Source organism: Coturnix japonica, chromosome 4 (assembly GCF_001577835.2).
Source record: "Coturnix japonica isolate 7356 chromosome 4, Coturnix japonica 2.1, whole genome shotgun sequence".
NCBI lineage: Eukaryota > Metazoa > Chordata > Aves > Galliformes > Phasianidae > Coturnix > Coturnix japonica.
In genome coordinates, this window is record NC_029519.1 from 17,240,548 (window position 1) to 17,312,636 (window position 72,089).

The 72,089-nt window shown below is 38.0% G+C and overlaps 2 protein-coding genes across 7 annotated transcripts; both read right to left on the minus strand.

Moving 5' to 3' along the window:
- Positions 1-6,697: 6,697 nt before the first annotated feature.
- On the minus strand, positions 6,698-29,036 carry FMR1NB (FMR1 neighbor). Of its 6 annotated transcripts, none has more exons than XR_004306934.1 (8): positions 28,903-29,036; positions 27,902-27,979; positions 24,499-24,609; positions 23,886-24,023; positions 21,950-22,046; positions 19,688-19,826; positions 12,567-12,690; positions 6,698-7,869 (listed from the first exon to the last, which is right to left on the minus strand). XR_004306934.1 is itself a non-coding variant. In XM_032444169.1 (7 exons), the coding sequence occupies exons 1-6, from the start codon at positions 28,919-28,921 to the stop codon at positions 19,724-19,726; spliced, it is 546 nt and encodes a 181-aa protein (XP_032300060.1). In that variant the 5' UTR covers positions 28,922-29,036; the 3' UTR covers positions 12,795-12,879; positions 19,688-19,723. The 6 variants fall into 6 exon arrangements, 4 of the variants coding, with proteins under 4 accessions (XP_032300060.1, XP_015716397.1, XP_015716399.1 ...); XR_004306933.1 differs by lacking the exon at positions 6,698-7,869 and adding an exon at positions 10,965-11,351; XM_032444169.1 differs by lacking the exons at positions 6,698-7,869; positions 12,567-12,690 and adding an exon at positions 12,795-12,879.
- A 1,880-nt stretch (positions 29,037-30,916) lies between these two features.
- On the minus strand, positions 30,917-58,649 carry FMR1 (FMRP translational regulator 1). The gene is made up of 15 exons (XM_015860909.2): positions 58,382-58,649; positions 50,864-50,916; positions 49,795-49,888; positions 47,887-47,958; positions 47,478-47,626; positions 46,372-46,465; positions 46,167-46,283; positions 43,570-43,740; positions 43,381-43,459; positions 41,397-41,506; positions 39,186-39,272; positions 37,892-38,087; positions 36,561-36,740; positions 35,153-35,235; positions 30,917-33,486 (listed from the first exon to the last, which is right to left on the minus strand). Exons 1-15 carry the CDS (start codon positions 58,430-58,432, stop codon positions 33,376-33,378), a joined length of 1,647 nt encoding a protein of 548 aa, XP_015716395.1. The 5' UTR covers positions 58,433-58,649; the 3' UTR covers positions 30,917-33,375.
- Positions 58,650-72,089: the final 13,440 nt, after the last annotated feature.

Here is a 72,089-nt window from a genome sequence, read left to right on the forward strand (position 1 = left end):
TAAAAATGAAAAAAAAAACAAAAACATTTAAAATGGCTCTTGTCTATGTTTTTTTCTTTTTAACTGGTGCATTGGTGCTCTACACACAACCACAGCAAAAATCGATTTCTCATTTTGACAGAATTACATTTAGCATTTCAAAAAGTATGCAAATTAAACACCTAGATCTCCCTTTACCCCACCGGAGTGCTGCAAAGGCATCCATGCTTTAGTGTTTGGCACACCAGGCACACATTCCACAACTACATGATTCTATTTTAATGATGTTGCTGTTATCAGAAAGAAAGATTCCTGTAGACCTGCATCAGTGTGTTGATGACTAGTGAAGCTGAAATAAAGTTGGTCTATGTTGGATAGGTCTTAAAAGACTCTTCAGTGATGAAAGGAGTTAATTTGGATTAGACATTCAGAGGTATGGGTCACGCACTTATTTGTTCATACACTAATGAATATGTACAGTACACACCTACAGTCTTTCATCTTTCCCTTGAGATGCCTACACTGTTGATTCAGCTCTGTTCCTACATGTTTTCTTTTGCCTAAACTGCCTGATCATCTATATATAAAACTTTCAGCTACTCACATACTGATGTTTCAAACCTGCATTAGGTATATGAAAGTTAATCTTGACTATGCTTTAGCTTCATTTAATCTTTCTTCTCCATACAGTGAAGAGGCAGTTTTCCTGTGGATCTTTATCTACAGCTTCATCTCAGAGTGAAATAGTGTTCTTACCTAAGTGGATGACAGAGTGCCCTGGCACAGGGAACTCTATTGATGTCCAACCATGCAACTATTAAGAGAGATGCCCAGAAAGTGAGGTTCAGCCAGAAGAGCCTAAGAAAAGTAAGATTGGTCTAGGTGGAGCACCACACACTGAGGCTTACTGCACTGCATAAAATTCTATGTTCTTTTATATGGATAGGTAATCCGCTCTTACCTTCAGAAGAACTAAAGTCTGAAGTTAAAGGTGTTGGAGATTTATCCTTAACTGTCTCATCCATTTGCTGGGTCATGTCGTAAAATTAGAGCCCTCCAGCACAAGAAGGATTGGGTAGAATTTAAAAACCACCATTACATTATAGGGTAAAGTAAAATACCAAAACAGCTTTTGAAAAGCAAGCCCTGTCAAGTACAAAAAGATTAGTGTAATTAGAACACATGGTAAGGAAAATTTAAAAACTGCAAGATGGACAGAATTGCGATGTTGTTGTGATTTAGTACATAGATAAATGCATTCTAAACAGAGCAGGATTGAAAGTCAGTACTTAAGTTTATTGATTATGGCAATGCTTTATATTTCTTATGTCTTTCAATAGTATGAATGAAACGCTATGTGAAGTTACTGATGAAAAACAAGCTTTAGGCTGTTATCTGAAAATTAATAAAAATAATGCCAGTAAACTGAAATGAAAACAACAATGTAGTACTGCTCATCACTATTCACTGTTCATCAACAATTTTTCAAGTTTAGAAACAAAGCAAAAGCCACACACTGTAAATACTATTTTCAGTACATCCATTAATAAACAAAACAAGGGAAAGATGGTAATGTAATGTCAGGTAGTCATACTTCTAAATGTTAAACTAGCGAACACTACCATGCTTTTTTTTATGCTGTACTCAGAAAATTCAAATCTTTGGTATTTAGAGAATCAAATGGCAAAAAATAATCTACATTTTCAAGTACATACATTGTCTGCTTAAAAATTAATCTGTTTAATTCTGCACTGTGCATTGCATTTATGGCTAAACCATAATTTCTTCATGGAATGCCCAACATTAATTCTAATTTCAGAGTGCTCTCTGCTGGTAATAAATTATGCTCAAACTCATTAAATATAAGCAAAACCAGAGACATGTGAAGAACACTGTTTGGCACGTATCCTTTCTTGGAATCTGCACAGGAAAGAATGCCATAAGAAGACAACACAAATTTGAAGAGAACAGTAAATGAAAATGCCTATGTTAAAAGAGTATTCCCTTGATATTAATTCATCATGGCCCTATCCCTGCTCCCATTGAATTTAATACCAAAACATGCAGGTATCCCAGATTATCTGGAAGAGGCCTGGTCTTTTGAACAAAAAATTCCTACATGCAAGAGCTGAATGTGTTGTCTGCAAGTGGACAACCAGGACAGTTGGGTTCTGGTGCTACTTCCCTTTTTCTTGATGACCTGAGATACCTTTGTGAATTACCTCAAGCTTGTTATTCTTAAACTTGATTATGTATTTATTTATTTATTTTAAACTACAGATTCTGTGTGCAAAATAAGTCTCAGCCTGTAATGTTCCACATATTGGAGCACTAGGATTATTCTTATTCATGTAGCATATATGCACAGTCCACTTGTAAAACCCACTGTTCACAGTCTACTTCTGCCGCCATTAAAAGCAATAGTGAAACTGCTCTTAAGGCCACTGGGAAGCATGTATGCTCTGAACCTCTGGGAAAAATGATTTTATTTTCCTCCCATGATAGAGCAGTCAGACAGGGCCTTGCTAAGGTCCTAGCTTTGAACCTCCTTAGTATCTGAGACAGGAGCTCTTGACATAGAACAGGTACTAATGCCAGCCATTCTGGTTTCCATTTATCTGAGAGCAGCCTCCAAGAAAAAATAAACTACTACTTTTCTGAGCCAAATGCTTTGGCCTCCCCTTACTTCTTACTTCAGTACTTGACCATATTTTCCCATTGCTCCTTGAAACATCTCTTTCAACCCTGAAACATATTTGCAAGAGGGGGCAAAGAAGTAAATGGTAGAGATTATTCACTCCGTCCAATATCGTATGGGATAATGCTGGCCTGCATACCTCTGTTGGTCTATTTAATATCTTATGCCATCTGTGGCTCATTTTGTTTTCCACATGTTCTTCAATAACTGCCCAGATACAGAAATTATGTTCTGTTTTGTTCCCAATTTCCACTCAGCCTTTGCTGAATTGTTCAATTAACCATTTCTAAAGACTGGTCAATATACTGTATACTGTTTCATTCATCCTTAAGCCTGTATTTCTGTCATCAAAACAAACAAAAATCTAGGACTTAAAAGAAAAAGCAAAGAAAGCAGGTTGGAATAAAATCACACAAAATTAGGATTATGAAATACTGACAGATTTGTTGCCCTCCTCTGTGTCAAATTAGTCCACAGTGACGATTGTTTACAAACACATGTTTCAAATGAAAACAACAGAAAACTTTTGTAGGTCTGGAGAGTTCAAAAGCATCTCTCATCATGAGATCTTTCTTCCATTGAAGTGAACTGGATTCAATTCATTTCACAGCCTAGTACAAATTTTAATGAACTAAATCTGAGTTTTTCCATGACTCCAGAATAATTTAAACACCATTTGGGACATCCTTAACTTATGAGAACTTATCCGCAAATACCACAGTATTGCACAACACAACCTCTCCAAGTGCTGTCATTAGAAGGATGATCCCAAAGCTGGCCCTAATGCTGACACACTCAAAGTCTGTGCCTCGTTGGGTGGACACTTTCACTGTACTGGTACTTTTAGTGACATTTAGAGAACCAAAATCCAGGCAAGATCTTAAAGCAGTTGAATTGCACTTCTTAAAAGAGAAATGGCCTTCATTTTTTTTCTAGCCATTACATACTCAGCTCTTCAGGAAACATGACAATGTAGGCATTAAGTAACACAGCAAACCATCACAATACCAACAAAAAGGATAAACTGATGGAAAAATTAAAAATTAAAAATAAACACACACACACACACAAAAAAAAAAATCCCAAACAACAAAACCAGGCATTATTCCAACCATCAGAGTAACATCTGAAGTCGGAGAATTTACCTCTCAATTACTATGTGACCAGCTATTGGATAGAGCTGACAAATATTTCCTCTTCTTTCTTCTGCCTTGGAGTTGGCACTGTTCCGCTTTTGGAAGAACAGGAGCTTTTTCCAGACTGCTTGGCACTGCTGTAATTGACAATTTTAGGGCAGTAAATTAGCAGGGCTTTTCATGTTTTTTACTTCTAATTTTAATCAGACACTTGGCAAACCAAAGCATACAGTCTCCCGTGCAAGTTCACAGTGCCTCCATAAAAATGCCCTCATTGAAATGTAACTTAACTTTAAAAGAGTCACACAAAAGCAATGCGCTGACTAAATGTGCTAGTATGGTGCATTGAGAGACTGTGAATTCCAATTTCAGCCATGCCAGTCATTTGGCATTAAAATATGCACCAGCTGTGAGTGTTTGGATCTCGATAAGTCAGAGTATGCTGGAAAGCTGACAAGATACTGCTGTGAAAATGTTTCCAGCCCCTAATCTCTTCTCTGTCTCCTCTTTTCCATATTTTGCTACCCATGTTGGTGTATAATGCAGGGAGAAATAAATGCAAAATCCAAGGAAGATGTGCATGGGATGACACTGATATTTATAGAACTCATAAGACAGTGCTGTCACTCTCAGAGGTCTGGACTCTGCTTTGGTGGATTGTTTCTGGTCATCCTTTCTAAATTGCTAATTACCTCACAACAGGAAGAACTCCTTATTGGAAAAACTGGGAGATGTAACATTGCTAGGAAATGGAGGGATAATGGGAATGAAATCCACAGACTGCCCTTCAAACTGGGACACCAGTTACTGTCAAAGGAGTTGAAAAATGAGTGTCAAAGTATTTTTGGACTAATTTGTCAGTAGGGCACATTGTTCTGTAAGCCCTAATTTAGAGCAAATATGTCTTCCCCTTCTCTCTATTATTTATTCATATCCATATTAAATCTCCTATACAAACCGCCAGATTATAACCTGCTGAGGAGGGCAGAATGGTATGCTTCCCATCTGTTCTGCTTAGCCAACGAGATGCTCTGGATCTTATCCTGTATTTTCAGAAGGAAAACCTTCCTCCTCGATAGCAACAATACTAGTTCCACAACATGGGTAAAGCATCAGTGGAGAAGGCTGCACCTTCACAGCTTAAACAAAGCAAAAAGGACTGCTTATAAGTAACAAGCCATTGTCAGGTTTGTGGCAATTTCAGCTGCTTAGAGGTTGATCCCGGTGTTCTATGAAGGGTAACTATACTGTTCAATTATCCTCCTTTTTTTTTTTTTTTTTTTTTTTTTTTCCAATTTCAAGGGATATAAGAAAGGACAATATGCAGAATGATGGGAAACCACGACCAGAGGACAGCACTGGCTGGGAGATAACAATGTGCAGAAGGGCAGGGGGACCCATGGGATGGCTCCATGCCAATGCAAGACATCAGAATTCTTTGCTATCTAGATGAAATTCTTGAAAGATGGCAGGATTTTTGACTTAGCTGTATTAATGAAAAAAATACCAAAAACTCATAAACCCTCTGGCATAAAGAGAATTTCATACATCAAGGCAAGGCAGACAATTATCAGAATCATGCATTTATACAAAGGTGAAACTACATTTCCCATCTGGAGCAGTGTTATTCCACTAATGCAGCTTCAGGTACGGAAAAAGCTCCCCCCTCGCACTCCACCCAATCCTATGCACACATTCACACTATTTACTCACAGTTTTAATGAGATACTAAGTAGGAGGTAGATACTAAATTACAGAACCTGACTATAAAAAAGGGGGAAAAAAAGAAAAAAAAAAAATTAAGAAAAAAAATCCTGCTATAGTAGATCCCCTTTTTTTTCCCAACGAGATCTGCAAGATAAAAATGCAATTTAAGGTATATGCATAAAATTCAGAGCTGGCCAATGCAACGTTTTATAATGAAAATACTGTTCAACAAATTCAAAGGTCACCTTATATAAAATAGAAAAAAAAAACGAGGTCATTTGATAAATCAGATGCAAGAGCAACATTCTTCTTTTTGCTTTCTCATAGAAACAGACACACACAGATGCCTTAGAGCAAGTGTCTGGAAGTTTAAAAAAACAAAGGCAATCAGGTACAGCAGTTGAATCCAGGAGAGTTTCCCATTTTGAGTCAATCTCACTGTAGGGAAAACACAACAAATTAATCATGATATAAATCCACAATGAATGCTGCTGAAATAGCACACAATGTAAGCAATCATTTTGAATTTCCCAGTTTGAATCAGCACTGATCTATTTTATACACTCCAGAAGTATAACTTAGAGACTGTATTTTGTACTAACAACTTCTACTTTTTATTCAAAGAATAAATTCAAGCATTTTCAAAAGCAAGCCAGACTCATTAATTACTTCCATTAAAGTGTAAAAGACGACTACATACATTTGCCTCAGTTTGGATTTACAGCTCTCTACCTTAAAAATGTTATTATGTATTATCACAAACACGGCTGACAATAACATCTATTATTAAAATTCCTTGATGTTTCTCATTAGAAAATCCCGCTTTCAATTGTTCAGAATTTATCTGAATTATAACTTTCAAAGTGGGCATTTTAGAGATTTTCTGTCAAAATATTTCTGCCATTTCTAAGAATGTGATATGTGAATGTAGGTATATTATCTGCGTCAATAACTTCTAGCAATTGTTTCTTGAACATAGAAAACTAAATTCATCTAATAAAAAAACAAACAAAAAAAAAAAAAAACAAAAAACAACACATCTTGGAAAAAAAAGCTTGAAATCTATGAGAAGCCTAATTCATACTGACCCTATGGAAATCTATCAGTATTTAGTAATTTATTATCCATCCCATTCTTCACAGACCAATTTCTTCATCAAAGCTGGGCTATGTCCTTATGCTTTATTCCACAATAGGGATACCACCAACTACCCACCTGGCTACAGTGACTTCCACATCATAGGCTCCCTCTTCTACCAGGTTAGGAGCTCCCATTCCTCATGAGAATGCTCACATTCCCCCACACAGAAGATGAAAGCAAGCTGCCTGGTTTGCTTCTATAAGTTGAAGAGACTTCAGGCAGTTCTCTCTACTGACACCTCCAGTAGGTATTAGGTCAGTGTTCCAAAACAGAATGGTAACATATTCCACTCGCTATTCAAAAGATGTACCATCACCTTAATAAAATATCCTTACACAATTTTTCTGAAATATCTTTCAGTGGTCACACATCACTCAAAAGTGAGAAAATGCTAAATTTCAGCTTGCTTCTGTGACCATAACTCATTCCTCCTTTTGTAAGAATTATTGTAGTCTTTCTATTTTCCCCACGGGACCAATTTCATCCAGTGCACAGCAGGAATCACGTTCACTAAATGAGCAACGATTCAATAATTTTTCCTTCTGTCACTGTTCATTACCAGTGTAGAGCCTTATTTTTTTGCATATTATTTAGACCAACTTCTAAAACTGCATTATTTCTTTGTGTTTGTCAGAGCAGTATCAGACCATTTGCAATACATTATTTGACTTATTTTCACAGTTTCCCTGCAAGATAAAGGAGCTCATTATTCTCACTTAGAAATTGCAGACTAAGGCATAGTGTCCTATTGTGTGTGTTGTGGCATAAGCTAAAGGAGTTCTATAATATGAGCTGAGTAGTGGAAGGGGGGAAAAAAAAGGAAGAGTAGCCCTGTATGCATAACTGCTGATCTCACTCACAAATCAGAATTGAATCTGTGTCCAATTATGCATTCCTATATAGAATTAATCAAACCTACAAAGTTCAGCCTGGAGAAGGGAAGACTGACGGGACCATATAATGCATGTAGATATTGAGTGAGTGAAGTGGATGAGACCAGGCTCTTTTCAGTGGTGACAGAACAAAGAGCAGTGGGCACAACGTGAAACACTGGAAGTTCCACATGAACATGAGGAAAAACATCTTTATTTTGAGGGTAACAGATGTGGACACCATGATCTGCAAAGGCAAGGCACCAGTGACACTTGTGCAGCCAGGCCAGAAGTCTGGTTTGAAAAGATCTCCCAGCTTGTGAGGACGTATGCTCATCTGTAACAAGGAAATGCACTGATATTACTAGGGGTAGAAAACAAAAGTTGCACAACACCCACTACCACCTGAAAGATTGTGGTCCATCAGCAAATACATGCTGAACAATTTGCCAAATGAGTTCTCAGCTAAGTTCACCACCAAACAGGAGCCACGCATGGTTTGGTCAAAATGCTTTTCTTTTATACCCATATTTTAATGAAGGTCTATTCTGGCAGCCACCTTGGCTGCTCAGGATGAACCTTGCTGCAGCTCCACAATCCCTTCCAGCCCAGGCACACATGTATGCTGCAGGCAGGGCTGGAGCAGCTGTGCTTTCCGTGAGAAAGGCAATTCCATTAAACTAGCAGCTGTGAGTGGAGTGAGAATTTACTCTGACTTTATTTTCTGTGATTTTATCTACTTATCTTTACTGAATAAAGCAATTTGAGTCTGATTTTATTGTGGCATTGGTCAGACTAACAGGTGTCCAAATTGTAGGAGTCTCCTCTGAAACTGAAAGAATTCAGATTTTTTTTTGCTTCAGGTTGTGTTTTTTTCTTTCTTATTGTTCTGTATCAAAGAGATTCTTCAGAGAATTAATCAGCAAAGCAGTGTTTGTTTCTTGTGGTACTTGCATTAGACATTAATTGGTAAGTGTAGAAAACCCATCCCATTATTATTATAAATGCAGAAAGAATCTATAAAGGGGATTTCTTGGAGCAAGCGTATCTCCTTGTGATACTAAGCCCTAATCTGTGTGGGCTGACAGTTCCACCACATTTACTGCCTGCTGACAGCTGAGTTAAGAAGTGTAACACTATGATCCAGAGGTGTCAATATTGCTGAAATTTATACTGGGATGTGTGGTGTTTAGCTCGTTGACTCAGCTGACATAGGTGTGTTAGAGGAGCAGCAGAGGCACTGTAATTTAGCATTAAGCTATTTCTTTTGGGAAACACTTTTGGTGCTTTCTTAGAAAATATATATTTTATACTAAGTGCAGGAAAGTGATATCTTCAACTAAAAGAAAAGCACACGTCTGTTATCACAGATAGAGAAAACATAGTAGAGAGAATGGGCAAGAGAATGATTTAAGATTCTAAATTATGATGCTGTCTTTCCATTCCTTCATTCTAACTAAGCCCAGGAACACAAAGGGTTTCAACTCTTGCAGTGAACAGCATGCTTTCAGAGCTCAGTTGTTACTGAACTGAGCAACAAGATGACCAGGCATCAGAACAGGAAGACAGGGAAAGATCTAAGAACATGCCTTATCAAAAGTATAGTTTACTATCCAATCAGAGGAGAGTCTGCTCAGCACAAACAGTCGAGGATATAGTTTCAAACTGAGCTGTTCTGACACTCTCCAGTAGATATAACAGTAGCTCTCTACCATCCTTTTTATCAAATCCCTTGCAATGACCGTAAGGTTCTCTGTTAAGATTAATGATTAAAAGGACCTTGGTACCTGAAGAACTATTAGCAGAATGTTTCATTTTTTCCCCTTTGAGGAATTAACTTAGTCCAAGGTGGGAGATTACTAACGGTACCTTGACATCTGCTGCTTTGAATCACTCCAGAAACACAAATTTGTCTTCCATTGAAATATTTTCCAGTATAGATGACTCAAAATTTGGAGAGGAGATGAGGAAACTCTGTCTTACCCAAAGAACTATGAAACATTTTGCATTTGCTTTGCCTTGGGGGCCTCTTGATATCAGACTTAAACTCAGAAAAACTACAGACAACCTTGGAAATTCATGACAATGAGCTTACTGAGCTACTGATGCACATACCCAGGCTTCCTAGTGCTGTTTTCTTTGTTTCCACGAACACTAAATTCTCAGCGACTAAACTTTGGAGTAGGCTACATTTTAACAATATTTGCATGAATGCTGACCCCACTGCAATGAACTCCTGTGTTTCCTCGTCAAACTGAGAACTGATCTGTGCAGATGCTGGATTTCCTCAGAACACCCATGGTTCAGAATATCCTACAGGGAACTGAATCACCTCAGACTGAGCAAGAAGCTAAATGTAGTAATGTAGGTATGTACTTGGACCACTGACTTCTGTAAACCCCACTGTCCCAATGCTATTCTTCAAAGAGGAAAAAAGGAGAAAAGCTGTTATCAGGCTTCTTCACTACCTTATGGTTTTCAGACAACTCACCCTAAAATATACCTAGAGTCAATGGTAGTCTCCCTTAGTCCCAGCAGCATCTGTGTAACCATGTTAAGACTGTTGTTACTGAACGAATAGATGTTGTAAGCAACATCTGCAAGTCATAACCGCTTTAAGTGTGAACCTTGCAACTTGATCTTGTATGTGCTGGAGCAATTGAGATTACTCACATTAGCCACTTAAGAACAAACTAATCTGTTGTGGAGGTTCTGTCTTCTGGGTCTTCATGGAAGAGAATCATAGAATCACTCAGGTTGGAAAAAACCTTAAAAATCATCGAGTCCAACTATGAGCCAACTATACTACCCTAACAAACAACCCTCCACTAAATCATGCCCCTGAGCACATCCACACAGTTTTTAAACACATCCAGGGATGGTGACTCAACCACCTCTATGAGGAGCCTATTCCAGTGCTTAACAACCCTTTAGGTAAATAAGTTTTTCCTGATACCCAACCTAAACTTACCCTGGCACAACCTGAGACCATTTCCCCTTGTCCTGTTGCCTGTCACCAGTGAGAAGAGGCCAGCCCCACTCCTTCTGTAAGCACCTTTCAGATATTGGAAGAGAGCAATAAGGTCTCCCCTCAGCCTCCTTTTCCCCAGACTAAACAGCTCCAGATCCCTCAGCCTCAGTCAAGAATGTAACAATTTACAAGCCTGATTAGACATATAAGAAATGATAACATAAACATGTTAGAGAAAAAACACATTAGTACAGGACAATTTTTTTTAAAGTTAACATGACATGAAGAACTCAAGCAATTAATTTCTTCTTTCTCCTCTATACAGGGAAAAACATTATAAATTTTTAGCAATGTATACCTGTATCTACATATTCCTAACTATATTTAGATTCAACTTACATCACTAAACTATCAGTTTCAGACAAAAGGAAATTACTGAAAATTCTCAAGTATCCTATCCAGCCACATGTGTTAGCTCATCATAGCATATGTACAGAGAATCACTTATTTTCAAGGCTCTTTAATGATCACATTCTTGTTTTAAGAGCATGTTGCCTACAGACAAAGAAATCTGAGGTTGTCAGTCATTACATTCATGTTACCTGAACATCTTGTTTTTTACTAGAGTTTCCATGCACAAGCAATATCAACATCTGTTTCAAGGATCTCTGCTGGAATTGGAGCTTCACACAGCCAAATTGCCTATGTTTCCACTGAGGAAACAGCTATTTACTTTATGCAGCCATCTGGGCTCTAAACAGTATGTTTTATTATTCGTGATCTTGTTTTCCAAGGTTTCTTGTACAAAATTTAATTCCTTCATAACTTATTTCTTCTATAAATGACATCTAAAAAAAAAAAATAAAAAAATTGAACTTGTGAATGAGTACTTTGCAAGAGGCTTATGCCATCAGTGTAAATTCTTACATATTTTGGATATAGAGCCAAACCTCAATTGAAACAGCTCTGACGATCTATATATTCCCCACCTCCCTCATGGAATTATACATGAAAACAGCATTTACAAAGCTCTCTCCCAGCTAGATGAATTGCACATATTGTTGTAGTTTAATAATTCAGGATGACACTGGTGAAGTCATTCACATGGTTTAAATATGTACCCTTGGAGACACAGAGCTCTCACTCCTTCTATTTAAACAAAGGGACAAATTGCAAAGGCTAACAGCACAAACATATATGCAAACCTTTACATATAGGTCACAAGAGAATGGACATGACTATACTACTTTTGCTCAGATAATGATAGAAATGCAAAAGCCTTTTTTTTCCCCCTCTTTTCCCAAAAAATCTCAGATTTTCTCTCAGCCATTTTTAGGCTCCAAGCTACACACCACAGTTCAGAAAGAATCAGGTACCTTGGAAGATCATTTGTAGAGATGGTAAGAAATCCTAAGTCACAGACAACAACAAATGATTTTCCTAATCCCTTATTATCACTCTCACAAACCAGTTTGTTATGCTATGGAGCTCACAACCTCATACAAGGAAACCAAGGCCCAAGCATCATCAGATTTGCTTAGTTCTCCAGATATTAAATCAACGTGTCCTTTTTATCATAGATACAATACTCCACCTTTACACACAGGTGAACCGAGAAATTTTTTTCTTAGGAAACTATTCTACACAAGAGTCAGCGCACTAATCCATCCTGGCTATTTCCTGGTACAGCTCTGTTCAGGTCACAGGTTGTGCCAAGAGAGGCTGCCTACCACTTCCCATCAAGGGTTAGTTTTTTCCTATTACTTGTTCAGTCAAGGAGGCCAACCACACAAACTAAGTAACACTAACCAAGCTGCTCTTCCCTTTATGCAAAGCCATGAAGGGATAAAGCAAGTAATAAACTGCACAACAAACCACACAATGCTAGAGAAACTGGGAAGTGTTTGGCTAAACCAGTCAACATAGGCTTACTCAGTTTACTCTCCTGTATCACTCAGTCTAATAAAAGGAGATACCAAATTTTAGGAGATACAGAAGAAGATACTGGTGCGAACTCCCTAGATCAATTTATTTTGTTAAACTTACCCTGACCATCATCTTACCTTATTTGCTGTCCTCGTTAACTCTGAATATCCCAGGCTGCTTCTGCTCTCATCTCTTGTTCTCTAACTTCCTTTCACTCAGGGTCAGTGGCCTAATAATCAGGTTCATCTGCTTCACCTGGATCTGCCACATTTTTACATTCCAAAGAATGTAAGATATATGTATCAAAAGAATGTAAGAAGTATGCAATGAGCATTTTAGAAATTAAAATATATCCAGAACTTCCATAATGTTTCATAAAGCTTTAATTCAATTCTGGTGTTTTAATGGAGCTGGCATGTAGTGTCCTGTCCTCCAAAGAACCACTGTACCCTTAAAGAAAAAAAAGTGCGGTGAAGTAAAAGAGAAATAAAGTTGTTGCTGTAGATCACAACAATTCCTTTGGACATATCTCTGCATACTTAATAGTACATATTATTTGATAGATAATAACAGCTCATTTTAAACTACTAAGTCTAATGCATGAATGTGTGGTCTTGAGCCTGTTAATGTGCACTACTTGCTACTACAGACCATGATGGTTGCTTTGGAGGAGTCAGCCTAGTTTGTCCAAATCCATCTCAATCTGATCAAATCTTGATTAGTTCTTAGCTGTCAGTGGACAATGTAAGCTGATTGCATGGTGTCATAGCTAAGCATTGTCTGAGCAAAAAAGAGTACTATTAAAGCAACAATGAATAGGCATTGCTGATGGATTGTAGGGGAATCAAATTCAAAATTAACAATGGAGACACCATGTGTTTACAGAGGACAAACAATGAGAAAACAAAGGGATGGGGAACAAATTATTATTCTGTTTAACTCTGTACTTTTAAAAACTATAAGGAGCCACTAAGGCTATGTTTATAGTTAAAAGGCTGCAGTAGCTGCTTGCTACTCCCTCTTCTTTGCTCAACTGACTGCTGGTAATAAAATCATAAAATCATAAAATGGTTTGGGTTGGAAAAGATCTTTAAGATCACCTTACTCCAACCCCCCTGCTATAGGCAGGGACGCTTCTGTCTAGACCAGGCTGCTCAAAGCCCCATCCAGCCTGGCCTTGAACGCCTCTGAGAAAGCTCTCCTCCATTGTGGCAACATGTTTGGATGCAACAAACACACAGTTTACTTCTTAGTAACTCAATGGGAAGAACACAGACACCATTTCCTTTTCCTGTGTTGTGGCCCTTTGGCACTTTTTTTTCAGCTGTGCTATATGTACAGACAAGTGATTTTACCAAGTCACTTACAGGGGTATATCTCGTATATAAGAAATGCATGGGGTTCAGAAAGTAAATTTCAGCTATTCTTAAGTGCAGGTAAAAGCTAGTATAAATGCCCAGAAAATGCAGCTCTGTGTCTCTACCACTTTTTCCTCAAAACATGATTCTCTGTAATCATGTCATTCAAAGAGACTTTTGCTAAGTACTGAGGGAAAAGTGGCTTCCTCTGGTGAAGGGAGGAAAATGCCTGTTGCTGCAAGCTAGCCACCATCTTCAAGTCTAAGATGTATTAAAGCCCCTAAAATTTTTATTCCCAGCAGAGCCAGATAGGAGCAGTGTTTTCCTGACAGGTACTTCTATGTAAAAACCTACTTCCCAGCACAGTTTTGCAGTTGTACCTTCCTGCCAGAGCAGACAAAGAATAAATGTCCATTAAGGTTTTAGTTGAGAAAGATATTCTTATTGTCTCTCCAGTTCCTCCCACCCACTCCCATCTTTTTTTGAGGGGGTCGGAAGGCACAGCCTGGGGAAGACAACCTTTCCCCCAGCCAGAAAATAGCCATTTTGAGGCAAGACCTTAAAACTGATGATTTTGAAACTTTTTTCAACTGCCATGCTGTTCTGCTCCTGCATTCCTGTGGTGCCAACAGATGAAGCTGTAAGCCAGCTCGCCTCCCTGCATCTAATCCTGATACTACTCAGCAGCAGGGAAGGTGGGCAAATGTTCACTAGCAGTTGTTGGCAAAGAAACGCAGCAGGAATTAAACTGGATGTTGCCACCGCATGTGTAAAACAACCATTTGAGCAAATGCCGCTGTTGCAGCATCTTTAACCAGTAAAACAGAATGTGCTGTTAACCTTTTTTTTTCCTAGCTAGTAGCGTTGAAGAGTTATGATTAATTGCAGCTACGCTGTTTTTGCTTTTAGTGAAACTATTGATGAAAAAAGATGATTGATGTTTGCAGCACTTGAAATGATGGACTTTTATATATGACCACAGTAACAAAAATAAGATTTTAAAAGGAAAACAGGAATGTGATCCTGGTACACTACAATAGAATGTTCTGTATCATTCTTAACAGTTATTTCCCTATGATCTTTCTTCTCTTCCTTTATAGAGGCACTGCAGATCTTTAGTTGACATGTCCCCAGCTCAGATGTTTCACAGTCCAGCCACAGTGATTTTATAGCATTCGAGGACAGTTGTGAATGAGGGAGCCAAAACAGTCATTTTCCATGCTTATCCACTGTTTATGAGCTAAATCTGTCACCAACTGTGTCATCAAGATAACTGGTCAGCACCAGCCCAATAACAGCATCTCCCCAGGCTCCCAGGTTTCCTTGCTTTTGACAGTTGTTCATACAGACCAGGTTTGATAAGAGATCCCTCTCTTGAAGTTGAGCTCATGTCATTCTCTAAAGCTATCAGTTTGGCATCTGTGAAATACAACTTGAAAATCCAAAATATCAGCTGGCAATGCATGGAGCACTCAATCTTAGGAACGGGAATTAAATTTTTCCTGTCACTGCTTGCACCACATAATTGCAATTCCTTAGTATGCTTAATATGCTTCAGCAAGAGGGCAGTGCTAAATGAGAGACCAGAAAATTTGTCTAAAGGAGAATCATTTTAACAGTTTCACTTCAGCCCAACTATTAATGTGCATACTAGGGATGAGGGCTGCTCCAAAAGTAATGCCTCTACTTTATTATGTTGGCCCACAACATCAAAGGCAGATGTTTGTGGAATGGCAGTAGAAGCTGAGCCTTCCTGCCAATATTCTGTTACATTTTGTTGCTGTGTGACAGATAGCAGCAGAGGGGCAGTCTGACAGAAAGGTGTCTGCTGTGGAAGTGCATATGAAGCAAAAGAGTGGAACTGAATTCCTCCATGAGGAAGAAATGGCACCCATTGACACTCGTTTCTTGCTGAATGTGGAGAGCAAACAGTGAACGTGAACACAGTGAGGGGTGAGTGGTGCATTTCAGCAATGGTGACAAAAGCAGGGCACTTACCCGGTGAAGATTTTAATAAGCAAAGCATGCAGTTCATTGCTGGTGAAATACGTTGTTTTGCAGCTGAGAATTTTCTCTATGAAACAGCGTTTTGCATGCTGTATCTGTTGTAGTTCTTATGGAAGTAAACAGAAGACACTACTTTTGGAGCAACCCACTGATCTGTTCTATCTTTATAGAGCCAAGTATCAGATATTCGAAAAATCAATGAGAGAGGATACAGTAGGACTACTATATAATACATTTATAGCCATGTTCTCTTTTGGAAGACAGCTCTCTGTAGAATTGCCATCACCTTCCCCACGTTGTTTATATTGCAGCTGACATTGTCATGCTTGCAAAGCTGCCAGAATAGTGATGGTGGTTGATGCAGCAGAGAAACGGCTTTTGCAGAGCGAAGCTCTATTACATTAACCTGTTACACAGAATAGAACACATGGGCTCAAAAATTTAATGGCTTGGGTGGAAGATACATGTAGGATAGCAGCTTCTGCAAGGAAACACTGCAGTAGAAACCATGCCTTTTAAGAAAGGACTTGAAAGAACATGAAGCAATTTGCCCAACCACAAAGATTTTGCTTAAATACAGTACTGTATTTGGCTTTCGATTCTTGAGCTTTGCAGTTCAAATCTGTTCTTTCACAACAACTTTCACTCCATAGTATTTAAAGTTCAATTCTCATGACTTTGAAACATTTTTGAAGATTAGATGGTGAGAAGTACCAGAATCATGCCACAGTTTAGTCAATAGACCTGGTGCGGGCTCTGGGTGGTGCACTAAAAGAGCTGAGGACTTCTCATAGCTCCTATCCCTATGATGTCAGTATCCACTCTTGGACACAGCTACTGTGCACTGAGTCAGATTGTTAAGCTTTGTATTTATTTAATCTTTGGGAAGATAAGGATGGATGTTCCACTGAGAAGTCTTTTGTTTCATTCTGTACCAGTTCAATAGGAGTGAGAGCAGATCTAAAGCCGCAGGCAATTGTTTATATATCTTGTAAGTCTTCTAAAGCCTTGTCATCATATGCCGTATTATGTTGTCTTTTTTACAGAATGACCATTGCTCTATTGCATGTTACCTGCCTTCTTGTGACTTGATGAACCACACCGTAAAAAAGCAGAAATCTAATAAAGTTCTGCAGAAACCAAAACCACTGAGGGAAAAATGTTTTCCTGCAGCACCATCTAGTGGTCCTGGATTTTAGTACAGAAGGTGCCTCCCTGGGCTAGAGGGCAGCACTCCGGCAGATTTGGAAACAGCACCTAGCACCGAGTTGCTTCCTTCAGCAACTACAGAGGCAATGGGAGCCTTTTAAGAGCACTTGTGCCGCCTTCTTGCTGACATGGGCCCTAATCCAGTTATTTGGAGAAACAGAAAGCAAAGCCAAGCTTGGCTTAGCAATGTGCAGCTTGATGATCTGTAAGATCTTCTCCAACCTCAGCAATTCTAAAATTCTACAATTCTATATTGTTATTCTATATGATTCTATAGAATTGCATTCTGAGATTCTATAAGTCTACAACATGTTATATATAACATATATTACATACATACACATATATGTATTTCTATATAACATTGTAGGCAGAAATAGCAGTTAATTCTGCAATGCCCATGCTGAACAGCTGCCAATTCAATCAGTTCTCAGACTGGTACAGAAATTACAACTGATGTAGAAATTCCAATCTAAAAATCAAAGTTTTTGCCTTCTCCAACCAAAAGCCTTCTCAGCTTTTAAGAACATCCTTACAATGGAACTGCTACATACAAAAGGGACACAACTCAACTCTACAAGCAGTGCTCTTAAGTACCACTCTAACAGCGAATATAAGCATTGCTGGATCTTCTCCATCTCATATCCCTCTCTAATAGTGCACACATTTTGTTTATGTTCACCTTATTCTGCAGGCTACATTTACTGCAGATGCACTGAAAGCTTTCAGTTAAATACAGTTGTTTTATAAGTGTTTGTTCATTTGTCAGAATGTTCTGTGACATTGAAAGCGGTTGTGATCAAAATGTACCAACTCAAACTTACTCAGGAGAACAACCCTCTCTCATAATTACCTTCAGAAGAGATGTATGTGTTTGTTGCACGCACATTTCAGTTGTAAGAGTGCCCCTAAATTCAAGAAGCAGGAAATTATTTCTATCTTTGTCAAAATATTTGCAGACATATCTCAGGATTCATAAAAGTAACATCAAGAAGCAGCAAACAGATCAGATTTGGAAGGCAAACTGAACACGATTCAATCTCCATCATTCTGCTGCTCAACATCAAAAACATTGTAATTCTTGTCCTTAGAAAATTGTATCCCAACCATCTCTAATACAGTGTTCCTGACAAGGGTTGCCATATCAAGCTGTAAAACTTCTGCATATGCTAATGCTGTATTATAACTGCATGCTCTGTCAGTTTCATGAGACTGCCCATATGCGTACTTCAACTCTATTACACTTGGGCTTTAACTGATGTCTCTTTTAGAACTAGCAAAACTAAGAAAAATGTATGAACATTGTGAGTACAGTTTCAAAGTATCATTACTTTGCTATTCAAAACGATTACACATTCATTTCTTGTTTTGTGTTACACTTCAGGGAGACTGAAAGAAATTGCATTTTGGCATCACTTGCCTTGAGAGACGTATCCTAAAGATCTAAGGAAGTTCTGTGGTGCAGTGATATACCATGAACAGAAACAACGGCAGAGGAAATGCTACCAGTTTCCTGAAGTTCTTTGCCTAAGTATGTCTTTGAGAATGTCACTCTAAGGCTGACCTCCGAATTGTGAAGGTGCTTTACTAGCACATCAGGTGGCTTTAGCATCCAGGAGACAGAATGACCAGTTTTTCCCTTTCAGCATTACCATCTTTTTTTTCATAAAGGAGATATGGAGTGAGTACAAAGAAACAGAAATGAACAACTTCTAATGCAAAAATCAATAGCATCATCAAGGGTTGGCAACACTATATTACTGTGATGCTAAAAGAAATCATTTCCTAGAGCATACTCATAGTTAGTGCATAATCCTGGTGTCTTTCTCCTCCATCCTCATTAATATGACATGGATGGTCCTCTACACCAAAAGAGAGGAAAAATAAGGAAAAAAAAACCAAACCTTACACACCAGTATAGCTGGATTAAGGAACATCTTTGCAAATCTGGCAAATAATACTCCCACTGAAGTTCTTCCTTGTTGTCTAACAACCTCACTGACATATTATGCCATTGTCACCTTTAGCATGCTACAGAGTTTGGCACAGTAAATAGCATTTAATTCCCAGATTACATGCATTTCAGCATTTAGTAAGAATGGTAGGATTTGAAGCTGTGTGAAAATACCGGCATTAAACACCCCTTTCCATAGAAAAGATTTCTTAGTAACTAGAAATGGCTCCTTGTTTCCTACAAGCAGCAAAAACCTTACTTTTCTTCTCTGCTCCCCATTCACACATGGGATAAGGGACATATAACTGGCAGAGGATTTAAGCCTAGGGCTGTAATATCCAATGAATCACTGAATGATTTAGGTTGGAAAGGACCTCACAGCCCCGCCAGCCCCACCGTGTGCTGGCTGCCCAGGGCCCAACCAGCCTGGCCTTGGGCACCTGCAGAGATGGAGACCCACAGCTCTGGGCAGCTCTACCAGAGCCTCGCCAGAGCTTGCTCTGCTCTCATTTAGCATGAGAGAACAGGAATCAAATTCTGGCAGATTCATTATTTGTCCCACAGCAGAAACTTAGGGTGGCTTGTGATAAAAAGTGCTTTTGTGACAAAATCTACTGGACTGGGAAGCCAACAGGAATTTAGTATTGCATATGTCTAGTACACTATATAAAATCAAAGGTAAGACAATGCTAAACAGAAAGAACAAAAGAATGTTCTAAATTTAGTTTACCTTTCTTTTGTGTTTATGCTCCTCAAAGCCTTTAGGTCAATTTGATAACAAGCTACGCATTTCTTCACTATTTGCTCTCTTGTTCTTCACAATTTGTTCTATTGTTATGTTTGCACTTCGTAAAGGATTGATACATGGACTGCAACATATTAAAACGACAGAAGGAATTGAGACCAAATCACTTAGGTTTTAGCTGCAAAAGCCTAACTGCAGAGAAGAATAAGTGAAAGATACTGCTACTCATTACAGGGGCCATAAGATTTCATCAGTAGAACACAGAGAGCTACCCAAGTTTAAAGTCTCTCTTTCTCTCCCTCTCTCTCTCTCAAAAAAATAAATAAATGCAGGTTCCTATGGGAAACCTTAGAATTTGCTCGACAAGAACCATAATGGAATTAATCAATTATCCCAAATTTCATCAGAGCTCTCTTATTTTTTGGTCAATCTAGAGAACCATGTTTTACTTCTGTGCATGTCCTTCACAGCACAATTTTTGTACTGTCTGTGGGAGCCTCTCAACAGTGACTATACAGCATTGTTAATGAAAACAAGGATTTCCAACTAAATAGGTTTCAGGCTTTTTAAAGGAATATGTTTTGAAGCCATATCCACTAGCAACAGTTCCTAAAACTAGAAAAATCTGATCCAAGTTAATACGTTATAGGATTGTTTTTTTTCCTAGAACTGAAATATGTGGTGTTGGAAATTAAAGCCATTTAGCATCTGGTTAATCACTACATGAAAAAAAAGAAAACAACCAACAATAAATAAGTCACAGCAGAACAGCAGTTCTGGCTTAATTGGCTATGGAAAAAAAACACAACAACACAAAAATGATCATTTAAACATTAATGTGAATTATCTCAAAACGAATGCATATTAATTCATTTTCCAGAAAATATATGATAATTTCATGATAATTCTTTGCATCCTGTTTTCCAAGTCATTGATGACTCAGTGTAGTTATCTGTATGCTCAGCATCAGCTGTTGAGCATAGAAGATGTAATGTGGAGATTTTCACAGCAGGTTTTGTCTAAATGTGGCACGCCATAGCAAATAGCCATCTGTTAAACAGCCACATTTCTGAAGTCTACATGTGTGTGTACATACACGTATAGAATCTCACACAGTCTACTATTATCTTAGTAAAGGCAAAATTTAACACTTCAGAAAAAAATCTACACAGAGAAAGACAATTACGTTACATTAACTAAGCTGTAGTATTAACCATACTATATGAACCACCACCTTAAAAAAATAAAGCACAATTATGTTAATATGCCCCATTCTTGTTTAACCATTTAAATACTGTAGAGCTTACATTTTCCCCATTATCATAAGAATGCATACTCATGCCAAAACTCTTTGCAATATCAAGCACTAAATTGCTTGCAAAACATACACGGGCTGTAATGCACTCTAAAAATTAAATGGGAAAAACTCACTAAAAAGGAGCACCATTAAAAAAAAAAAAGCCCCAAAACAACAACAATAACAAAACTATTATAGATTAGCAGCATTCAAATAATTTACTTCCTTCTCTCTGAAGTCTACTCCTCCTCCTCTTATTTTGGATAGAACAGAATGGTCTGTATGTAGCATTATGCCCTAAAGATTTGTTTGCTCTCAAGAATCTCCTTCACTACCCTTTTTCCACTCCCAACTAACAGTTGCTGATTTTCCCTTCCCTTCCTGCTTAAGAGGAGATGAACCAAGTTGTTTTAACATATATGGATATCATACAAAGGCAGGTCTGGCCTCTGGTAGGAAGCAGGTGTGGAAAGGAGGTGGTGTTGGTAACAGGAAGAAAATGGAAGTATTGAGGGAACAAAAGTCTGGTCTTCCATATGCCAACAAACCTGCCCAGGACAGGATCTCACTTCCCACAGAGCTGAACTCAAATTCAGTCACTACTGCTCAAGTTCCATTCAGGTCTTTATGTGGAGACTTCTCTACTAATGTGCAGCCGGTCTGCCCATAAGTTCTACATGCAGTAGGACTAAGACCAGTTCTTTATAACTAAGTTTTTAGAATGGCTACTGGAGCATTAACAAGCTATTTTTTTTTTTTCCTCTGAACTCAAACTGATTATGTGGCTCCAAAATCCAAGGATTTATTTTCCATGGTGTCGTATGACTTCTTCAGCTTCTTTTCCCCCAGTCATTTCTCTGCTCACTGGCTCTAAATATGTCAGCTGTACATATCTTTGACATTTAGTAGCAGTATATTGTAAAACTAGTTGTTTTGGTACTAATGCTTACCTCTTCTGAAGCCAGGCACAGCAAAATAATGGTACACAACCCAAAATTATACATCCAAGTGCCCCAACCAGAAACAGTCGAAGTGCCAGCTGCAGATCTGTAGAACCAGTGGAAGTTTGTATTAGTTACAAACACATCCAAGATATATATTGAGGTGCAGAAGACGGAGATTAGCCTTGAAGACAGACATGCCTGTATTTCAGTCACACAATAGGGAAAAAAGCAAATGCTAAAAAAGCACCCAGATCAGAAAGATCAAGTCAAATTTGACCACTGGATTTCAAACACTTCCAAATGTTTAGTTTCAGAAATAAAACTTCAGTCCTTATCAAACTAGACTTACATAGATGTATATGCAGTCCTATAGAGCTTCCTAAACATGGAGACAAAATCATGAAAATTAATGCTATTTATATCTTTCAGTTCAAAACTTTTGCAGCATTTTCTATTAGCTTTATTTTATTTCTCCTAAAGTTAAAGACAAAACTCCCAGATAAGAACCATTCAAGTGTGCAGCCTATGACCATAAACCAGAAGTGCGAGTGCCATGAGTCTAATGTGCTTCTTCTGTCAACAATTGCTATAAGGCAAAAAGCATATGCTCCCAGGCAGTAAATGCTGATATTTCCTCTGGACATATGTTGTATATCCTGGAGCATTCAAGTATTTGCTACAAATGACTTGATAAAATAGCCCATCTTTAAAATTTACTTCTGTATCATAAAAGGAATCAAAGCAGTCACGGTTTAATAAGTATATCTAATTTTAATATGTTCTTAAGTATATGTCCTAAATATGAGCAAAATATCTACAGTTTTTACAGGGAAAATTATGATAAAAATTAAGATTTGTTTCAAACCTTTTAGAGAAGCTGAGTTTACCATACGGTTCTGTGCAATGATTTGATATAGAACAAGATCACTGAAATCTCTCATAAGAGGAAAAAAATATCATCCACTCCAAGTCTATGTTTAAAGAAAATAATAAAGGTAAAGCATTATGTTTGTTATGTTAAAGGTAGAATTTGAGAAGATGGTTGGAAAGGATTTCTGCATATCTCAAAGCCCACCAGTCCTGCATGAAGCAATATTACTATTGCCATTAGGTGAAGTAACCTGCATCTTTGTGTTTCATAAAACACTCAGTAAGGGTGATGCCATCTCTTTTCTCATGACTTGTTGTCACGGTTTTATGATTTTTGTTATCAGTATTCCACATCATAACATCATGTAAAGCATGATGATTAAAGAGTTAATTCTCCACTCCCGTGGACTGCTGGTTTTTGAATACCTGGCTCTTAAAATTGAAGAACTACATACCCCAGAGGACTTTGTGTTCAGAAAGAAGATCCTGGCAAGACACAAGACTCTTTCTCACTGCCTGGCAGTGTGTGGGTGTGCTCCCCAGCTGTTTTGCCTTCAGTTCAGAGTAAGGCCTTCGGTTTTGGATGCTCTCTCTCACTTTATTTCATTTATTAGCCTCAATTCCAATAATATATTATATTAGATTGTGCTATCTTGCATTCCTATATCATACATAGTAAATTAACTCTCCTCCTCAGATCATTGCTGTTCTGTTTTTAGTTTCAGCTCCTATCTCCCTACCCTTTTCCTTTTCCCGGGGCATGGGTTTGTGGGTCCCTTGCACCATTAGTCACAGAACTGGGCTGAACCAGCCTGTAAATTGTTGATACCCCCTCCCCCCCCTTTTCAGGCCAGTGAGTTTGCTGTTCCCCTGTCAGGAACACAGACAGATCTGGGGATAACTCCGTGATACTTGTTCAAGAGGTTCACCACTGTTCTAATGAAGTTTAGTTTCCTAATATGCAAGCTGAATTTCTCAAGCATCAATGAGCTGCAATTTCCTGTTGTCATATCATCGTCTTACTAGAAAGAGTATTCGGCTATAAAGCAAAAATTTACAGAAGAATACTTACTGTCTTTAAATGGGACATAACATTCCAGTTGATGCCTGCCTTTGGAAGGACAACATCTATTTTCCAAGCACTTTGTTGCATTAATGTTCCCTCCTGCACGACAAGGGACTAAGGTGTGCCTTTCTTTGTATCGGCAAGCTTAAAAAAATAAAATAGTAAAATATAAGAGTTCTGTTCTAGAAGGAATACCTAAAGAGAAGCTATTAGTTTCATGCTTCAAGAATGTTTTGAAGAAGCCTGTTTAAAAGCAGTGTCATTGACAACTACTGTTGAGCAAAATACACTTACACAAGCAGACTAGAAAACTAACTCAAAACAAATTCAAGAAAGTTGGGGAAGGTGAATTCTACATCAAATTGTCCAGCATTTCTAGGTCACTTCACTGATGATGAATAGTTTTATAAGACAGAAGTAACACAATTGAAGCAAATCCATGATGGCTCAAACAGCACATTTAACAGTACCTCTTGGATGAGGACTAGTGATTTTTACAGTATCAGACTGAGGGTTTCAAATGCACTGAGTGCCAACAGTTAAAGAGTAAAAAGCTGTTCTGGAAGTAAAATGGAAAAAGAGGAAAGAAACAGTGCTGCAGTGATGAAGTGGCACTTACTCACTGGCCTGAAGAGGTTTAAAAACGCGTTAGATGCACCTTTCACTTTCGTGACAAAGTTGCTGCCTGCCACTTCATTTTTTTCTGAAGCAGGAGTTGGTGATGTAAAACCTGAAAGCTCATAATGATTAGCTCATTACCATCAAAATATCCATAATTAATTAAATTGAATGACATTTGCATTCTGATTATCTTTCATTATGAAGGCATTTATAGTCATTATGAATTATGACGCTGATGGCTAGTAAGGTTAAGCACAGATGCCTTCCCATTGCATTCCATTATGTTACATCAAACTACTTCATGTACCACAATGAGCAAAGATGTGAAATTCAAATAAAGGAGTCAATTCACATGGGAATTGAAAAGAGAAAAAGCACTACCTTTCACATAAAATATGCAGGTTATATGGAAATTCTATATTACAGCTGTATTTGTCACGTATGCAAACAGAACTTCTGGTCTTTAGACCTAAATATGACCTCAAAAACAAACACATACACCCATAGAAAAGAAGTGTGTCATTGATGGTGGCTTCATTGGATACAACCAAACTAGCATCTCTTGTGGGTTCTTTTTTGTTGTTGTTGTTGTGGTTTTTTTTGTTTGTTTGTTTTTGGTTTTTTTTTGTTTGTTTGTTTCCAGACAGTGGCAGACATACCCAGGAAAGGAGCAAATAACTCATGAACACATATATTCGAGTACCTTCGAAAACTAGTAATTTGCTGGGACTTATCATAGAATTGTTTGAGTTGGAAGGGACATTTAAAGGCTCCCTGGCACAAACCCCTGCAACGAACAGGGACACCTACAGCACCCTTAGGTGCTCAGAACCCCATCCAGCCTGTGTTTCCAGGGGCAGGGCATCTACCATCTGTCTGGGCAACCTGTGCCAGTGCCTTGCCACCCTTACTATAACCTACTTCTTCCTTATATCCAATCTAAATTTCCTCTTTTAATTTAAATTTTTCCCCCTTGTCCTTTCATCACAGACCATGCTGAAGAGTCCATCCCCTTCTTTCATGTAGCTCCCTTCTAGATAATGAGAGGCCACTCTCAGCTCTCCCCACAGCCTTCCCTTCTCCATGCCGTACACCCCAGCTCTTAGACCATCCTCACAGGAAGGTGTTCCATCCCTCAAATCATTTTTGTGGCCCTCTTCAGGATACACTCCAACAGCTCCATGTCTCTCCTGTGCTGAGCACTCCCCATCTGGATGCAGCACTCCAGGTGAGGCCTTACAGAGCAGAGCTGAGGGGCAGATCCCTTCCCTCACCTTGCTGGCTGCACTTCTTTGGAATCATCCATATCCGGTTGGCTTTATGGGCTATCCTCTATCCTTACATCCCCCAGCTTGTACTGGTAATGGGTGTTGCCATAAGCCTGTTGCCAGACTTTGTACTTGGCTTCACTGGCCCTCATGAGGTTCTCCTGGTCACTGCTTAGCCTAAATCCCTCTGGATGGCAACCCATCACTCAAGCATGTTGACAGCCCCACACAGGTTGGTGACATTCACAAACTTGCTAAAGGGGCACTTGATCTCACCATCAGTGTCATTGACAAAGATATTAAAGAGCACTGGTCCCAGTACTGACTCCTGAGGGACACCACTTGTCACTGATCTTCATCTGGACACTAGGGACATCCCCATGTGCCTTAGCATAGCTTCCAGGAGGATCTGTTCCAAGACCTTCCCCAGCACTGAGATGATGCTGACAGGTTGGTAGTTCTCAGCTTATCCTTTCTACTTCTTAAAAATAGATGCGACATTGCCTTTTTTCCAGTAACCAAGGACTTCACATACTGTTATTACTTCTCAAATATCATTGTGAATGTCTTTGCAATTACATCAGCCAGTTCTCTCAGGACTGTGGGACGCATCTCACCAGGATCCATAGACCTCTATACTCTTTCCAGGGTATCTGCCCCTGTTTCCACTACCTGAGAAAAATTTATCACTCCAGTTTGATCAGCAGGTCCCAGTTTAGATGATTGAAGAAAGTATTATCATTAAGTCTTGTTGTCTCACTCTACCTCTTTTTCATCAAAGCAGAAATACCAATTACAGTGGGACTCTACTGGAAATCAGTGATTTCACAGTATGGAAGAACTCAGAATTCCTATTTGCTTGCATTCCCCCCCCACCCCCAGGGGAAACTTAAGTCATTGGAACTTTAAGAGCTTTCAGTGATAAGAGTTTATTGAAAGGCACTTCATGATTTTATAGTGTCTTATAATAAGGCCACAGCCTAACCAAAACCTAATGTATTCAAATAACTTCAGGTTTTTGTTTTGTTTTTTAGTCACTCCCAAGCAAGGAGCACCATTAGTTCCAAGTACATAAATGCACTATTTGTCTTGGTGCATGATTTACATTTCCAGACCATACGACATTCTTAGGAAAAGAAGCACTATAGGCATAATTGAATTCACATCAAAATAGGGACTGATATGAATGTGTAACAGAAAACTGACCAACAAAGTCACATTAGCAGATATATCACTGTTTCTCCATCTGCCTTGGTGATACAGATAGAAATTTTAAAGAACTCCTCAGGTTTCAAACAGAAAATTTGAAAGATTTTGTAATAATTTCTTAAGAATTTCATGCAATAAGGTATCTGGCAATCAGTTTGATAAGTAACACCTGAAAAGATGACCATGATTGTCTTTCTTACTACTCCCTCGTCTTATTAAATTATATCAAACTAGGTTTAAGAAGGCAAACCATATAATGGACACTGCCAATCACATCTGTATCTATATTAGAATTCATAAACGCACCTATTAAAAATGTATTTGCTTGTTTGTGAACAGAATGTTTTACTCACATAGGTATTACAAAAGCGTTTTACAATGAGTTCTGCAGCAAATCCAGAGCTTTTCAATGAGAAAAAGCTTCAGATGTGGATTCTCACAGCATGAAGGGTTAATAGCGAGCTTAATGTGTGGGCGGATACTTTAAGCACATTTGAGATGACATTTAACTTCATTTGAATGCAAATTAACAGCTTACCAAAAATCATCAACTATTTTGAGCCACCTGCTGCAATAAGCAAATAACAGATCTCAACAGGTTATAGGAACAACTGTATCTTGGAAAATGTAGTTTAAATGGGGGAAAAAAAAGATCAATAAACAAATTAAAGCAAGACAGGTGCATTACCAAGGATGAAACAAGCAGCACGTTTCTCACAGGTATAAAAAGAAATGGGAACTACAGTTGTTGAGAAAACATTTGCCTGTATTTAAGTGACCGGACTCTGACCAATCCCACCTACAGTAACTAACTTTCATCATGTTCTTCAGTAGTTTCCAATACTTGCCAAGACAACAAGATTATATAACCTTACAGGCAAATTATTTGCTTCTATGAAATCACTTTTCACCTTGAAAACTCACTTGAATTGACGCTATGAAGCAGTATCAATATGACATAGCTCCACAATAGATGAAAGCCAATTCCTTCTTGTAGCATTACTGTAATAAAGCGAACAGCAATAAGGCATGTGGTCACACACACAAACTTCTGATCTTTTATCTTCATACTCACGTATTACAACAAGCAATGACAGATTGCTGCACAGAGAAGGTCTGCTGTCCCCCCAAACAGGGAGGCTAAACTCAACAAAAAATCTTTTGGTGATAAGAAGTGATCTTGAATAAGTTACTCATTTTAGAGCTTATGGAGAGACAGCTTGTTAAACCGGGACTGGGGGAGTGGAAGGGGGAAATATACCTCTTCAAAGAATCTTAGAGCTAGATAATAAAACCTTGAAAGATCACTTGTGGTCTAGTATTCTTATTTGTATTTAGTGAACAGAATGAGGACTGAAGAATTGAAAACTGTCGGAAGCTTACAACAGAATTCCAGTTTAGCTTACAGAGCTCTTCAGTCTTCCCAACATCAGAGAATATGAAATGTTTCGAATAAAAACATTTAGAAAAGGTAGACAAAAAAGATATAATGTATAAAAACACTTCTAAAATCCTCAAGTCATTTAACAATAACTCTAAGTTGGGTTTTTAAACCTCCAACCACCCCCGGAAGATTGCTGTGCCAGATGCTATGTTTCACTGCCTGCTGTTCCTGTTCTGATACTCTAAAAGGTCTTTTTCAATCACTGTCACAAGGCAAAACAGGGATTTGATTAACACTGGTAAGGGAACACAACCGTACAGAGAACGGAATGACTGTGTGTTACACAGGTATTCTCCTATGAAGGGTCTGTTGTTTGTGCTCCCGCTGCTAAATCATGAACACTTTATTGCAGTTTGAACATACCTATACTGTAGAGTAACACACAAAACACATTTGCCGTCCCAAGGAGAAAGTTTACATCTGACAGATTTTTGTACTGTTTTTCTTAAGAGAACAGGAATCTAATTTTCAAGACACCTACTATAGTTTCTCCCCAACATACTTGCCTTGTATTTTCTTCTGCAATTGGATCAGTAAGATCACTGCTACCCTGTGCAACTCCAGGCAGAGTCAAACCTCCTTGTCACAATGGGCTACTTGTTACCTATGACGTAGCTCAGAACAAACAGTACAGATGTGGAACTGAAGCTAACGTTCGATAGACCAGAAAAAGCAGCTGCATGTGGCATGAAAAAGTCAGCTTCCCAAGGAGCAGACGGCTAGAAGACACAGTCTTTTAACTCAGTAAGTTAAGTTTGTGCCATTACTAACATACAATATACAGGAACACCACCTAATAGGCACATATGCAGATCAGGTAATGGATACCTCAGGCTATGAAAATACACTCCTCATAACAGACAATTGATTTTATTAAATTTAACACGAGCCTCAAGTATAGACTAAATCCATCAGCCAAAAAAAAAAAAAAAAAAGGCATTTAATACCCCCATTTGACCTTAAACAAATCTTCATTATACCATTTCTAAAATAGTTGAGTTCCTCATCATTTAAAGATAACATCTACAGGATGCTCATTTGGTTTAAATTACCTGCTTTTATTGGAAACTGGAAATTTTTATTGGAAAAAAATATTGGAATTCAGAGCAAAAATGCGAGAAAGAATCTTTGTCTTATTGAATCCTCAGTAGAAACTTAAAGCATTCACCTATAATTGTTGCTCTTTTTTTAATGATCCAGTTTTATAGCACACTCAGAAATTACTTTAAGGATTTCTTTAAAATAGGTTTCAAACAACACCACCACAGTAGCAACCAGTTCACAGTCAATTTAGCACCATCAGGAATTTCTCAAGATCAATGATCCACGTATCATGCGAGCAGAAGTGGCAAACATGAAGTACACCTGAAAAAGATTGTTAGAAATAGAAAGATTCAATACTTCTTGTGGGCATAAAATCCACAGGCTGCCATGAAAAATTCACACTTTCAGAGAGTTGAGAGCTACTGCAGCGAAGATAGCCCTTCCTACGGTAAATAAGCATGAAAACATCAGGTGAGAGCTGAATTCTTATACCAAGACCAAACTGGACTCTGTTCAGAACACTTCACTCTGAAGAACTAGCATCATTTTTCATAACATACATAATGATGCCTTATACATACATTCAGTTACTGCATTTCTTCTAGCCACTGAGGTATAACGGATGTGAACACACTCTATGACTAAGGCTCTATGACTAGCATCTTTTAAGGTGAAAATGTAAGTAACTGTTATGTTCAAGTTGATGGTAACAGTATCAGCATCAAAACATGCACTGGAGGGCATGCACACAGTTCTACTATGACAGCTGCTACCCTGCTACTGTTTCAAGGAAGTCTTTAACAATACACAGAATTAAAAAAGCCCTGAGACTCACCCTTACTTCAGTAGTTTAATACAGAACACCACTTATCAGAACCATACATCAGGGCTCCTGAAACAACTGAGGAATACACCGTGAGTTCGCTGATAACTACTTAATCTATTCTCCTTTAATATTCAGTGTAAGAGTTCTGAAGAGAAAATACGCTGCAGCTCAGAAAAATAAGTTACCTTTCACAGTAAGTGTTCCTACAAAGAACAGAGTCTACTCACTCAATTTACTTGCAGCACTTTACTTGTTTTTGGCCTGTTGAAATGGACAAGCAAAAAACATCTTATTTTAGTGACACAAAGTGGTAGAAAAAGCCAATTTACAAATAGGTCATCTAAAAAGTTTCCATACTCGAGTTAATTGATTTGCTTCTTGAAATCACAAATACTCATCAAGGGCATAAAGATAGGCATCAAGATAGATCTTTTCCTGAGAAGATTTTGATTCCTGACAATATTTTAAGCAAATGCTGAGAATCTTAACTATCCAACAAAATTAGCAAAAATGCAATCGATACAGAAAGTAAGCAGAGACTTCCATAAACATTTGTTGATTTATAAGGCTTTGAGGTTAACCCTACTGAATTTAAACTTTGGCATCATTCACGAATACCTCTCACTCTTTTTAAAGAACTTTATTTTTAAAATAACTTTAATTCATAGGACCATAGTTTATAAGTTACCGATACGACAGACCTGAACTCAAGGATCAGACATTTGTTGCACTTTCAAGTTGCTGTTGCTTTTCTTTTTATACTATCACATGATTTTTCAAAATAAAACTAAACATTTAGATTCACAGTTTAATTTGTTGAAATTTAATAACACTTAAAAACACTAGAATTTGAATTGAAAGGGATACATGTTAAGTACACAAATACTGAAAGGTCATAATTCCAAAATGCACTTGAAAACGGAATGTGACTAATTAGTCAGAACTGTAGTTTAACTTCACATTTAACCTAGTTAACACCTTAGTAAACTCACCACTAAATGTAAGAGATATAGTGCATATAGTGTGACAACTCAACAGATTTTGTACCATTTCATAATGAGAACATTTGCTTGAGCATTATGTGCCATATTTTTGAAAACTGGTAATATTCCAGAATGTTTCTAGAACGTGGAAGTAACAAAAGCTACAGTTAAGGTCTAAACAGAAATATTCTCTCTACTTGCCTTGAGATTTTTTTAAAGCAATCATTTATAAGGATTGCATCAACATCAGTTAGCAGAGGAAGATCAAACTTTATTGAAACTGCTTGCATACAAAATATATTGCACTATAACCAAACAAATGTCAACATAAAATCCAATCTGTTGTAGCTAATATGTACAGAGAATATTGCCCAAGAGCAGTTACATTACAAGGTCAGTCTACCTCGGTTAATTATCTACAGTATTTTAAACCAAACAGCTTACAGATGATGTGTGCAAGGTACCAATTTCTGTTTTCAAATACTATACATTCCCAAAATAAATAACTAGAAATCAACATTAATGTTTGGCAATACTTTTTAAGACATTTTTATATTTGTTAAATCATGTGCAGTTTGTTGCCATTTTTAGTATTCTCACCTGTATGCAAGGAAAACAGTGAATGTAGGAAGCAAAGAAACAAAACTCACAAAATACATCAGAGGCAAGGTCAAGTTTGTACAATTCTGTACATAATGAGTGGCTCTCACTCTGGAGTAATTTGAATAAAAAAAAAATTGGATTAAAATGGAGGTCCTTATATAGCTGTGCCTATTAAGCTTAATGTGCGATGAAAAATAAAAGAAAGCACAGCTCCTCCCCCTACTTCCCACCCTTCCCTAGTGTATGACTGTACTTTGGATCAAATGCTCATTCCAATGGGCTGGTATTACAGACCTTATACCTCAAAATATGACGGATTTGTTCCAACCACAGTATCTCCAGTTACTACACCAGGACTTTCCAAGATGGTGATTTTCTTTCTACCTCTCCTGAGATAGTCCCCAAATTAAAATAACAATTCGGAACTTTTCGGGAGGATGAAAAACATTAGCGCTTTAAACTGGTCATCTGGCCAAACAGCAGGCACACATTACTAGTTGTGAACAAATTACTTCTGTTCCCTTAGTAACAATGAGTTGTATTTTTTTGTTGTTGTTGTTGCTTCTTTTTCTCATTTATTTATTTATTTTTCCTTTAAGTTCTCCACAATGGAAAGTTTTTGTGGTTTTTTTTTTTTTTAGGTTTTTATTTTTTAAAAATCTATACTGCCTACAAAGAAAAAGTTACAACCCCTTTTTCAGTAACACTACTCGCCAAATCTTCAGTGCAAAATAAATTTCCTATTCTTATAACTGCCTAACCCAATGTTTATGTAAGGAAAAAATTATGGAAAGCATGCACTTGTCTATAAAGTACTAACATCTGACAAGGATTGCTACATATATTTTACATTTAGTGTTACCAACTCATCTTCCCTGAATTCTGCATCCAAATATATTATTCCTACCTGCCAAGATATAAAAAAGGCACAGATCATACAACTTTTTTTGCTAATGAAAATGACAACTGTTACATCACACGTATTTCAGGGTCCACTAAAATACTGAAAAAGGTGGACCAGAACGTGAACTGACACAGGACATAAAACGACATAGCATTTCATGAAGAACTTGTAAGTTAAATTGAAAACAGAAGCCAATTTGATTACTGCAAACACTATTTATTCTGAGAATTGAAATTGAGCAGTGATTTTGACCCAGTGCGTTAAAATGGTACAACTGAACAGAAAGTTTACCAATGCACAGCTCAGTATTTTTAAAACAAACAAAAAAGATTCTTTAATTGTTTGAAGTGCAATATGTACTTGAAAGCGATTTTCGGAAATTCAGATATTTTTTATGCAAATATTTTTAATAACTTTTTATTCTGAAAACAACTGCATACTGTTGATGTTAAAAAAAGGCTAACAGAGAACATATGTTCATTTCATGCCCTGCGCCATCTTGCCTACTATTTGTCTTTGGCCTAACAAGTTTCTCTAACGTGGAATAGGAATTACTGAAACAGTATAGGAAATATGACTTCAGACTTATGCAGTTTAGGGTACTCCATTCACCAGCGGCTGTTGACCATCTGCGTTGTCCGCCTTCTCTTTCTTCTGATTGCGTTCTTTACCTGTGCGCAGCCGGCTGCCTTCACTGGAGGTATTCTGTAATGTTTTAGTATGAACACTCCTTTCATTATTGCAGTCAATTCTGATTTGGAACAAGTCAAAGTTATATACAGCATTCTCCTCCCTTTATCTACCCCTTAAATATTTGCTACCTTTGCAGCCAGGAAGGAGTCAGGAATTTATTAAAGTCAGAAGAAAAGTAGTGCCAGATCCTTAAGGCAACTAGCTGAAACAGACACCATATGACTGTTTCTGTTTGAAAAAGCCACTTTCCTTGAAACGCACACAGAAAACAAAAAGCCACCCACAAATGTGGAAGTCCTCACACCCTAGACTACCCGGCCTTTGAAAGGTGTTCCCTGCACTCATACCTCCTTGAGACTGGAAGAAGTTTATGTGCAAGAAGTTGGAAGAACTCACAGTGTAACTCTGAAGTATCATCTCACTTCTAATAATTCAAGATTCTAGCTGTATAGAAGCATTTTGGAAAAACAGTCCTAAAAAACTCATAAAATGGTATCAACAAAAAAATGTCATCCACCCATGCACCTTTTGAACCTGAAAAAAAGTCACTTAATCTACCAAAAAGACCTATGTGACTGTTGCAATTAGCCACATTTTATAAACATTCAAATAAGCATTTCAAGTTTCTTACTTGTAGGAGGTAATTCCATAGTACTACTTCTAGCTTATTGCTTAAAATACTACAAGGTTTCATGATTTGATTTGTCAGTTTTTAAGTATACTTCAATACTAACTTAATACCGAATACTACATCTAAATCTCAGAGCAACAGAGAAGAATGACTAAGATGATTTTTTTCTTTTTTCAGTATCAACATTTGCCTTCATTTACTTCATCCTCCTTTACCTACTTAAAGTAGGTAACAGCATATTAACTATAAAGTTCTTTGCTAATTAATGAAAAAGAATAATCTCAGTCTCATCAGAAGTCCCAGTAACACCATGCAAAAGGTGGCAGCTACTCATTTTTTTTTTCCTCCCAGTATAACTTGTCCTATGGAGTAAGAGATGGTTGAACGTCGACATACAATAAATATCAGCTTGAAGTAACCTTGCCCAATGAAACGTATTTGAAAAACTGCACTAGTATCTTTATAAAAATCTACTACGTATTTTCAATATCGACTTGAACTACTTCTTCATTTGCATTCTTAACTTCTCTGGAGATTATGGCTGCAATAGACGTACCTGTTTACTTAAAGCATTAAGTAATCTTTTTCCTCAGTTACACTGCTTGTGTTGAAAAGAAAAACAAGAGCAGACAATGCCTCAACAAAGAAAAATGAAGAATTATAGGCTAATAATTATAATTAATACAATAAAGCTGCCTAATAAAACCTCATGGCTCAGGAGCACAGTTCTAATCCAAGGGAAAACTAAGCTCTAAACTCTAAGTCAATTTGCGGTAAATCTGAGCTAAAAATCAAACAGTGCCACTTAGCACTTTCAGAAACCGATAACAAATAAAAAGACACATAGCTTCCACATTAGGTAGCTGCACCTTGATGTATCAAGGAGCACATATGCTAAAAAATAAACACTGCTATTCTTGTAAAAGCAATTAGAAAATAAGGAACCACAAGGCTACTCTGTCAGCTGCTGTTCTGAAGAATCTACTGTTAGTATATAATGCTTATGAAATTTTAAACAGTGCATAGTTCTAATAAGATAAAAATTACCAGTAGAGATCCATCTGCTGTTCTCCCTTTTGCATCCCTTGAATTACGCTGACGGTTATCTGTTCGCGACTGCTCATCATTTCCTGCAAAAAGAATTAACTATATTTTTCAGTAAGGATGTAGAATTTTACTTTAAAAATTCACGAGTATAACAGGTGATTACTTCAAAGTTTCCATCTTTAAGGACACTAAAAAAATACCCTTGATAAAACAGCAATAGCTCTCTAGGGATGACTGAAGAATCAACACGGAAAACTTTCTGAGGTGGTAAATCATAGGCAAAATCTCAGCACTAAACAGTACAGTTTAAGAAAGACCATCTCCTGAAAGAAAATGAAGATGTCTTACAAAATGATCAGCCACAGTGCAGAAAGACACAATCAACTTTTGTACAATTTAACATATTTATAGTTTCTGTAATGGCTTTCTAAATACTGCATTACTTCTTTTATTAAAAAAAAAAAATCATGTTAAATTAAGCAGTATCCATAACTTGAAAAAGCATTTCAAAAGATATGCAAAGATGTAGAATAATTACTTAAGTATATTCAAAGAAAAAAATCACATTAGTAAAGAAAATACAACTCCAGTGAGTTCACCCACATTACTTTTGTCTGGTCTTTTCCATTCAACACGTAGATTCCAAACTTATATAACCCCACTGCATGGAAACCAAATACAAGATGGGAATATGGATTATAGGAAAGTGTAGGATTCTAAGATGTAACTCCACATACATTGCCAAAACAGAATTTGGTTCCTTGACCTCTAAGCAATGACATAACCCACAAGCTTGAGTCAAATGCATGTTAGGAGAGCAAACTATAATGAAATGTAATCACAACTAACTCACATAGGGAAGGAACTTGTTATAGAATGCATGAAAGGACCTCAGAATGCCTTCTCAGCAAGTCTTTAAATAACATCAAACTCTGGGCAGCGGCTTATGTACTTGGGGGTTAGGGCTGGCAATTATAAGGACCTCAGTGAGCTGACTGGAAACCCATTAGCATTAGAGATGAACTTGAAGTCACACAGTATTAACAGACTAACTCCATCCAACACTATCTGTTATAGACAGACTGCCTATACAGCAGCTCCACAGAAAGGGCTATGGTGGTCTGCTGGACAACAACATGAATAGACAGAAGCATGTTGTCACAGCAGTGACAGCTTACTGCATAATGAGTCATGTTACTATGTGTAGTCAGCAGGTCAAAAGAAGGGATTTCCCCTCTGCTCAACATTCAGTACACATACTAAGTGTTCGGTTTAAGGAGACTGACAAAGTGGAGAGAATTCAGAAGAGGGCTTCTGGGAAGGCTAGGACATTGAAGTACATTACATGAAACAAGAGGCTGAGAGAACTTTGCTTAAGACTAACCTCCAAAATTCAGTCTAGATTTACCTTTGAATCCTCCACGACCCCTCCCTCCTTGCCCTCTTGCACCACCTCCACGTCTTCGCCCATCTCCTCTGCGAAGGTAGTTGTCTCGTTCCTCTTCTGCTTGGGCTAATGACCAATCACTAAGTTCATCTCTGTGATCAGATTCCGTTTCAGAAGCGTTTGATGCTTCAGAATTAGTTCCTATCATAAGGATAAAAGAAAAATCCAAAGTGTACCAGTGTAGCTCAGTATGACAACAAAACAAAGTATCCATACGTGCACTTCAAAATTGTAAGAATTCCAGAATTGTTGAAAACTGTTTTCCAATCTCTAACACAGGTATACTTCTCCAAAAAGTCAATACAGGTACTTTCAATAAGTTAGAAGTACACATCAGTTTAAATTGTGCATCACACTTTTATAGTTACTTGGTTTTAATAGCCTTACCAATTACTGGGTCTGCTTGTGCAGATGCAGTAAGTCTAGTCAAATTTAAAAGAAACTAAATTCCTGAATTTAACTTGTCCTGTCACAGCTCACACCCGATACTCCTTTATTAAAAGAGAGAAGACAAAAAAAAGTCTAGAAATGTATCAGATAGAAAATAATGTCCATTCCATAATTTTTGTAGCTAATAGATCACCTCTGCTGATAGTTTCATTATTTATCACAATTTTCCTTTCATATAACAGTTCTTAGCCAAGTGAGTTCTTTTAAAACAAAAATCATAATTTTTCTATTTGAACAGAAAAACATTGGTCTCTGACTACACTGAATGTATGCCAGAACTGTCAGGACAAACATCAGCTGGCCTTTATTCTGTATACCGAAATTCTAACTAGCCCTAAGAAGTAGGATCTCAAAACTATTCATTAATAACTTAGAGTTCAAAAGAACAATCTTATTTTCTTGACTATGCTTTTCTGGTAAAAAACAAATTCAAATTAATATGAGCTAAGCACTTTCGTAAATTGATCTACAGGCAACATATTTTCTAATTTTATTTGTATTTATACAAAGCTAGCTCTTTACAGAGTAAAAGGAAAAACAAGACCTTACTAAGAAAGGTTTAAAATACAGATAAAATAACAAACTTCACCCTAAACAGTTTATACAGACATGTGCTCTTAGAGACAGAAGCTCTGTGAAAATATGAGCAGTAAATTTTAATTCAGAATATTTTCTTCAGCAAAAAGCTCTAAAGAGTCTTCAAATCTTATTACTTAATATGAATTGTATTTCTCATTGAGCACTTGCATTTCTAAAGTGTTAACTACTGATAGAACAGGATTCAAGAAAGCAATATCTAATTGGTTACTATTAAAACTATAAGCACACTTCTAGTTACCTACCCGAAGCGTAGCCTGGACCACGTCTGCTATGCCCTCTGTTTCTGTAAGGTCGACTACCTCTTCCGAGTCCCGGACCATCATCAGTTATATATCCTTTTTCTTTATCCGTACGATTTGGTGGTGGCCTAGAGGTAGCTCCAATCTGTCGAAGCTGCTCATCAATTTGCAGTCTTTCCAAACGTAGCTGGTCCACCTCCTGTGGAAACACGAGCATTAACGAAGTCAGATGTAACCACATATGATGATCCACTTGCATTTATCAGGAATAAAAACCAAAAGCGTTTCTCTGGTAATCTATTTAATATTTTGAGAAATCTGTTGTATAGTTATAGTTCCTTTATGAAAATGATGTTAAATAAACAGTGAAATTTACATTATTTTATTTTTGAATACAGTAATATCCAATCAGTGTCCCAACAACATCATGGTGTAAACTTCATAAGATGAGATTTCAACACAAGCTTCCTATTCTTGCATATAATAAATATGAAAATTAAACAATTATAATGTATTAGCATGCTTTCATGTAAATGCCTAAACATTACATTGTTGTTAAATTCTACCTAACTATAATGAATAATAGCAGGAAAGTAAGGAAGCATCAAAGCACAGAGCACAAAGTGCTGTAACTCAGACACAGAAAGTCTGTACATGCAATTTCAGAAGAGACATAACACAAACAGGAGCTATTGACAGAATACATTTAGAAAGCAATTCTGTTATAAATTGAGAAGTTGCCTACTTAATACCAATAGCTGGTAGCAACCTTTATTCTCTCTCATTTTTTTTTTTTTTCCTTTGATTTTGCTCTGTGTTTTTTGATTTTGTTGTTTGTTTTACGTGAGAAATCTATTTATGAAAGCCAAAAAAGTTTCACCTCCACCAGAGACCAGCTGAGGTTGGAAGGCATCGTTGAGGGTCACCTATGCCAATTAGGACACAAGCAAGCCCCTTCAATACTTACAGAAATGGCATTTCTCTCTTCCTTACATGTAAAATATCCCCCTTTTTTTTTTGAGATTGATTTTTCTGTTGCTTCTTATTTCATTGTATTGTGCATTCTAAAAAAACGCCTGTTTTTTCACTCCCCACTTCTGACAGTTGATTCTTTGAAAAGAGAAGCCAAAAACCAAACCAAGACTTAAAAACACTGTGGCATTTACAATAAGCCTTTTAAAATTGACCGGATATAATATCAATTTTTTAAAAGCCTTTGGGGCCCGAACAGATTTTACCTGTTACCTTAAGTATCGTTAGGTGAACTACAGTAGCAGAGAAGCAGCTTTATCCTCACCTTTAAATAATTAAGATGATAATCCAGAAGAACAGTTGCATTAGTGATGCTATCCTTGGTTCCCACAAATACAAATGGTACCATTCCCTAAAACACAGTAGCACAGTAACGTTAATCCTATGTTTACTGATTAACCATGAAGTATCCAAGAGAATCTAACATTTTTATAAACCAAAAATCAATGTTTACAATATGGATAAGCATAAATTCAAAAATAAGACAACAATGTATTTAAATTTTATACTGACTAGATCATCTAGACTAAATTCTTAGTGCTAAAACCTAATCTTGCTGGAAAAAAAAAATTTACACAATATCTACATTTCTTTTCCCATATCAAATGTAATATTAGAACATACCATATTTCTCCCCTTCTTTCATAACTAATAATCACCTTTGTTGATCATGTTTGCTTTCACACGGCTACTTTTATGCTGAAGGTCATTAAAGAAGACTTCCAACTTTTAAAAAATTAACACTGTCATACAACCAAACAATTTTCTTAACGATCTCTCAATTGGTAAAAGGCAAACAAGTCAATACATCAAGCAAAAATTACTAACTTATATGCCTATTAGCTCTGAAGTATTTTAAGTGATTCGTTAGGTACCTGCAAAATATACAGCTAGAGTTGAAGTTGAAATCTGCCTAAACAGGGCCCCAAGCACTGAAAACAGCTGAACTTTAGCAGATACAAGGAAAATTTCCATACCAGAACATCAAACCCTGAAATAGGTCCATGTAGCAATTCAAAAGTTCTAACTACTGCCCACACAAACATGAGCTAGATTTAAACTACTTGAAGCTATGAGATGCAGCCTCAGAGTAGTACAAGCTTCACTGTGAACTGCAAAAGTCAAACTAAGTCTTGTGAAGACTCAAGACACTGAACTCAAGACACTGCACTAAGCCAGTGCAGACAGAACTTGACTACTCTAATAACTTATCTATAACTGAATAAATAAATAATCACTAGGTTATCTCATCACAACCTTTAAGCATGCACTTAACTTCCACCATGCACACAGTTGTTAAACAACTGCATTTGACAAGGAAATTTGTTTTTGTCCCCCATACTCCTTCAACTGAGAGCAACTGAAGACACACTTGAAAAGCAAACAATAAATACATTCACAACTTGCTGAGTCATTTTTTAAATGAGAAAACGACCCATTAGGTTTTATACATCTGCACTAAATACACTGCAAGGAAAAATAACACAATTCTTTTATTCTAGGAAGCCTCAACACTAACACTAGAGTTTGTTTTTTTTCCTTTAGCCACTAGAACATTAAATTGAAATATATTATCTGAGGTATATGTATTTAACAATTGATGAAGTTTGTTTGTTTGTTTTTTTAATATTAAAAAAAAAACAACTGAATGGGCATTTACCACGTTACAATATTAGATTAAATAAAAGACAATTGACTCAAAAACAGCTTAAGGAAAAAGCAGATGCCCATTACCACTTTTAAGCAAGGAACCTATGTGTATGAATGACAACTCATAATAAAGTGAGTCAGTAGTAATGTCAAGCAATTTCAGCCCTCCAGAAAATTCAGTGTTTATTCGCTGAATTTCAGCCCTCCAGAAAATTCAGTGTTTATTCGCTGAAGCAGTGTTTATTCACTTCATTCTTAAGAAAAAAGAACCCAATATTGTATTCAGATTTAGAAACCAAACTACTGTTATTCACAAAAATCATGTCTAACTTTGAAGCAAAAGCAGAGTCTTCCACCTAGTTTCTAAAGTGAATTCTGAGCAACTTTTGGGCATAAGAAATTTAGAGACAAACATAATACACATGACTGGAAATCCTGATATAAAATTAAGCAAGAAATTGCATGAAATTGCAAACAAGATTTATAATAAAATCCTGACCACTTCATTCTTAAGAAAAAAGAACCCAATATCGTATTCAGATTTAGAAACCAAACTACTGTTCTTCACAAAAATCAAGTCTGCAGTATATGTGTCTACATCTTGGAAGACTAGAATACATTCTTTCCAAATATGACATAAAAATAAGTTTACAAGGACCAACTCTTTCCTGTCATGCTTTGACCTCAGGAGTAAAATAAACAACACCCACATTATAATCAGAACTTCACCTTACCATTATGAAGATAAAAGGAAGAATCTATTTTATCACTGGGCAGAGTACAACCATCAGATAGCACAAAGAAATCACATTAAATGAAAAGATACCTCTTCTTGTGGAATATTTTTATCATTTTCAGCCTCAATTCTCACTCTTACAACACCAGATTTGTCCACTATCTCCTGAATCAGTTTTCCATTTTTTCCAATTACTTTCCCTACAAAAAGGACACATAAAACATTCAATTTTCAGGGTTTCTCCCCCAAAGATTGAGTATTATTATACTGTTATTAAACAAAACCATTTAGTTAGCAGTGAAAGAACTTGTCAACATATTTAACAGGAACACAGATTCTTATGACTGCTGAAAAACCAAAAAATAAGGATTTTTTTAAATTTATTTTTTAAAGAGGACAGTACTGAAATAAAGGCAGTAAATATTGAGTGCATAACAGCTGATACAATTAACCCCAGGAGAGCAAATTAAACTTTTCTTTTAATCACAAACAACATTGCACCTATTATTCAAAGCTAAATGGATTTTTCCACTTCTGTGTTTGTTTGTTGTTTTTTTTTTAATTTTAAACCCTAAATATTTGTAGAAAACATGACAAAAAAGAAAGCTACAAAGGTCTTCCTTGAACACAAGGCTTGTTCAAACAATCAAAGGCTTCTTTTGAGTAACTTATTCCATTACACATCTTTGGTGTAACAGTTTCCTAATAAACAAAACAAAAAAATCCTTGGTGGTAAATTAAAAAAAAATAAAAATAATATAAATAAATAAATAAAAATCAGGTGAACCAAATACAAAAATGAACATTAAATTACAGAAAAACTTATTTCTTAAAAACAAATGTTAAGAAGAATTCAGCAACATACATGAAACATTAAAAATTATTATGTATAGATACAGTCCATTTTGTAACCTACGTTTTAGGTTACTGATTTCTATGAAACCTTTAGAAAGGCAACAAAAATTTTTTTTAGTTCTGTTTGAAATTTTTAAAGGATAATTATGTAGAGAAAACAGATGCCGAGCTTTTATTTTAATCGAAGGAAAACGTAAAGATTCCAGTGACATAGTAACAGGGTTTTGACTTAATAATCCATACTCATTTGTTTTCTGGCAAATTACTAGAAATTAGTAAGTGAACAAGCACTATTTTGGATATGAGATAAGGTTGGTCCAATTATGTGTTTTAAGGAATCTAGGCCAAGAAGCAGACTACAAGTAAAATCCTGCCAAAACCAGAAGTAAACGCAGGGTTCTAAGCAGAAAATAGACAAAATAAATTTCTAATTAAAGTAACTACAGCAGCCTAGCATTTCACTTGCCCCTTAGAGGTAACAAGAGGGAGTGGGATGAAGAACCTACCCTAAAGCTACTGCTCTAAAACAACTCCAGAGCTGAGCAATTATAAGCACTTGTCCCTCTGCAGAATTTTCCACTGCTTCAACACAGGCTTTTGTAAACTGCTCCATATGAGGTACATTAGAGTTCACAGTATTCTTCCTCTTTGTAGCAACAAAACTCAATAAAACAACTTCCACATTTCCCCCACATAATGAGGGCCACATGCACTCCAGTGAACTCTCACCAGGTATTTGATAATCTAAGTCACTATTATCTTTGGAGAGTTTTCTTGACCTTCAAGTGCCTTAACCAGGCCTTCAGTTTATCCTACAGTGCTGCTTCTAAACAAACGTAAGCACGGGAGAAAAATACAAGACAGTGCAAGAATTACTTATCTGTTCTACAGCTGAAAAAATACCTCAGCATCTTTGAAGGAAATAATTCTTAGGCTCAATCAAGAAACTACTCTACTTTGTATTAAGGCATCTCTGAACTGCAAACCAGCAGGTAATTCCTTACAAAGGACTGTCCCTATGAAGGACAGAATTGGGGTATAGAGGAGGGTTGTGACAAAAAGAAAGCCATTAAAAAAAAACCCACAGCCTTCAAACTAGAAGGCTGTCTATCACCTAAGAACTGCTCACAGATAACTTTTTCCTACCCTGCCTCAGTTGTAAAAAATAAAAACCTCAGAAGGCATTTTTCTTTAATACCAATCTCCAGGACTAACATACCTACTAAATTTCTTGGGACTTGTATGACATCTTCAGCAAACTCAAGGTAACTTCTTGCCTTTTTCACTGCATCTTGATCCTAAAACACAAAGGGTATGTAAGAGAAATGAGATGGGTTTTCCCAAAGCGTTTGTGTTTATTGTTTTTTTTAAACTCATATCATCTGAAGGATTAACGAAGGGATCTTACCTCTCCGTAAATATGGAATGTGCAGGTATCTTCATCAAGATCAATGGCAGTCACTCCAGGAACTTTTCTGGCTTGCTGAATATTAGCACCATGAGTGCCAATAGCCAAACCCATTAAGTCTTCACGAACAACAAATTGTTCATGAAATCGTGATGCAAGTTGTCTAGAACTCTGAAAGGAATCCAGATATTTATAGCTGTAGCAATTAGACAGATCAATACAATGAGAATAGGAAAAGAAAGAGAAGCTAGTGTAGTCATCATAGCAGTTTTACCTTTCCTACTCTGAGCTACAATAGAAAAATACAGTAGCAGACATTCAAAGGTCTATGGCACAGAAAGGAGTTTATTTGATCAAAACAATGAACCATTAATAATATTGCAATAAAGCCAACTCCATTCACTAAATATTTGTTCAGTACATGGATATGTGCAGTATATTTATACATCAATTAGCTTTTCAACAGAAATTACGCATACAGTTTTTAGTACCTGAAATCTTTGAGTTTGGCTGGAATTGTCTTTATAGTTATTAACAGAAACATGGCAAATATCAGCCAACTGATATTATAATCATAGATATTTATCTCACAATAAGCTTCACTAAAGTATGGTGCAGGTAGAAAAAAGGCTTTCTAAGCAGAGTTGAACAAAATTCTTCAGCTTTTCACAGCAGAAAAAAGGTTCATGCTTAGAACAGAAGCAAGAATCCCAGATTAGTTAGGAATGGGAATTAAAGACAGCAGTTGCTGGTGCACACCTCTGTGGGGACACAGAGAATGAGCTCTGAAAAGGCTGCTGTTCTTCCCACCTCTGAAATAATACTCTGCATTTCATGAGGTAAATTGCCCACATGATTGCCAGTTCTGGAAGAAGACAAAAATGAATTACTGAGAACTACAGTGGGAGTGCTCAAGAAGGAAAAAAAAAATCAATGAGAAGAAACTGTTTCCTTCTTGGTCTTGAGAATATTAACATCTAAACTATGTTGGCTTACAGCTCTCAAATACAGAAATCAGGAGACTAACAAGAGTAACAGAAACACTTCCTGCAAGCAGTTGTGAGTAACACCTTCTGGATACAAGAGGTTTGAACTACCACACCACATCCCACTTAGGGCTAAAACCACAGCAGATCTAATGCTTTCTGGGGAGCAGGGTGGGGAATAATGAAATCTGGCTTAAAAACAACAGAGTTGGTATGCATCCATATAAAACCTACTGCTCAAAGTTTTATCACTCTTCTAGTTCTTGCTGATGAATCTAAAAAGAAGTTTTAGGAAATGCTGCTATATTTTTCTGATTATATATTTTATATATATATATATATATATTCTGATTTGTAGATGGGAGAAAAATATACAAAGACAGGTTAATTCTCTAATTTCCTATTCTACTCCTTCCTTCCCCCCCACCATGGATGAGTCAAACTTCTTGCCAGTCAGCACCCACTCTCCAGTTGCAGAAATATCAGAAGTTTTATCTGCTCTAAGATAATTTTATCTAGAGACAAACCAATCCATTTGTACATACTGACAACAGTCTCACCCCCTCCTATAGATCCACCTCTCATTTTCATATAATCTTTCGAGTTAGAAGGGACCTTTAAAGGCCATCTAGTCCAACTCCCCTGCACCTAACAAGGGTATCAACAGCTACATCAGGTGCCCAAACCCTGATGAGGCTTCCACCACTTCTCTGGGGGCAACCTCTTCCAGTGCCTCACCAGCATTATTTTAAAAATTTTCTTCCTTATATCCAATCTAAATCTCCTCTCTTTTAGCTGGAAACCATTTCCTCTTGTTCTATGACAACAGGCCCTGCCCCTCCTTTCTTACAGCCTCTCTTTAGATGCTGACAGGCTGCTCTCAGGTTTCCCTCCAGGCTGAAAAGCCCCAGATCCTTCATCGTGTCATTGCAGGGAGGTGATCCATCCTTTGGATATTTCTGCTGATTCAACAGGTCCACATCTCTCCTGTACTGAGCACTCCTCATATGGACAGGTGAGGTCCTGGAGCACAGAACGGAGGTACAAACCCTCTCCCTTGCCCTCCTGGCCTCCATGCTGTTCTGGATGCACCCAGGATCTGATTGGATTTTTGCACTGTGAGGGCACAGTGCTGGTTTACATCCAGCTGCCATTCACTGGTACCTGTCCCTGATTCCACTGCCACTACATTTCTTTCGCAAGATCCTGTTCTAGACTATCTTAGTATCAAGCCACACTCACTCCAGTTATTTTTAAAAACAGTAAATCAAAGCTATCAAACATGGCACTATCTGTGCAGTAATGAATGATCATTTTATGGCTCATACTATGAAGTATGTGCATATACACACGTATACACACTTCATAGTCTGAAAATATATATATATTCTTATTTAGTAACACAAAATCTTGCTTGATGGAAAGGACTGGGTATGAGACTGTATAAAAATGAGTCCTCGTAAGAACAGACCTCCTAACTATAAACTTATTACCTACTGTATCAGTAAATAATAATTATTTTCCTCTCCCATTCAAGTCCTATCAGCTATCAAGTGTTTGGGAATTATTTTTAAATACAAAATTACTTCAGAGGAAAAAAAAATTCCATACCTCCAGTTGTTTGCTAGCTTCTTCATTTCTCAAAATCAGGGATAGCTTGGTACGAAGACTTCGAAAGTGCATATCAATCAGCATATTCGCCCGCTTCGTTGTTACATCATTGATTGACTAAATTATTAATAAGGAAAACAATGTTTTATATAAGAAATTTTCAAAGAAAGTATTGTATTTGGCATGGTTAGATGTTCATACTTACTAAAATAATAAGCTGATGGTTTTCAGAATCATATATTACAGAAAAAGCTCCAACTGCCTTTTTGAAGTCCTTATGTGCAGACTCTTTGGCACACCTAAAAATAAAACGCTACTAAGTTAAAATAATAAACTGCTGCATTAATAGCCTAAAATATTCCTTTCTTAATACAAAGAATCTTAAACCCATTTATCTATTTACATTCAAGTCTTCCCTTCCAAAGAAGGTACTATTTCATTTGGACATAATCTACTTTGCTTGCTTTGGTTTTGTTAAAAAAGCTAAAATCATTACATCCAGCAAGTATAAAATCTCAAACACACTATGCACCAGTGTGGCATGTGACTTCACTGTAACTACTGCAGCATTAGAACACATCTCACACAATACTTTGCTTCTCCAGACTTCTACTATCTACGCACTACTTAATGAACTTGCTTACTGTAACACTAACTTCCACAATTTCAAGTCTAATCTGAATTTATAGCTACTTTCATTCATAATGGGGCAATAACATATGTCTCAAAAAATAACTAATTCTGAATCTAAAGAGGGGAATCACTATTAATCTGGATTTTACACTTATATTCAGAAAAAAAAAAAAAGATGTCTTTGCTCTGGGAGAAAAACATTTGTTTCTGTAGTGCACTATGGGAAGTTTTAATCATTCCACAACTACTTGCAAAACCATCATCAGAAAATCGTATGCCCAACAGTATGTCTTTCATTGTCATTAAATACCAACTTTGACATCGTCAAAACACATCAATGAAGTACCAAACGTTTACAAATTATCAGTGAATATGACAGGGAATGGATTCACATTAATTTAAGTGTAACTGAACGGCTGTAAGAAAACAAATGGCAATAAAAATCTTATTGCTGTTCTGCACACAAGCCTTAAATTCAGCAGAACTACATTACATTTTAGAGATCACCTTTTATATTTTTGAGCTATGATCACATTCACATTTGTACCTGCTATATTTTTAAATAAATATTTAAAAAATTACTTTAAAGCAGTAAGAAGCATTTCTATTCCTTTTTTCCTCAAGCTCAAGAAGTCACCCATGTTTTAAAACAGTCTGTAAAGAAATACTTGCACTTACATTTGCCTTAAATCCTCTGGTACTTCCAGTTTGATTTTATGGAAAGTATCTTTTGTTGCAGGTTTGTTAGGATTCACAGATCTCAAGCGCTCAATTGTGACAATTTCATTGTACGTAGCATCACAGGCTGCATATTCTATTACATAAAACTGATATAAAAATAATAAAATCATCCAAGACATGTTTTATTACAAGATTAAGAATTACACTAACAAGTTAGAGGCACTTTCGTTAACTCAAAAACTATAACTTCAAGCAAGAAGAGTTTGGTTTATGTTAATTGCAACTATTCTAGTCAAGTTATTTTTTGAAGTTGAAGGGAGAAATATTAAAGTCACTCTACATCGATACAAATGAAAGCAACACAAGAAAAACTTTAAGTAAGTATATATTATGTGCATATTCCTACCTCACCCTTTATCATTCTCACTTTAGCCAACCACCAGCAGCAGGGTTCTTTTTCATTTGCCCTGGAATAAACCTGAACAAAATACATACATTATACAGTTGTAGCCCAAAAAGCTGATACAGATTAGTATTAACATCAGCCCTGCAAAAGATGTGAAGACCAGCACAACATATTAGTACTTACAGTCTCCACTCTAAGAACTAAATAGCACATATGTTAACAGCTGAAGTAACTACTGCAAATATAAGTAGAATATAAAACTACTTATATAAGATCATAGAGATCTACCAGCAATTGTAGCTTCAGTCTTGCGTACAGTCAAAATAGGGATAATCCAGCCTTCTGTATGTTATACAATGCTTCTTACCTGAATGCAGATCCAAAGTGTGGGGGGATGACAGGAAGACAGTTCTTTACTACTTCAGTACATACATGATACTGGCTGTAACTACATTAATTTTTTTTACATTTTCTTATTTTTCAAATCAGAAGTTTTGCTCACATGCTATTAAGCACTCAAAGTTCTCACTTTTTATAAACAGCAGAAAATTTATTATTGCTTTATAAAATGTTGAAGTCTCAAGAACATGTTAAAGTAAATCCAGGCTCCTGCTAGCTTTACAGAGGTGTTTACACATGTATCTTTATGTTTACTTGTATTTTGCAGGAATAGTATGAAGGCTGCCCAGAAAGTAATGCCTGCTACTTTGACATCAGAGATGGAAGCTGGTGATATGACAGTAGAGGTAGAGCCTTCCTGTCCATATTCTGTTGGATTCTGTCACCATGTGACAGATGGCAGCTGAGAGGCAGCCTGACAGAATGGAGTGTATGAAGCAAAGGTATGGAAATGAACTCCTCCATGCAGAAAAAACATAACCCACTGACATTTATCAGGTGACATTTGCCTGTGTGGATTTTTTCAAGCTCAGCCTTTGTTCATTGCTGGCAAAAACGCTAATGGTGGCTGACTATGGTGAAAAATTGTGTTTTGCAGCTGAGAATTTGCTCTGTTAAGTAGTGTCCAGCAGAGGGCCATAAAGATGACAAAGGACCTGGAGCACCTCAGGAAATGCTGAATGACCCAGGCCTGTCCAGCCTTGAGAAAAGATGACCCAGTGGGGATCTGATCAATAAATATCTAAGGTTTGGGAGGCAAAGGGAAGAGGCCAGAGTTTTCTAAGTAGTGCATACTGACAGGACAATTGGAAATGTCCACAAACTGAAGTATACGAAGTTCTGCACAAATGTGCACAAGAACTTCTTCACAGTAAGGGTGATGGAGCACTGGAACAGGTTGCTCAGAGAGGCTGTGGAGTCTCCTTCTGTGGAGATGTTCAAGAGCCACCTGAACGCCTACCTGTGCAACCTGGTCTAGAGAGCCTGCTTTGGCAAGGGGGTTGGACCTGATCTCTAGAGATATTCTAGCCCCTACAGTTCTGTGATTCTGCTATTGTGCTCTTTGTAACTGTTGTAGTTTCCATGGAAATAAATAGAAGGCATTACCTTTGGAGCAACCTGTATACAGAATGCACATTTTTTCATTCAGTTCAAAGTTTCGCTAACAAACAGACATTATATTAACTTATCTACACACACATTTAATAAAGTCTAAATGTAGTTAAAGAACTATAGTCCAAGTTAACATTGCATATATTTACAAATCACTGAGTTCTGACAAAAGATCCATGCTCAAAGAAAATCTCATCTCTTTTGTAAATCAGTGTACACATAATGATATTGTCATACTGTCAAAAATACATTTTGAGGGTAAGTTTGACATCATTTTCTACATTGTATTTCAAATCAAAAGAGTTGCAACATAATATGGGGACAAGCCTTCCACTGGCTTGGCTGACATTTTCTCTCTCTTCTCAAAAACATACTTTGTTAATGGAATATACATACCTCCACTTCATCACTTTCATTTATGTCTTTATTATAGCCTGCAGGTGGTGGAAACCTCACATCATGGAATGGTATTTGTCTCTCTGGTTGCCAGCTACGAATGAAAATACAGTGAATGACCTAAACACTTTCACTTTCCTTTTAAGAAATAAATTCATTCATTTCATTTCATCTTTTTTTTTTTTTTTTGTTTTGCAGAGCATTTGCGTACGTATATCAAAATCTTGCTCCTACCTGTACTGTTTTGAAACCTTCCAGTTGTTTTTAGAATTTATAGCTACAGGTTTTATCCCCAACATCAAAAATTCAGGTTAAAAAAATTCTTAACACTTTTAAACTTTTACTTCAAAATCAGTCTCTTTCATCTTTAGCTTAAAAGGAAATAACCCAGGTTATGTCTGAATTCACTTTGAATTTTAAAATTCTTTAAAATTTAATAAAATTAACAAGTTTTTTTTTTGTTTTTTTTTGTTTTTTTTCCAAAAGTAACCATAAAATGACCCCTAAAAAATACACTACTCCATAACAAAGATACACTAGATAGGATTATATATGTACATACACATATACATACACACACCTCACCTTGGTTTTCCTTCCTGAAGGAAACAAAATCTAAGCTAAACAATGTAACAGAAGACTAACTTGCTGTGCCACTAAATCATGGTACAAAATTTAAGCATGGGAAACTGGCATTCATCACCATCTATAAAACAAGTTTTGTAATAAAGCAATTGGGAAAATCTGAAATAAAATATTCAAATAAGATAGAAGCAGTCATGGTATCACCGCTTACTTAAAACACTGGTTGCTATTATGTAAGTCCGATAATACAATTTTCAGATCATTCACCTTCCCCTGCTTTTGTAATTTAAAATATTTAAACAATTGAAAGCACAGACAAAACGTACATAGTAGTTAATCCCCTAATTCTAAAACATAGCAGCAGAATCATACACTATCTTAAGGATGCCACTCTCCGTCAACAAAAGTGCTATTTAGGTTCATCAGATTCAAGATAGAAACTCTCCTAACTCTGTATTTGCAGATACAACAGCAATATACTTACTTGTTTTCAAATGCGACTGTTATTGAATCTTCATGTACATCCTTTACAAATGCCTGTGAAGAAAAAAGAGGTACACTTACAGTATGTCTGCAGATACTTTTAAAAAACAAGCCTCAAACAACGCTTTTCTTCCACAGATATTAGTATTATTCAGAATGTAAATATGTTTTTGAGTCAGCCTTTTACGTATTGTAGTAGACCAATATAAAACATGCACTGAAAGCTGGTAACCTCCTGAATTCACCCCTGTAAACAGGCAGGCAAACAGAATGTCCAAGTAATACACACAGCCTTTCTATTTCTTAGAAATAATGGAAGAGGTCACTAACAAATGACAAAATCATTTTGAAGTATGAGATATGAAATCCAATGTCTTAAACTTGAGTTATAGTTATTATCTCATACTTTCTGACAAGAAAACTACAGTTTAGAAATTAAACTTGACTACCCTTAAGAAAAAAAAAAAAAAAAAGACTTGTTTCACCACAAGATAAGCCTGAATATTGATCCACCAAAAATCACACATATCCATTCTAGCACAATTTTCATTCACACAGTCAGCATCCTTAGCATACAAACTTAAGCAAAATGCCCTGCAGCCTTCCTTGCTTTCTTCTGGGCAATGAATAGCAGCTGTGCTAAGTCTCCCACACAACCATGAAGCAGCGCACACAGTTAAGTCTATAAGCCTAGAGGGTGCTTTTTTCCACTTACGCTACTGAACTCAATGACCCTTGATCATTTCTCAGCTCTATGCTCAAACTCCCCCATCCACCACACACCAAGATTATATTCTAATTAAAAAAACTTAGGGATTCACTAGGAAAGATATTTTTCATAGCCTCAAACAGAGGGCACACAGCAATGAGGGTTGAAAATAATGCATTGTTTGTTTCTTTTCAAAAATACCTTTAAAAATTACTGAAATAGATGGGCACTAGCAACGTGCTGAGTATTTCATCACTAGCATTTATCCAAGCTTCTCACACCCTTGCAAAGTAGAGGTGAATGAAAGTCCAAGAGAGATTACAGAAGTGAATTCTACCAAAGGAGGTGCACCCCAGTAGATGAACAAATTCTCAGTAAGTTGAAAATAACTTAACAGCAACCTTCTTGTAAGTTGTAATTAATGAACTGTAGTACATTTCTTTCTCTCCACTTTTCAAGTTCCCAACAAAAGAATAACAGGTCTTGAAAGAGTGTTAAGATTCTGTTAGGTATGGCACCTAAGAGGTTAAGAAAATAAATAAATCCACCAGCTTCTTTCACAAGTATTCTCAAGCATCCGCTAAATTACAGCAGTATCTCACAAAATCAAACCAAAGCAGTAGCTAATGACCAATATGGAGCTCCAATAACTGATTATAATTAAAGTAAGCAGTAGATATTCACAACTGTCATTAGAAACATTAACTACAACAAAGAAGTAGAATGCTAGTTATTAATCTGAAAACAACGCCATCTCGAACAGAAGCCAAAGCAAAGTGACAACAAGAGCAAAAGTTGTTTTATATCTTGCCATGCGCAGCTCTGAATCACCTATTCTTACGGATAGAACAGAAACTGATGCCTTTAATACCTGAAATAACACTGCCGAGTGTTTGCTATGACTCCTTAACACCACAGAATGGAAAAGATAGGACTTAGTATTATTAGAAACATTTGAGTATACAAAAGTTATTTTATAAAGGGAATCCAACAGAAACGCTACCAAGAGCAGCCGTGAAGAAAACAGTTAAGAGTAACATAATAAATACTGTGTCCTGAGAAATAACTTGTTGATACGTGATTATCACATTCACAAAACAGCAAAAATTGCTTCCGCTAAAGAAAGATGAATGATCCTTTCGGAGAAGTCATCCCCTCTCTAGTCATTAACAACCCAGAAGATGCTCCAAAACTCATTCTGTTGAATATTATGGGTTATGACAGAAAAATGCATGAGCGCAGTAGTTTAAAAAAATTCTCATATTCAGGCCTGACAGCTCCTAACATCCAAATCATCTTGAGTAGAAGCTCCCGACTACAGCAACATAAGCAACTAGATTTGGCAATCTACTATCAATAAACACACTAGATAGCAACACAAACTTAAGTTATCAAACTGAAGACTGATCTAGCACCTTTAAACAGTCTAGCACTTATAAAAATCTGGAAAATGTAAAGCAAATAGCTCACTGAAAGAATATTTAACTATGGGCAATCTTTGTTTTCAATTTAACATCATGTCCTGGTTTAAAGACTGAAGAGCTAGTTACTGGCTGTCACACAATAAAAGAAGGGTGAGCTTCATTAGGCTGAAGATGATCTCAATAATGCACAAAGGTTTACAAGTTAATTATTATAGAGCTTTCCCACTTTCCAGATCCTATGAAGGCACTTCAACACTGCTTTGGCCTCAACCCAGAAATCTGAACGTGCCTTAATCAAGAATTTTTGACCGTGAACAAGCAGCATCAGTAAAGACGTTTCACTGACTTCAGAGGAGTCAACCACAGAAACAGACAGAATATCTGCTTTTTCCTCCAGCCTGGCCAAAAACATTGATGTTACTTATTCACTCTTTGATTTCTAGCCTTGCTGATCTTACAAACATAAAATTCTTAGCAAATACATCAATTCAAATAGATGACATACACAATACCTCAGTCTACTTCTATGAGCTTTATGCTTAGATAACAATCAGACAAAATATATCAAGAGCCTAAACATACAGTTTCTTAATTCTACTTTAATTCTAGAGAAAGCTGCTTTTCCTTGTTCTGCAGTTCCAATCTTGTGACATCAAAAACAAAATCTGATACTTTGATCAGATCACTTTTTACAGCCTATATTACAGCATTATGTCTATTTTCCACAGGTATAACAAGTTAAATAGACCCGTATTAAGTAAAATTTAAGCTCTAAGTTTGTACACTTAAGGACCTGTGCATTTCTAAGTACAAACCGTAATGTTTTGAAACATCAAGTTTTCTAAGTAGCTGTAAAAAATAAAAACCAACTTAATCATTAAAGCACTTGGAAAGCTGAAAGTAACGCTTAACACCACTGTATTTTTTATTACACGTACCACAGAAAACTACACGTAATGCTGAAAGGAAGCAACAGATCATCATCACAAGTCAAATTCACTACAACAGGATAAGCCAGTCCAGATGTCACTGAAGGCAGAGGATAGGTACTGATTGCACACAAACTGCTATTAGAAGCACAGTAAGCAATCCTCAGTCTTTTCAGAAATAAGAAGTCCAAATTGGGCATGGAAACTCAAACCTAAATGTGCATATATGTGGACTTGAAATGCACACCCAAGAGATAGAACACTGGCTACGACAAATATGGACACACACAAGAAGCTCTGAAAACACAGTGAAACTAGATGGAACTAAAATACGGAAATAGGACGCTGTGACTACAGCAGCTACGATATCACTGACTGCAGTGACATCAAGTTAGAGACCATACAAAGAAATTCACATCACTGCAAGTTGTGCTTTTACTTCTGTAAATAGAAGCAAGTTTTACAGAGGCTGGGTCTACTTGTTCTTCTCTGATAAGAAAAGTCAAATTGTGGCACGTTTCCTATACCAGATTTCACTTTCTGTCACATTAATTATTAGCATTTTTCTCCATGCTTTATGAACTACTAAATAGACAGTAAGAATTACTGGAGACACGTATAAACTTATTTATGCACTAAATGGCATGACGGATGCTTCAAAGGAATGAACAGAGGCTGTAGCTTCCATTAAGAGTTTGTGCTGTTGTCCCTCCTAACCCTTACATCAGAAAGAAACAGTCAACCATTTTAATAATGGAGAATAATAAATCTAAGAAGTGAAGATAAGCAAAAATACGCTCTCGAAGGCAAAAGACTTACATTTATACAGACCAATATCTACACCTGCCTAACAGTTCTGTAACATTTCATACCTGTTGCAAGAGTCATAAGGAAGGGCAAATCACATTAGAGAAAAGGCAAACCGAACAAAAAGGCAGACCAGGAAAAGAAGAAAAGTCACAGAATTGAAAACTGAATCAGAAAAAATAGCACAGACTATCATCCTCAGAAGGACCGTGAAGGAACAAAGAGAACAAAGATGCTTGTTAATGGTATGCTGCCTCCAACAGGATGCTCCCTATTGCCAGCAGAGATTACAACAAATAATTACTCCCAAACTGGAGAAAGGAAAAATAAATAAATAAATCCCATGCTAAAAAGACATCCACTACATTCTCTTTTCAAAGGAAATAATATCTAGAGCTAACACTGGAATGACTGGACAATAGACTGTCTGACAATAAGAATATGAAAGCCTTCTATTACTATATGAACCAACACGATGTAAAACAACAGACCCTAACAGCACCTCCACAATTTAGCTATTTAACTGAGGGCTGCTAAAGGGCAGTTCTGTCTCCTTAAGATACACAGCCCTGGCTGTTGGAATAGCCTTAAAAGTAAATAAGGTTATTTAAGCTTTTATTCCCAGGGATTCTGGGCCAAGCAGTGTATGAAGTCATGACAAAGCATTTTCAGGCACTAAATTACTGATTATTCCTACATTATGCTTATCTACTGCACTATACTTTCCATGAAACAAGTCATATGGGAAGAAAAAGTTCATGGAATGGCAAAGCATTCTTAACATAATTAAATCATTACTCCTTGAAAGAATTAGTATCCAGCTATCAAAATGATGCATTCAAGAACTCTTGCGGAAGAATGAACCTGACCAGTATTAAAATCTTCCACATTCTCAATCCATATTCCATCTACCAAAGTACCAAAATCAACTCCTATGTTGCACATGGAACATTACCCCTTTAGATGCATCTCAGCATGTATTCTGGATCAGGTCCCACAGCCTAGTTTGTGTCTCTCAGTAGAATTCAGGTGACAATTAGGCACCGATTTTTTACTTTCAAGATCAAGATGTTGCTGGGAACACTCAAAATCAGAACACACTTATAGACTTGAATTCATACGGTCTTTAGAGAGCCTATGAAAGCCTCAAGGGGAAATGAGGCACTGATTTGTACCACTCCACCTGTTCATGACTCCAGCAGCCTCACATTCCTTCCCTCTACATCCTCACAGAAGCAAGGTTTCTTTTTGCCAAAATATTTACATATAATAATGAAGTTCACAAGAATGATTCCAAACCGAAGAAACTATCAGCAAACCATGAGATGGTATTAAAAAAATTTGCTTTAGATATGCTTTGTGTTATTGTTGTAAAACGAGACTGCTTAAAGAAACTTCTTATGCAGAAAAAAAATGAATCCTGCAATTACGTCCACACTGAACAACTCCGCACTTCTTGTGATGGAGGGATCAATCAATTCGTTTTATAATCAAGTCCCAGATCTGCAAGACAAGCACAAAACTCAAAAAGAAAGAAAATGTTCAGATAAATTACTTCATATTAGTTTGACAGCCAAACATTACGATATGTGAAAGATCAGTAAATAAAATACCAGCAATTTAGGCTACAGCAAAATTGCTGGTCTACATTGAGCATTACTGCATGAGATGGCTTTTTTCCCCCCTAAATAAATAAAACTAAAAGAAAATTAATCTGTTGCTCTATTTATCTTAAGTGTAATGCTCCATCCAGACAGACAATACAGATGAACTGTAATAAACCTACATGTCCCATTTAAGTTCCCTTAGATAATGTGACCAATCCCTCCCAACCAATCCTTACAGACTAAGGAGGGGAAGGGAGAAAGAAAGTCAAATTCCTCTATCTGAATTTCTATATCTATATTCTATATATTTCTATCATCTACAATTTGGAAGCAACGCCCATGTCATAACTCAGATACACTGAACTAAATGTAAGCAATAAACCGCTCTGAGTATATGCCTATCTGTAATTATTAGCTTAACTACAATCAGAAGTGTGCACACACTTTGGAGGAGAGGGGAAAATGAACGTAAAAACATTAGAACTACATGCGACTACAAAAAAGTTTACAGAAGTTTTATAATCTCCCTGGTCGCTTTAACAGCATTGGTTATTAAAGAACGTACAGTATCATTTTTTGTATCACTTATTGTGCACTACTGTGTAAATGCTGTCATATGATTTGAGGAAAGCCTCATTAGAGCTTCTCTCTTAAGTAACATATTTATGCCTGTGTTTATTCCCATGCAAATACTGTACCTTAAAAAAAACCCTTAAAGCTGATTTTTCAAAGCACTAAACAACTTAACTACAGGAAGTGATATGTAGATCCAGGACTTTGAGTTCAACATTGCAAACCCACAGCATACATCTGTGTACCAAACATTCAGACTTCTTCCATACTTTCCTTTTTAATTTATTTTAAACTTCTCTGGAAGGAGGACAAACAAATGTATTTTAGAAGCTTTTAAATTGTCTCCACGGAAAAAAAACTCAAGTCAAAAGAGTGTTGGACCTGTATCATTTGGTACCAGTCTGCCCTACCACATTAACATCAGAGTGTGAAATTCTACCTCTTCTTTCCTTACTAACATAAATATTTGATGCTGCACAATAACAACGTCCACATTTTAAAATAATACAACATTTAAAGAACAGAAAACTCGCAGGAAAAGATTGAGGAATGTTTCTGGTATGTTTGTAAACAGGTGTATGTGACAATGATAGTAGGCCCACCACGTTCACCATGCTCAAACTCGAGTTTTCAGTGAACAGGGTAGAACCATACCTTGCACCCAATGATACACTAATTAATACATCTTAACACAAGCAAAGCCACGCCAGTTTCCAGTATTAACGGAAAAATTAAGAGCTCAATATGTGCATTGAAGAACCAGTGATGGCTTTATTCAGCACACAGACTTGGAAACAAACATGGAACGCTGCTCAGTAAAAGGTACAATTGATAATAAGATGCATATAGGAGCTCAGCAAACATTTCTGGTCAAGCAACACCCTTCTCAATGTTAATATGCAACGTCCCCAGCCGTGGGATTAAAAAAAATAACTGACAACAGCTCTGATCGTGAACGTCTATAGAACAAGCACCCCTCTCCTCCCCCGCCTTAAACGCCGTGCACCAGCAGTGCAGCTCTCCCGGGAACCTGGACAGCGAGAAAGACTTTCCTTAAGTAGCGTCAAAAGCCAAGGATTTAACAATTAACGCCCCATCCCCGGCCCTGATCCTCGCTCCAGCTCCCGGAGACGAAGGCCCAGGCCCTCCTCCCCCGCCCCAGCAGCGCCGGGGCCTCCCCTTCCCACAATGGGCGAAGGCCCGAGGCCTCCTCCGCGGTCGGGGCCTTCCCTCCCTCTGTAGCCCGCACAGCTCTCGGCCCCAGGGCCGCATCTCCCCGGCGTCGCGCCTCCCGCCTCCCGGGCGCAGCGATGGCCCCGCCGCGGCCCCCACTCCTCCCTCCTGCCCCAGGGCCCCACTCTCCCTCCACGCGGGGAGGAGCCGCTGCCGCCTCCGTCGCCTCCTCCTCTTCCTCCCGTCCCGAGCCCCGCTCCCTCCCCTGAGGCCCGGCCCAGCCCGAGCGCCCGGTACCTTGTAAAAGGCCCCGTTGGAGCCGCGCACCTCCACCACCAGCTCCTCCATGTTGTGCGCGGCGGCGCGGTGCGGGAGGCCCAGGCTCAGCACCTCTTCCTTTAGCTTTTCTCTTTCTCTCTCTCCCAGACCCGGAGGAGGAGAAGGAGGAGGAGGAGGAAGAGGAGGCAAAGGTGTGGTGTGCGTGTGCCGGGCGGGGGAGGGGAAGGGGAATCTCAGTTCACCGTGAGCCCGCGGGGGTGGGGCCGCGCGGGGCGGGGCAGGGGGTGGGGGGTGATGGGGGTGGCACTGCAGGCCGCTCCGCGCCGCCGCCGCTCGGCCTCGGCCTCCGGGAAATGAAAGCGAAACGGCCACCGCCGGGCGGCGCGCGAGGAGTAGGGGCGGCCAGAAGGCGCTCGCTTCGGCTGTAACCACTGAATCCCGTCACGTGAACGGCTGCGGCGGGGCGGGGAACCGGCCCCAGGCAGCATGCGCCGACTGCCGGGCTGCCCGGCTGCCTAACGGCCCGGCCGCGCACCGCCCCACACCCCCCCGATCTCGCGAGCGCGTACTCGCGCACTCGTACACAGCCGCAACGGCGTCAAACTGCGATCCAGCCCGGCCCACGCGAGCCTGCCGTCCTGACTCTGAGTGACTGCGCCGCTGGCAAATCACGTTGCGTTCTGCCACCGGTGTTTGGACGAATCAGATTGGGGCAGAGCCGTGGAGGCGGGGCTTAGGGGCCGAGGGGCGCGGGAAGGGGGTTGGTGATGTGAGCGCTCATGGCGCAGGATTGATTACATCCTAGAGGGGAGATGGGTCTTAATGAGCTTTGCACTGCCTGATAGCCTGACGGCTGTGGCCTAAACAGCTCATGAGAGGCATAACGGGCCCAGGGAGGTTGTGGATGCCCCGTCCTTGGAGGTGTTCAAGGCCAGGTTGGACGGGGCCCTGGGCAACCTGATCTAGTAAAGGTGTATGTTTGGTGGCCCTGCCAGGCAGGGGGGTTGGAACTACATGATCCTTGAGGTCCCTTCCAACCCGGGTCATTCTGTGATTCTGTGATCAGCGATGCAGAAGGTCTGGGTGGCAGGTGTGCTGGTCCTCTGTGCCTTCATGTGAGAGCGGGGCATCGTTCAACCAGCTCTGTGTATGGAAACAAAAATAAAGTTTGCCATGCTGTGTCTGCTGTTTTCAGCTGTATCTGAAAGCTTAGTGTACGGTCACTTAGTGTGTGAATTCCAACCCTACAAGTGTTTTAAGTGTTCTTAAAACAGACTGGAGCAGTGTGCATGCAGTTCACTATAGCACTTGGTGGTGGTGTCTGGGAAGAAATGTAGCTGTGGCAAAGCATTGTGTGTCATGGAACTAATGCTGCTCGTACAGCCTGTCATCAGAGCTATGCAAGAACCAGCACGATCTTCCAATGTGCTTTTCTACTAACTGCGGGGAATAAGATAAGATGAAATGGTTCGATTCTTACCTTCAAAAATCACAATTACAGTATATGACCATGGCTGTGATTGCTCTGAATGCATGGTGTTCTCATTGTGTAAGCCACGGAATGACATACTGCACATCATGAATTTTCAAACCTCTTGCTATTTGTGTCTACAATTTAATCTCTCTTGTTTTTTAAGTTACTGCCACAAACCTTGTAAATTATCTTCTTTGTGTGTGTGAGAGAGAGTTAGGATTGTCTATAGTAATCCCCATATGCTGTGTTTGCCTGTTTGTGATGTTATCCTTTGGGTACTGTACCCCATAACCTGGAAATCTCAGGTGGGGAGCAGAATAAACCGTTCAAGATTCAGGTGAAAACAGTTAGATATCAACTAACCCCAACCTGAACTGCCACAACTGCATAGTGCCAGATGGGATCCACCCAAGGGTGCTGAGAAAGCTGGCAGAGGTGATAGCCAAGCACCTCTCCACCATCTATCAGAGGTCCTGGTTGACTGGAGAGATCTCAGAGGATTCAAGGCTTGCCATTGTGACTCCCATCTACAAGGTTTCTAAGGAGGATCTGGGAAGCTACTGGCCTGTCAGCCTGACCTCCATACCAGGTAATGTTTTGGAGTGGATCGTCGGGGGGAGATCACATGGCATGTGTGGGACAATGAGGGGATCAGGTCCAACCAGCATGGGTTCACAAAAGACAAGTCCAGTTTGACCAACCTTATCTGGTATGATTGAGTGATTTCCACCTGGAAAATGAGGGAGATGCTGTTGACATAGTCTACCCAAACTTCAGCAAAGCTTTTGACAGTCTCCCACAATATTCTCCTAGACAAGCTGGCAGCTCATGGCCTGGACAAGTACACTCTTTGTTGATAAAAAATTGGCTGGAGGGTCCTAAGAGTGGTGGTGAATGGAGTTAAATCCAGATCCTGAGGTGGAGTTCCCCAGGGGTTGGTACTGGGGCCTGTCCTGTTCAATATCTTTATTGATGGCCTTGACGAGAGCATTGAGTGCACCCTCAGTAAGTTTGTAGATGACACCAAGTTGGCAGGAAGTGTTGATTTGCCCTATGGATGGGAAGGCCCTACAAAGGGATCTGTACAGTTTGGATAGCTGAACTGAGACCAATGGGATGAAGTTCAACAAAAATGAGTTCTGGATCCTTCACTTTGGCCATAACAACCTCAGGCAATGCTACAGGCTTGGGACAGAGTGGCTGGAGGACTGTGTAGAGAATGGGCTTGGGGGTGTTGGTTGACAATTGGCTGAACATGAGCCAGCAGCATGCCCAGATGGCCAAGAAGGCCAATGGCATCCTGGCTTGTATCAGAAGTGGTGCTGACAGCAGGAGCACAGAAGTGATTGTCCTCATATACTCAGCACTGGTGAGGCTGCACCTTGAGTACTGTGTTCAGTTTTGGGCCTCTGAGTGCAAGAAAGACATTGAGGCCCTGGAGCATGCCCAGAGAAGGGCAATGAAGTTGGCAAGGGGTCTGGAGCACAAATCTTACCAGGAGAGGCTGAGGGAACTGAGATTGCTTAGTATGGAGAAGAGAAGGCTCAGGGGAGACCTTATATTTCTCTACAACTACCAGAAGGGAAGTTGTAGTGAGGTGGGAGTCAGCCTTTTCTCCCATGTAACTAGTGATAAGGCTAGAGGGAATGGCCTCAAGTTGCACCAGGGGCAATTCAGGTTGCACTTCAGGAAACATTTATTCTCTGAAAGAGAGGTCACTTGCTGGAACAAGCTGCCCAGGGAGGTGGTTGAGTCACCAACCGTGGAGGTGTTCAAGAAATGTTCCTATGCTAAGGGGCATGGTTTAGTGGGGAAATATTGGTGGTAGGTGAACAGTTGGACTGGACAGTCTTGGAGTTCTTTTCTGACCTTAGTGATTCTATGATTCTATAGTTCTATTTTTCTAATTTTAGCAAATTCTTGAGTACAATGTAGTGTCGATTCAGTGTAATGACTTACTGTAAAACTTGCATTGCTCATTGAGCAGGCTATTTCACTACTGGCTTGTTTGGTGTTGGTAGAGTGCCTAAGAGAACTAGAGGAGAAGCTGAAAGAGGAGTAGCAACATTTGTATATGAAACAAAACACTGGGGAGATAAGGTAACATAGTATCAGTACCATGAAAAACATTAGGAAAAATAGACCTCTTGTCACTATTTCTCATGTTAGGAATGCCTTTTTATTTAAACTCCGAGTAATTCTTCTGGAGAGATCATGTACTGTCCTAAACCAAAGTTAGGTAAGTTTTTTTTGGCATTTTTTATTTATTCTAGTTATTCTCTTTTTAACAAAATAGGTTGCTGCCATGCAGGTATATTATCTTTAAGCAGTTAGCATCTCAGGATGTCTAATTTAGCTGTCTTCGAGTGATCATTTCACTACTTCCTCTATGCTAAACACTGCTGTACTGTACAATCTTCCCCAATTCTTTATTTATTTATTTTTGCCATTACTTAAATTCAGCATTTTCTGTTTTGTCTTGTCTAGCAAACATTCTTATCCTTGTCTGCTTAGACCAATTTATGTATCTTGAGAGCATACTGTCAGTTTTCTGCTCATTGACTCCTAATGTTTCTTTGTATTTTTTCAATTTGCTTACTGTTTCTGCTATTTTACTTTGAACTATCTTCAGACTGAATTGTCAATCCCTTCTGAAATGTGATGCTCACTAATTAACTAGTTTTTATATAGCCTTAATGTAAACCACATCCTTTTAAATGTCTATCAGAAACGTGGTGACTCTGCAAAAATAGATCTCAGTAAAGATCTAAATACTAAAATACTTTGGTCTTTTAAAATATAAAAGTAAAATGTTTAATTCAAATGTTTGACTTGGTTTCTCATATGTAACTCTGGTGTTCAATACCATTACACAGACTGCAGGATTATGTTTGGACCAAAATACTTTCTCCCCTCCATCCTCATAGTATTTCGTGGTCCCCAAACATCTCAGTTCATCTGCTTTAAGTCTTGTGTTTGGTCCTTCAGTTGCTCAGTTCTTTTTCAGATCTATGCTGCTTTGTGACTTCAGACTGCAGTCTGCAGACTGCAGACTTATCAACTAATCTGGAAAGTATTTGAGACACACTGCATATTGAAATATGTTTTCTTCAACAAAATAATAATAATAGTAATAAACATTTATTCATTATGCATGTACCTAGGTGCTTTGTTAAACATTTGTAGAGAATATAAGAAAAATGTTTCCTCATACCTTGTCCTTAGGAATGTTGAAGTGCAGGAAGCAAAGGTAAACGGCATGTTTCAGGGCATATCAAAGTCCTTTACCTTTCATCTTCAGTACTAGTTTAGCTAATATCATTTCCCTTGGACTTTTCTCTTAGGTGTACCTGTTCACTGTCTATCTTCCTCAGAAATGGTAGCAACTTGAGCATTTAAAAGGCAGGCATCAATGTCTGCCTTTCAGAAGGACAGCAGCAAGCAGAGACTTTCCATCATAAAGAAATGGTTCTAGGTTTCTGAAAAGCCATTCATATAGGCACTGAGAAATGAACAGTGGGAAGTAGCATTATTTTTAAAAGGTGGTTATCTCATAACTGTTAAAGTCTCTCAATGGAATTTTATCCAGTTCTTACTTAGGCAAACATTCTGATGCTCAGTGAGGAAAAAAAAATTAAATAAATAAAAATTAAAAAAATTTGCATTTTTTACCTCTAGTTGGGGACTGGGATAGTAACATCTCACCCACCCTCCCCCCACCAAGTTGTCATTTAGACCAAATGGTTCAGACTCCTCATCATTTTATAGTTGTAGCCAAATGTTTCAGTGAACAAGAGACTGTTGCATTATTTTAAAGACTAACTCAATGGCTTCTGCCACATATGATACAATTTCATGTATATATGCTGTTTACACTGTCTCCACTTGCAGACATAGTAATTTTATCTTGTATGTTTAATTAAATGCTATATCCATTGTAAATTTCTTGCATCAAAAATTCTGTTAGAATCTCTAATGTTCATTTTTAGCCCCACGATATTCAAAATTTTGCATGTTTAACAAGTTCCTCATGAGAGGCTGAATGTGTACAAGTCTATGGGACCAGATGATATTTGGTTCTGAAGGAACTGGCTGATGCAGTTGCTATGGTGCTCTCCATCATATTTGAAGGGAAACATCACTCCCGTTTTTAAGAAAAGGAGAAAGGGAGACCTGGGGAACTACAGATCGGTGAGCCTCACCTCTGTGCCTGACAAGGTAATGGAGTAAATCCTCCTGAAAGAGATGTTAAGGCACATGGGAGATGGGGAGATGATCCAAGACAGCCAGCACAGTTTCACAGATTGCAGATCATGCAGCAGCCTTTCCTTTGGGTCCGTAGATCCCCAGATCCTCATTACAACCCTTCTTCTAGATAGTGCTCTCACTAGCAAGCCTCCAATTCTCTGTGACCTCTCTGTGTGACCAGGAACACTGATAGATGATGGAAAGCAGTTTGGCTATTACCTCCACCATATCCCTTAGCATTGTTGGGGTGGATCCCATCTGGCCCCACGGGCTTGCGTCAGTCCAGGTGGGAGGTAGTAGGTCTGTTTCCATCTGAATCATCAGGGATTTATTCTGCTCCCCACACAAGACTTCCATGCCAGGGGGCAGAGAACCCCAAGACTTTGAAAGACTTTTTTATCTTCATTAGCTTGAACAGTCTTTGACATATCATATGTATGCTTATATTCTGGATATATTTGCTATATGGATTTTTAATGTGATTTTCATAAATAATGTAATACTAACTTGCTTTTTTATAACTTCACAAGCTCCAGAAAATATGTTTGAAGACATAACTCAAATATTTTCTAAACACAAAAAAGAATTAAAGTGCAGTAATTAAGTCATTACCACAAGAGGTCCCCCAAAGACAATTTGTCTTGAAGTGAGAACATGAGGTGATGAAAATTTGTTTTCAGAATACTGATGTCCCTGTTTAATTAAGTTTTAAGACTAATTGAACACTTCACTGAAGTTTTGAAAGAAAACATGATCTTAGTTTCTTTAATACTGACTACAGACTAGCTTAGGACCAGTAACTTTATTTGGACCTGTTATGGTTTTGTAATTTGGTTCGTGTTGCTAATCCACGTCAGAACATCATGTGGTTTAATGGGAGCTAAGGAGACAAGTTTTTTCTTTTTTCTTCTTTTCTATGGCCTGTCTTTAATGGGCATGGGGGGAGGGGGCGGCACCGGAGGGAAGGTCGGGAAGGGACGGGGTTTCGCCCGGTTCCCTGCGAGGAGACAGCGTGGTTGGATCTTCTCGCCTCCTACAGCCAGTCGGTGAGATTTGGACTTGTTTTTTTTCTCCTCTCTCGTTGTTGTTTAGCGTCATTGGGTTTATTAAACTGCTGTTCGTTCTCAGATCGTTCTTTTTTTTTTTTTTTTTTCATTTCTTCCCTCCTAGACCGTTTGCAATCTCTCTTCCCTTCCCCTCTCTCGCAGCGCACGTGGCCGGGCTGCTCTGCGCCGCACCGTGCAGTTAGAGAGGGGAGGTACTTTTGTTCCTTCTCTCCCCGGGTTTGTTCCTGCTGTCACGGAATGAGCTCTAGAGAGAACTCCGTGACAGGACCTAATTAGACATTATAAATATCTAATGCCATTTGTTGTAGTTTATATTAATAGTGAACTTAAACAGAGTATGGGAACTGCTAAATCATGGTCTGAACCTCTGACTGACCACCTGAGGTGATCAATAAATCAGCCATGGGAGCACAGGTGAAGGCAATTCTCCTGTGCTACAAGAAGTGGTGAAGCCCGCCTCTACCTTTGCTAGATCCCATTTAAGAGCTGACTACCGGGGAAGGATCTCTTTTGGAGATTGCTCCTTGTGGAGACTGCTCCTTGTGGAGACACCTAATGAGCCTAGGAAAAGACTAAGCTTCATCTATTCTATAATATAACAACCAGTTTAGTCTAACTGTTCTGTATATTTCCTAGTTATAGCATTGGTATATCCACTGATTACACAAACAATTATTAAGGAAGATTATTACTGCAAATGTAATTTAATTTTAACAACCATCCTGTAAGCTGTTTTCTACACTGTTCTTCTATTGATTTCAACTACTTAGGAGAAGGCTATGAAACACGTAATATATACATTGAATCCTGAAGTTCCCTTCTGAACTCTTGAACTAGATTATATCTGTTCTTTTCTAATGGTCCTGTCCCTTTCAGTTCAGAATTCTTATTCATTTTCACAGGCTTTCAAAGTAAAAAAAAAAAAGAAATCTTACGTACTGGAAGTTGAGAGTGAGGTTGTGCTCTGTTAGATTAGATAATAATGAAAAGTCAACTAGATGTTCTCATCTTATGGGAAAGACTGCACTCTTCAAAAAACTCCAGTAATGCATTTCTGAACCAAATAAAATAGGATTTTCAGCAAAACCATGATGTTATTAAATGAAAGGCTGCTAGAAAAGCATCCCTTCGAATTTAACAACAGCAGCAGCAGTGAATAAGTGATGCCTGAAGTGTGGCAGAAGCCTGGCAGGCTAATGTTGTTTTGGTAAAGTCAGAAGTGCAAGAGAAGGAACCAAACATTAGCCTTAACCCAACCTCCTCTAATTAACAATGCCATAAGACTCACTGTGATGCTTGTCAACACAAGACATGTGACTCAGTCCCCCCAAATCAAGAGTATAAATCTGCCTTTCTGCCATTCAGTATGCTGTTTGGAGATGCTCCATTGGCTTGGACCAGAGGGAATGGTTTGAAGCTATGGCAAAGGAGATTCAAGCTGGACATTAGGAAGTGTTACTTCTCAGAAAGGGTGGTCAGGCACTGGAATGGACTGCCCAGGGTGGTGGTGGAGTCACCAACCCTGGGGATATTCAATGAACGACTGGATGTTGTGTTGAGGGACATGGTTTAGTGGGAGCTATTGGTAATAGGTGAACAGCTGGACTGGATGATCTTTTAGGTCTTTTTCCAACCTTGGTGATTCTATGATTCTATGATTCTTGAGTGTGTTGATGGGTCTCGCTCATCCTCCATTCTTAGCAGGGACTCCTTTTTCAGTAAGAAATTGTTCCTCAGTTATTTTGTGGATGGTAATTATTATTTTGTAGGCAAATTGTTAATTAATTACTGTCTAGCCTTAAGATATTTAGTGTTGTGTAGCTGATGCATTTATCAGTCACAATTCCACATCCATTATCTGTCACCTCAATAAACCACTTATTTTAAACTTTTTGAAACTGCTTCAGTGGAAGTCCTTGAGAGGGCTCTGAGAGGGTAATGCTGATTCTCATAAGTGTCTGTACAGGTAGTCCTTTAGGTGTATATTTAAGCAAGTCAATTTAACTAAGTTTGAGTTTAGCTGCAACCAGGTTTCTCAGAGAAGTTTAGAAAGCAATGGGGTCCTTTCTGAACATCTTGAGTTGACAGGAGGGCTTCCCCTTCTAGCCACATATCAGGATTCCTATACTTAATGTGACAGAGGTTTAAAGCCATGGCTGCAACATAGTGTTTGAGTGTTTTTTTTGTTCACAGAGTGAGAATTCTGGGAGTCACTTGTCATACTGCTAGCAAGGACAGTGGGATCAAGTGCACCTTCAGCAACTTTGCATATGACTCCAAGCTGAGTGATGCAGTTGACACACACTAGAAGGAAGGGATGTCATCCAGAGGGACCTAGACAGGCTTGAGAGGTGGTCCTAAGCCAATCTTATGAAGTTCAACAAGGCCAAGTGCAAGGTCCTGCACCTGAGTTGGGGCAATTCCAAACACAGATGCAGGTTGGACAGAGAATGTCTTGAGAGCAGGCTTGAGTAGAAGGGTTTAGTGGTATCAGTTGATTGAAAGTTTAACATGAGCTGGCAATGTGCACTTGCAGCCCAGAAGGCCAACCATATCCTGGGTTGCATCAAGAGAAGCATGACCAGCAGGTCAAGGGAGGTGATTCTACTGTACCTAGAGTACTGTGTCCACTTCTGGGGCTCCCAACACAAGAAGGGCATGGAACTATTGGAGTGGGTCCAGAGAAGTGCCATGAAGTTGATCAGAGGGTTGGAGCACCACCCCTACAAGGACATGATGAGAAATCCGGGGCTTGGAGAAGAGAAGGCTTCCACGGGACCTTATACTGGCCATTATACTGGCCTTCCAGTACCTGAAAAGTGTCTACAGGAAAGCTGGGGAGAGACTTTAAAAAGACCATGTAGCAACAGAACAAGGGGAAATGGTTTTAAACTGGAAGAGAGTAGATTTAGACTAGATATTGGGAATAAGTTCTTTACTGTGAGGGTGGTGAGTAACTGGAACAGATTGCCCAGAAAGGCTGTGAATGCTCCCTCCCAGGAAGCATTCAAGGCTGAGCTGGATGGGGCTGTGAGTAAGCTGGTCTAGAAGGTGTTACCCCTGCCTACAGCAGGGAGGTTGGAACTAGATAATCTTAAGGGTCCCTTCCAACCCAAACCATTCTATCATTCTGTGACAACTTTGTACTTATTTAAAGATATTTTCTCTCTAAAACTGTCAAAAATCCCCAAGTATAGAACAGAACTGCTATCTAGAAATAGAAATGTCGTTTGTTTAAATATAATTTAAAAATAAATTATTCCCCCTTCAGCTCTCCAACAAAAACAAAAATCAGTAGACTTAAGTAGATGGTCTTATTGTCTTTTAGCTTGAGATTAGCATGTTTTAGCAAAATTTATTTTTCTCCTTCTTTACATATCTTCTGTTTTTAATATGAAATGATCATTCTATGATACCACTGTAAAAACATCTACTTGTATATTGTTAGCTCTTCTGCCTGATCTTTAAAGGCATGAACTTATAGTTGATGGCAGACATGATTACTGATTTGCATTTTAAAGAGGTGTCAGTGCATCATTCTTCCTTTTGTACTTAGAACAATTAAGAGGTGGGGAAAATGAAGTGTAAATTTATTTTAAGTGCTCTCTAAATCTTTTGGAACAATGACACAGCTCAATCTGGGAGTTAGAGAAGAAATGTTTAAATATGGAAAGGATTTAAATGAGTAACAGACCTGGATATTCTTGTAGAGATGTTGTGCCTCTGCAGATTACTGTTTTTCTATTAGTTGCCTGAAAGTGTTGGGTACTTAGCACTGCCTAGATTGCCTGCAAAGTGCCAGCTTCGGTATGTGATGTGCAAAAAATCATCACCAGGAATCACAAGCTGTTTTCTCACTTTATCACAAGCCAAACTACCCCACAAATACTGATGTCTTATGATAAGATTTATTTTGATAAAGTGTTTTGCTGAAGGAGTTTTGCTGTTGGTTTCACTGAGGTCAGGATTCCATCTGCCACTAGAGTCTCTAGGATCTCAGTTGCTCAGCTACAAATGGAGTTGCACCGCATGACTTCCAGATATGCCTTCCCATCGAAGGTAGTCTATGACTTTGAAAGGTTGGAGTAATTCTGTATTTGAAGTACGTTTGTTCTTTTTGATGCAACATGTATCACCACTTGTAACAAGTTTCCATTAAGTATTAAAATGCCACATCCATGGTTAAAATAAGTTTGAGAGAATTCAGTGCCTTGTGAAAGTTCATATGCCATGGAGTGTGTTTCAGCAGATTTCTGAGTTGGAAACTATACTGCAGAAAATCTATAGTGTGGACACAAGTTCTATTGAATTGTGGAATCAAACTCAATTACCATGAAGTAGTTATAAGGCAGGTATGTTTATTCAGCATCGCCTGCACACTGGTTGCAGGGGTGATAGCCCCTTCCTAACCTGCATGCTGAAAACAGGTAAACATCCTTATTTACAGAAGGAATACATGCATGTTCATAGTACTTCTAAGATAAGGAGTGGTTACTACAGTTACATCTAAAAATTCATTACAACATGCCACACCCATTCTCTGCTCCAAACTCCACTTTGTCAATGTGGTACATTTACAGAGTACATTTACAGGTCTGTTGTTGCTTCAGATCATTAGCAATATGGGTTGGCAAAATCATTTTAGAGAAAGAGTATGAAGCATAACAAATGTAAATTATCTGTTTTTGTCCTTTATCAAATTTATGCCATAATTTGAAAAGTACTTCTGAGTCTGTGTAAGACCATTAAATTGAGCAGATGGTGGGATGGGGTGGAGAGGAAGAAAGGATATGCCAAAGGGAGTTGATGATAGAAAATAAATTTATCACCTCTTGCAGTTCTGGAATATAAAATACTTCACAGAGCAAGGCATGCAATAAGCTTTGGGGTGGAGTCTGGAATCTGTGGAAATAATCAAGAGGCTGGTTATTTAATCAGAAAATAAAATACAATCTGACTTACTGATTTCCACACTGATGTCATCATTTTCTAATACAGTATTCGGTGTTTCCAAAATTGAAGGACATGGGTAGAGGGACGTGTAGAGGTTAATGCCTTTGTCTTAAAGATTGTAACCAGTACTGAAGTCAAGTTTGAGGCCTGTGGAGGTGAAGTTTTAAGGTGCTCTCAACACCTCAAGCTCCTTCTTCGTATGATTTTTATTGGCTTCCCAAAGATTACACTGCAGGCGTGTTAATTTGAGTAGTCCTAAGCTGTAGTCTCATTTGAGAGGAATAGAGAATTTCTTTCAGGAAACCTGTAAAACTGCTGGAAAATGAGGACTAGAATTCATCTGCATTTTACCATGTATCTATGAAAGCGTTTCCCCTGCATTAGAGATGTAGAACTTCATGTTTGTGTGGAATTAAATTAGAGCTATATGAGAAGTTAGAGCTCCTCAGCTCATATATAGTAGGTAGCAAAATGCATGTGCATTAAGCATATTAATTCTTTCTTCCAAAATAAACTTTTTTTTTTTAAATGCTGTAATTGAAGATGCATCTAGTTTAAAAAGAAAATAATCATAAAAAAATGCAGATTTAACATAGAACAGACATCAAGTACTGCAGATTGCAGCTATCAGAGTACCAGCATAGCAGGTAGCAAGGCTTCCAGTAAAACTGGACTCATACAACGTGTACTTTGTCTCCCCTCCCCCAATTTTAAATCTGTCAGTTCAAAATTGAACCTCACGGGGGCGCTATTCCACTTGAAATAAATTGTATTACACTACACTGAAACGCCTTGATTGATCAGGATAACACAAAGACGTATTTGAAATTTCTTTTCCTTCCTCTCATCCTTACAGCATAACCTGATCCTTTGTTTCACACAGGATCCTAAGAGTTACTCTACAACTGAGTTTCTCACCTGCCAAAGAAATCTTCAAACACAAAAGTTGTGTTTAGGTGAAATACTTCCTTGGGTGAAGGACAGAAAAATACATGCTGCAAGAAGCAGCCTTTCTAAATCATATGAGTATAAATAGTTTCAAAGAGATTTCTACGAGATTACTAAAATTACAACATTTATTTATTTATTATCATATCACTTGTGCTTCCTTTATGTTCTCCCTCAATAAGAGGGGCTGCTGGTTTCAAGCCTCTACTGTGACAGCTATTAAATAACTCAAACCCACAGAGTAAAAAACTGAAGAAATTCCTCAAGTTCACTGAGAAAAAGGAAAAATACAAATAGGGAATATGGAAAGCCTACAGCTCTGAGGATGTACTCAGATTTGCATTGGCAACAGAAAATAAAATATGTACAGTCAAAAACAATAAGTAGATGTATTGAAGTTGAATTTTAAGTAAAAACCAGTGGAATGTGGAAAACTTTGAATGCAGAACAGATACCCTAAAATCACATCTGCCTGAATCAGTTAGTCCAGGCAATGCATCATACTGTCAGGTTTGGTATGACATCACAGAGCAGAAAAGCCATATGTGAACTGAGAGTATACCTATAAGGTTTCTGTACTTCTTTATTTCTCTCAGCACCTGCTTCAGAGGTCTGTACATGTTAAACCATTATCAATGTATTTCAAAACACACTCAAGAAACTATTTCAGATGAAACATTTATACTTTTGAAAATATCATTCCCTAGTAGAGGTAAAACTTCAATTACTAAACTGCTAAAGTTCTTATTGTAGTACTAGTTCAGCACCAAGAGCCCTGTTCCCTAGAGAGCATTGTTTATGGCTTCCCATGGAAGCAAGATTGAAGGACGAGGACTGGGATGTGGAAGGAGCTGATGCCACTGAGCTTTGAATACAAATTAATAAAATAGATATGCTAAATAGAGTATCTATAGACTGATCTTATCATTTGTAGTTATTAGCATATACTGATAAGTCTTATTAGTTTCCTAACCATCAATATACTGCTGGGAGATGCATACATATACTTTCACTTAACCTGCTTTCTTGGCCTGGC

Coding starts and splice junctions, on each gene's coding strand:
- FMR1NB (XM_032444169.1), bottom strand. Junction 24,024..24,498: donor AAACCTCTTCAGGCCAGTGA/GTAAGTGCCACT, acceptor TATTTTTTTAAG/CTTGCCGATACAAAGAAAGG. Junction 22,047..23,885: donor TTATGTCCCATTTAAAGACA/GTAAGTATTCTT, acceptor CTGGTTCTACAG/ATCTGCAGCTGGCACTTCGA.
- FMR1 (XM_015860909.2), bottom strand. CDS start 58,432: ATGGAGGAGCTGGTGGTGGAGGTGCGCGGCTCCAACGGGGCCTTTTAC. Junction 46,466..47,477: donor CCAGAGGATTTAAGGCAAAT/GTAAGTGCAAGT, acceptor TTTTATTTTTAG/GTGTGCCAAAGAGTCTGCAC. Junction 39,273..41,396: donor AAAATATTCCACAAGAAGAG/GTATCTTTTCAT, acceptor ACTGTGTTTTAG/GGAATGGTACCATTTGTATT.